Source organism: Cibotium barometz, chromosome 19 (assembly GCF_041138505.1).
Source record: "Cibotium barometz isolate CiBa-2024 chromosome 19, ASM4113850v1, whole genome shotgun sequence".
NCBI lineage: Eukaryota > Viridiplantae > Streptophyta > Polypodiopsida > Cyatheales > Cibotiaceae > Cibotium > Cibotium barometz.
Genome location: NC_141064.1, coordinates 26,572,646 through 26,644,734, shown reverse-complemented (window position 1 = coordinate 26,644,734; position 72,089 = coordinate 26,572,646). Strand labels below are relative to the sequence as shown.

General features: G+C 39.4%; 1 protein-coding gene across 2 annotated transcripts; it reads right to left on the bottom strand.

Annotated features, from left to right (window-relative positions):
• Nucleotides 1-13,247: 13,247 nt before the first annotated feature.
• On the bottom strand, nt 13,248-60,845 carry LOC147628387 (cold-responsive protein kinase 1-like). Of its 2 annotated transcripts, XM_086813472.1 has the most exons (8): nt 60,681-60,845; nt 57,891-58,398; nt 57,637-57,792; nt 57,431-57,555; nt 15,317-15,527; nt 14,707-14,950; nt 14,449-14,599; nt 13,248-14,361 (listed from the first exon to the last, which is right to left on the bottom strand). In XM_086813472.1, exons 2-8 carry the CDS (start codon nt 58,357-58,359, stop codon nt 14,077-14,079), a joined length of 1,641 nt encoding a protein of 546 aa, XP_086669598.1. In that variant the 5' UTR covers nt 58,360-58,398; nt 60,681-60,845; the 3' UTR covers nt 13,248-14,076. The 2 variants fall into 2 exon arrangements, with proteins under 2 accessions (XP_086669598.1, XP_086669597.1); XM_086813471.1 differs by lacking the exon at nt 60,681-60,845 and having other exon boundaries at nt 57,891-58,437.
• Nucleotides 60,846-72,089: the final 11,244 nt, after the last annotated feature.

Below are 72,089 nucleotides of genomic sequence, written 5' to 3'. Positions count from 1 at the left end.
AGAAGCCCAGAATACCCTAACATGACCCCACTAGAAGCCCATAATATCCCAACACGGTCATTAGAGGCCCGTAATATCCGAGCATCATCCACATCTAGACTTTGACTCCTCAAAGAATGTGAGAGTTGGCTCTCATCTTGCCTATCACACATGGGGTCTACATATGGCCGCTATAATAGCGTGATGAGCGACCAATGTATCCAAATTATGTGAGAATAATAAATTGTGACAAGGAATTGAGATCATAAAAAAAGTGTGAATGACCTTGGACACATGACGACATATGACTAGCTTGCCTATGGTGGCTCTTGCATCCATATTCTCACTAGAAGAAGCAGGAGGAGGAAGCAAGGCTCTCACATGCTTCATCCAAACCCAAGGGGTAATTGTAGGGAGAGATGGAGAAGGCTCAACTGGAGGTGAGGTTGGTGGTGGCCCTCCAATATTAGAGGTTGCCAGTTTGTGTGCTCTCCACTCTCTTTTTTGCTCATGAGGTATCTTCTTTCTCTTAGCTTCTTAATTCTTATGTGTGGGGGGTTTCCTATTCCTATCAAATTTATATCTCCTACCCCTTTGTGAGCCCATTCTCTCTAAATTGCTAGACTAGATAACAAGCTAAATTGAATGAAATGAGGATAGAAGTGTGTACATTTGTAGGAAACAATACTCTTTTATCTTGCATTGTATTGGATATATTCTAATTCATGAGATAAGATTTTCCTTATTCAATTGGATGATTATGGATTATTAGATTTTTTCATAAATAAAATATACATGATATCTTTGGTTAGATTTTTGAAATGGGGAGGAATTCGATGTAATATATATTTAAAAAATATTTTAAAATAATAATAATTCTAAAAACTAAATAAAATTCTTGTTCAAAGAAGAATACATAGAATATATTCATCTTAACTATGAAATAATATATTATTTAATTTATATATGTGATCTTTTTTTAAATTAAAAAATTATTTTTTTAAACAAAAAACTTATTAAAAATGTGAATTTCTATAATTAATTTACTATTTATGTTTAACTTATATAAGACTTTGAAGTAAATTAGAAATTTAACCCGTTAAAAATGAAATCTGACCACATGATCACATTGTCCTCATAATGACCTATCCTTGGGTCATTAAATCAAGTAAAAATATATAATTTATGCTATAAAGATGTATTATAAAAAAAAACTACTCTTTCTGTACACCTTCAAAATATATACAAAATAATTTAAAATAGAAATTACACGCAAAAATTACTCAATAAATCAAGTTAAGATTGTCGTTACATACCTTTCTTACGTGTAAAGTGAGGATGGAATTGGATTTAAAATAAGGAAGTATATTAACATTTTATGATCACGTTGTCTACCTATTCAAGTTTGGGTCATGCCATATACACTATATTTGTGACATAAGAAATTTGGCATTTATTTATTTTTTATTTTTGATCGAACCATATGTAAGAACATGACTAATAGTGTGATATTTTATTAGAAGAGTTCAATGTCAAATTCCTTTGTCAGGTGGGTGAGATAGCCATTTTTAATGAAAAATAACTATTTTTTACTACAAAATCTTCAAAGGTGAACAAAAGTGTGGACCCTTATTGTACAACCAACCCTACATAAAATTATATTGTAGTTCTCCTCAAAAAATGTAGCCTCAATATGACCTTAATATTAAAGAGGGGGTAACATATTTAATCTTAACCAACTTCTCTTTAAGCACTTGAATATTTTCATGGTATATGAGAAAAAACCCAAGTCCTATTCATTAACCTTGAGAAGTTCAAGTTCATGGGAAAAATCATTCAATTTCTTGATGACATCAAAATACAAACAATACTTTTAGAGAGTCTTCATATTACTTCTAGTTTTTTCCATTTATAAAAAATTAGAGTCAATCAACACCTCAATAGACCTTTAAAGCTCTCAGAGTCCTAAAAATAAAAGATATACCTTGTATTGATTAGGAGAAATCCATAAATTGTTTCTCAGATGTATTGAATATATAGCGTGATGACTATTATTCAATGACATCTTTGTAGAACATTAAAACTCTCACATTCAAGTACTCCCTCATAACCAATTTTTTAAGTCTTTTGAGATGCACTCTCATTCTTATATAAAAAATATCTAACAAGTTATAGCAAATGAACTTGTCTTAAGGATTCTTATATTTAAACAACACCCTAAACCACAATAAATTGTGCATAAGGACCCTCACTTTATGGAAAGTTTTCTTTGCATTTGAACAATAGTTCAAATGTTAATGTGAAGATTCGTACCATTAACAATTGGATAAATCAATGTAAATACAACATTAGATAAGCTAATATATTAAATGTAAGTCACCAATATATTAGATATCTAATATAGTAAATGTAGGTCACCAATATTGCATGGTAGTGACGTCAATTGATATATCACAAAAGACTGAGTGATGTGATTTGTAATGTAAATGGAAAGGCTTATCATAGAAAGTCTTTACTATTGGTTTATTAGGTCAGGTACAAGAAAGTGTGTTATAGGAGTCCAAACCAGGTGTAAGTGTAAACATGTCGAAGATTTTGTCCAAACCCAAGCATTAACATTACCTTGCTAAGAAAGGACCAATGAGCTTTGTCATAAGCCTTTTTGAAACTTAGCTATATATGCATACATTGATTTTCTCACTTCTCTAGATATTTTTGATTTCCTCACACGCTATCATAGATATTAGTTTCTAGAGTTAAGGTTTAATTCTTAAAGCCACCACCACCTCGTAATGATCTTGTCAGTGAGATAAACACTAACATTTTTAAGGCATGAATATCCTAGATATTCACAATCGTGAAAAACTAGGCTGGTTTTTCATGCTAAAAAGTCATACATAACATGTTTTGTACATCCTCACTTGTAACTAGATGTTGTAGGGAGGTCCACAGCTTGCTAAAATGCTAGAGTTATTATGAGGTTGAGAATAAACCATAACACAATACCAAGTGTTGGAATTAGGGTTGCAGGAAAGCACACAAAGCTTGGAGAAGAAGAAGCAAGAATGCACACAACATACAATGTACTAGATTGTGTCAATGTACAAAGATAAGTTAGCCCTAGAATGATAGGCGTACATATAAGCCAGGGGAAAAAACCTCCTAAAGAGGGAAAAAGTTCCACGGTGGTCCTAAGTGTGTTCACACACATCACTGCCTATATATATGGCAACAAATCCCCCCCTGGGAGGAGTGATGGTGTGAACGAGAGCTAGCACTCATGTATAGGGAAGTGCCATGCCCGAAGTAGATCAGTCCACAAAGGGGAGCAAGCCCAAAGCTTTGCGAAAAGCTTCGAACTTCTCACGAGGAAGTGTCCTGTGTTGGCGCATAGGCCAAGCTGATCTTTCCTGCTGAGAGTCTCTCCCTGACATAGTGATAATGCATCTCAATGTGCTTTGTGCAAGCATGAAAAACTGGGTTTCTCGCAACTGCCAATGCGCTCTGACTGTCAGTGTAGATAGAGGTGGCAGACTCCTGTCCAACACCCAAGTCAGCCATAAGCTGTCTGAGCCACACACATGAAAAGATGCAGGGGGGAAGAGAGCTTGAGCTCTTGCAAGCACACACACACACTCACAAAACCCTAATAGAGAACACACAAGGTGAGAGGCTGAAAATCTTCTTCTTCTCTACTCAACACTCAACACACCATATACAAGAATAAGAGTACACACAATATGAAAGGTACTCAACCAAATACATACACGGGTTCTCTATAGTGTGAACCCGACTAAATGAGCTGGCGCTATAACTATGCCAGTCTCTAGAGTGACTGTCACACAGCCTGTCATCCCACTGGCCGCATATCACCCAAGATCTCACCAACCATGCCAGTGGTGTAAGTGTGGGGCCTATCCCCCAGGCGGGTCATCAGTGGCCACCGCCTCACTAGACGAGCTCGATATCTCAACACTCCCCCTCGAGCTCAACTCCATCTCATGTACACCAAGCGAAGCCCTGAATCTGTGAAGCTTCTCTGTACCCAATGCTTTGGTGAAGATGTCAGCTACCTGATCCTCTGTGCTGACATAAACAAGGTCAAGGTCTCCTGCCAAGACCTTCTCTCTGACGAAGTGGTAGTGGACCTCTATGTGCTTCGTACGAGCATGAAAGACTGGGTTCCTGGCCAACTGTATACTGCTAATGTTATCACAGAAAATGACAACTTGTCTATCCACCGATAGACCCAAATCTGCAAGTAGCTTCCTCAACCAAGCTACCTCACATGCTGCCATAGCAGCTCCTCTGTACTCGGCCTCTGTACTCGATAGAGCAACCGTAGGCTGCTTCTTGCTGCTCCAAGTCACAGCAGCACTCCCCAAAGAAAACATGAATCCACTGGTAGATCTTCTGTCTGAGATACTACCAGCCCAATCAGCATCTGTGTACCCATGTACACATATCTCTGTCCCAGTCTCATAGAATAGTCCACAATGCAAAGTAGACCTCACATACCTCAGTATGCGTCTCACAGCATCCAAATGCGGTTTCCGTGGAACCTGCATAAACTGACTCACCAACCCAACAGCATAGCTCAAATCTGGTCTGGTGATCGTCATGTAGATCAAACTTCCTACTATGCTCCTGTACATAGTAGGATCCTCCAAGATCTCTCCTGAATCTGCACTCAACTTGCCATTCTGATCCAATGGCACAGAAATAGGCTTACAGCCTGTCATACCATACTTGGACAACATGTCCAAGCCATATTGTCTCTGCAGTAATCCAATACCATGTGGTGACCTAATCACCTCAATGCCCAAGAAATATCTGAGCTCCCCCAGATCCTTCATCTCAAACTTCTGTCTAAGCAAGATCTTTACATCAAAGATCTCTGCATCATGGTCCCCCGTAATGATCAAGTCATCTACATAGATGACAACAAGCTAAACCCCTCTATCACCATGTCTCACATACAATGAGAAATCTGCATTGGCTACATGAAAGCCAATAGTGACAAGATATTCAGAAATCTTGTCAGACCATGCTCTTGGTGCTTGCTTTAAGCCATACAAGGCTTTCTTCAACCTGCAAACATGCTCGGGGTGACCCACATCCTCATAACCAGGTGGCTGCAACATATACACCTCTTCTTGCAAATCCCCATGCAAGAATGCATTCTTTACATCCATCTGATGTAAAGACCATTGCTTTGACGCAGCCACTGCTATCACAACTCTCACCGTTGCCATCTTGGCAACTGGGCTGAAAGTTTCCTCATAATCAATCCCATATGTCTGCGCATATCCTTTGGCTACCAATCTAGCCTTGTACCTGTTTATGCTTCCATCACTGTTATGTTTAACTTTGTACACCCACTTGCATCCAATGGCTTTCTTGCCTTCAGGCAATTGCACTAAATCCCAAGTCTCATTTCCATATAGTGCATCCATCTCCTCATCCATAGCTTTCTCCCAACACACATTTCCAACAGCCTCATCAATGCATGTGGGCTCTACAACCTGCACAACCTTTGCCATATATGCATAGTGATGTGCCACATAACCATCATATGTAAATCTCTGCACAGGGTTTTTCACTCTCCCTGATCTTCGCAGCTTTTCATTCATGGCCTCCATAGCCTTCTTTACACCAGGTGTTCTCATAGCTGGGATCCCAAGCTCCTCATCAAGGCTCATATCTGAGCCACTAGACTCTCCATCAACATGAGAATACCCTGCAGAAATGTCAGGCATACCAAGGGGCTCAACCACTTTCTCCTTTCCTTTACGTGATGTACTAATCACATTTGCAGGGCTGGTATTATGACGCAGCCTGCCAGTCCATGGTCTATCAACAGACCCACTAGATGAGGACTCTCCTGGTCCACTCAAAGACTGTGATTGCTGACCTGCATTCGGTGCAACCACACTTCCACTCACATCAGCCCCAACAGCTTCTTTTTCAGCAGCATACCAGCTGCTCATCTCATCAAAGACAACATCCCTGCTTACCCTCAACTCACGTGTAGCAGGGTTATAACACCTGTATCCCTTTTGCTCAAGGGAATATCCAATAAACACACATTTTTCAGCTTTTGGATCCAGCTTGGTTCTCAGCTCATCTGGCACATGCACATATGCAATGCATCCAAAAACTTTCAGATGAGACAAATCTGGTTTTATGCTAGTAAACCTCTCCTCTGGAGTTACATCATGTATGGCTGCAGTTGGAGTCCTGTTCATGATGTATACTGCTGTAGAAACAGCCTCAGCCCAATAGCAATGCGGCATATTCTTCTCTTCCATCAATGCTCGCGCAATCTCAGCAATGTGCCTGTTTTTCCGCTCAGCAACTCCATTTTGCTGCGGAGTATATCTGCATGTGAACTGTCTCCGAATACCATTCTTCTTCAAGAATTCAGAGAACTCATTGGAGAAGTACTCTCCCCCTCCATCTGACCTTAGGCACTTCACATATTTTCCTGTTTGCTTTTCAACCAAAACTCTGAAATTCTGAAAGTGAGTGAACACCTCACTCTTCTCTTTCATGAAATATACCCACACTTTCCTTGTGTGGTCATCAATGAAAGTGACATAGTATCTGCAGCCTCCCATAGACACGGTCTTCGTAGGACCCCATACATCTGAATGCACAACATCTAGTGCATTTCTGCTCACATATCTATTACGTGGAAACACATGCTTTGTTTGCTTCCCAAATTGGCATGCTTCACATATTTTCTGCATACCTTCCACTTTAAATTTTGGCAGCCCTGTCACAATTCCTTTTGTCTGCATAGACTTCAATCTCTGCACATTTACATGTCCAATTCTTTTATGCCATATGTCTGTGTCTGCAACAACTCCTGAACCATTTGCAAACATCGCAGCACTCATTTCAGGCATGTCTACATTCAACGTAAACATTCTGCCCACTCTGTTGCCTTTTGCAACCAACCTGCACTTGTCTTTAAAGTCTTCGACATAACACCCATCAGGGTTAAACCTAACCTGCAAACCCTGCTCAATCATCTGGCCAACTGAAACCAGATTCTTTGTTATGTTCGGTACATGAAGTACATCTGCAAGGTACTTCACCTTGCCATCCTGCATAGACAATGGCACATCTCCAACGTGGGCGATTAGATGAGCAGTGTCATCCCCAGTTTCCACAAAACCTGGTCTTTCCGGGTTTTTCATCTCCTTGAACCACTCCCCATGACTCGTCATGTGGTTCGAAGCGCCTGAATCCACATACCATACATTATCTTTTTGTGCTGCATCAACATTTTCAGACATGGCATTCACAACATGCTGCATAACAAACAACCTTTCATTATCCTCATTATTTCTGCTTGAGGATGCATAGTTGTTTTGCTGCACTTTCCCATTTTGCATGTCAGCCTGCTTCTTATAACATTCTGACTGCACATGTCCAGGCTTACCACAATAATAGCATTCACGTGCATCATTATATTGTCTTTGCCAATTTCCACGGCCTCTTTGACTCCCCCTGCCTCTGAATCTGCCTCTTCCACCTGCGTGTTGTTGTTGTTGTTGATTCTGGGACTGTTGTTGTTGCTGCTGCTGCTGGCCATAATTCTGATTACCTATTCGGCCACCTCCTTGACCGCGTCCACGGCCTCCTCTACCTCGTCTTCTTCCTGAACTCGTGTAGAAGGCCTGTTGTTGCTCTGAACTGTTTTTGCTTTGTGAAGACTGTTGGTCTTCACCCAAGTTCTTCTCTTCAATAATCAGCATAGACACCAAATCTGTAAAGTTGGGAATGTTTTCCCGAGTCTGAATAGACGTCTTAAACGCCTTGTATTGTGGCCCGAGACCACGTAGACAGACTTCCACCTTGTCATCATCATCTACTGACACACCAATAGATGCAAGGGATTCCACAATACCCTTTATCTTCAACGCATAGTCATTCACAGACATGCTCTTTTTCTCCACAATATGAAGTTCATTCTTCAACTGTATCTTACGAGCCTTGGTATTTGTTTCATAAAGCTTTACCAAGGTGTCCCACGCCTCCTTGGGGGACTTGGCATCCTGAATGTGCCCAATCATGGTGTCCTGTATACTAATGGAAAGCCAATACATTACTTTCCTGGCTCCTTGGTTCCAATCTTTAAACTCTTTCACATCTGCAGCAGTCGGATTTATATCCGGTATCTCCGGTGCCTCTTCATGCTCACCTTCAATGTAGTCCCAATAGCCTTTTCCCATCAGGAAATTAGTCAGCCTGAACCTCCAAGCATGGAAGTTATTCTTGTCCAGCTTCTCAGCCACAATCTGTGTTATGCCATCATTAGACATCTTGCCAAACACACAATTTTACCAGAAACTGCACTCTGGTTTTTCTGCACAAATGCTGTATTTTCTGCACAGCGGTACTGCAGTCCACTCAAATGTCACAACCAGTGACTTCAATGTGCATACATACACCCAATGGCAACTGTAGACCTCTTTGCAGCACCCACAGTGTCTGCACAGTCAATTTGTCTTCCTGCAGTTCTTAAAACAGAGTTCTGCAGAGAATCGATGACTTACCCGCAGTGCTCGAAATCGCCTGCTTTCTGAAAAACGGAGGTCCAGACGCGCCCGAAACGCGTTTTCGGCCTGGAAATTTCAGTCCGAAGGACTCCAGTCCGAAGGACTGTATAGTTGCCCTATAGCTTCACTCCCGCGAAGAAAGCTCCTCAATCGGAGATCGTTTGCCGGTGCCTCCCGTAGAGCTCCCGACAAGGGTGTAGTCACCAACACAATAGGGAAGAGTAGTTGAAGCTCTTACCCTCGTACCGCTTTCTGTGGTTCTCTTGCTTGCAGCTCAGCCCTTAGCACGAACCAGGCTCTGATACCATGAAAAGATGCAGGGGGGAAGAGAGCTTGAGCTCTTGCAAGCACACACACACACTCACAAAACCCTAATAGAGAACACACAAGGTGAGAGGCTGAAAATCTTCTTCTTCTCTACTCAACACTCAACACACCATATACAAGAATAAGAGTACACACAATATGAAAGGTACTCAACCAAATACATACACGGGTTCTCTATAGTGTGAACCCGACTAAATGAGCTGGCGCTAGAACTATGCCAGTCTCTAGAGTGGCTGTCACACAGCCTGTCATCCCACTGGCCGCATATCACCCAAGATCTCACCAACCATGCCAGTGGTGTAAGTGTGGGGCCTATCCCCCAGGCGGGTCATCAGTGGCCACCGCCTCACTAGACGAGCTCGATATCTCAACAACACACTCAACCGTAGCAGTGAAAGCTACCCTATATTAAGCTTCACAACTAGAAGTGGCCATAGTAGGTTGCTTCTTGCTCAACCAAGATATGCATGAGCTACCGACGAGCATGAAACAAAAATCACTTGTGGACACTCTTGTGTCATAGCAACCAGCCCAATCTGAGTTCGAAAAAGCATGTAAATCTGGCAGCAATGATCCCCCCTTGGGATAAAACAACCCAAGATGTATGGTGCCACTCAAGTAGCGAAAGATGTATTTAACTGCCTTCCAATGCTGAGACCCTGGGCTATGCATAAACTTGCTCACCTGTGAGACTGCAAATTGAATGTCCGGCCTCGTAATGCATACGTAAATGAGGCAACCAACAGCTGTCTGATAGAGTGTGACATCAAAGTGATCTCCAGCATCATGAAGACTCAACTTCAAACCTGTCTCCATTGGAGTAGCAATAGGCTTGTAGTCTTCAAGGCCAAATCTCCGCAACAATGTCTCAATATACTTTGTCTGACACAAAGCAAATCACACTGGTTAAATTGTATCCCCAAATAATGATGCAAATGCCCCAAATCTTACATCTCAAAAGAGGCATTCAAATCAGCCTTAAAATCGGCAATATGACTCTCATTTGGTCCTGTGAGCAGCATGTCATCGACATAGAGAGCAATGATTAGATGTACATCCTCCACACGTTTAACATACAAAGTGCTTTCTGTTGGACTATTCTGAAAACCATGTGTAGTCAAATATGCATGTATCTTTTTATACCAAGCTCCTGGAGCTTGCTTTAAACCATATAAAGCTTTTTTCAACGTGCACACTTTGTTTTCCTGCCCTCTTTGAACAAAACCATGAGGTTGCGATACATACACCTCCTCATGCAAATCTCCATTCAAGAACGCAGTCTTTATGTCCAACTGATGTACATTCCAACCATTATGAGCTGCCAATGCACAAATGCTACGAATGGTAGTCATACGACAAGTGGGAGCAAAGGTCTCATCAAAATCAATGCCCTTTTCTTGAGCATAACCCTTTGCAACAAGTCTAGCCTTATAGCAATCAACACTGCCATTTGGCTTTCGTTTCAACTTAAAAACCCACTTACATCCAATGACCTTTTTACCAAATCACACAAAGACCATGTACCATTCTTCATTATAGCATCATATTCACTTTGCATTGCAGCCAACCAATTTTTTGATTTTTGTGCCTCATCAAATGAAAGAGGTTCTTCCTCTTCACACATACTAGACACAGCCAAAGCATAACAATCTGATGCATAAGAGGCATGTTGAAAACTTGAACGAGTACGACTAGACATAGGTGCATCAATTTTACTATCACGTAAGGTTTGCACCAGCCATTTAGGCATACCTCTAGCTTGCTCATTTTCAGCCCTATCCTCATGAATTACATCCTGTAAATCTGCATTAGAAATAGGCTGATCTATGATGTCGTTTGAAATCTTCATAGGCTGAATATTTACCTCATTAAGACTTACATTTGAATTCCCACCTGCAAACAGAGGCAACAATGTATCAAATACATCCCGTGAGCTCACACCTGTCTCTTTGGTACATGATAACAAAGGCTGCACAGCATCTTCCACAAAAACAACATCTCGACTAATCAAGATACGCTTTGACTACGGATGATATAATCTGTAACCCTTGCTCTCAGTACTATAACCAACAAAAATGCATTCGACAGCCTTATCATCCAATTTTCTACGTTGTTGCACAGGCACTAAAGCATAGGCCAAGCAACCAAAGACAAGCAAGTGACCAATAGAAGGCTTCCTGCCATGCCAAGCTTCATATGGAGTAACAGACTGCAAGGCCTTAGTGGGACACCTATTGAGTACATATGGAGCACACATGACAGCCTCAAGCCAAAACGCATGTGGCAAAGCTTAGTTTTTGACCATACATCGTGCCATCTCCATAAGTGACCTATTTTTTCTCTCAGCAACACCATTTTGCTGAGGGGTATACGGCACTGTACATTGGTGTTTTATTCCACGACTAGCCAGAAATGCATCAAACTCTTTAGACATGTACTCCCCCCCCGATCAGAATGGAGGGTGCCCACAATACAATTGGATACATTTTCAACCATAAGCAAAAACTGTTTGAAGCACAAAAACACTTGGGACTTTGCCTTCAGTGGATATACCCATGCATGCCTTGAGTAATCATCAATGAAAGTCACTAAGCAAGTGTTTACCAAATGACGGAGTTTGCATAGGCCCACATACATCACTATGTACAAGTTGTAATTTGCGAGTGGCCCACACAGAACCATCCTTTGAAAACGCAAAATGCTGCATTTTGCCCAAAATACAGCCTTCACAAACATGTTTCAATGGTGCCTCAAGAGGGGGCAATGAAGCAACCATATCAAATTTCTACAAACGTAGCAAACTAGCAAAGTTCAGATGACCAAAACGAGCATGCCATAGTTTTGCATCTGAAACTGCCTTTTCATCAAAAACTGCATTTGTTGAATCTTCAACACACTTGTCATAAGAATTGAGCCTATACAGCCCACGAAACAAGGTGCCAGATGCAATAATCGTATCACCAGAAGTCAAATCATGAGCAATACATCTGTCATCCACAAATTTGACTACAAGTCCAAGTCTAGCAAGCGCAGAGACAGACAATAGATTCTTCTTTATCCTTGGCACATACAAAGCATCTTAAAGTGTGAAAGCACTGCCATTTGCAGCAGTAAGCATAATTTTACTAATGTCCTTCACTGGGTAAGAAGCATTATTGGCACATGTGACAGTATTCCCATTAGGGACAGCCTCAAGACAAGTGAATATATCACGATACGAGGTAATGTGCTTTGTAGCACCACTGTCAAAATACCATACATCCGAGTCAACAAAAACTGCCAAACATGCATTATGTACAGATGGGTCATACTGGCAATACACGCTAAATGCCCATTCTATATCCTGCATAACATTTACAGAATCTGCATTTGTAGAAGCATCCGCTATTGTGGCTGCATTTGACTCTTTCTTCTTTGCCTCTTTAGCCTTTAGCTCAGGGCAATTCTTAATGATATGATCAGTTGCCTTATAATAGTTACACCTGATCTTTTTCTTACCTTTATCAAGAGCCTTCTCAGACCTATTGTTGCTACCTGTGGTGGAAGGAGAAGAAGTTACAGACCTACTAATAGGAGAAGAAACAGTGGAAGGGGCTGTCTTACCACTTCTTCTTTGCTGGGTAGCAATAGCAATAAATGCCTAATCAACTGCACGCTGCCTCTAGCCCTGTTTTGCCTGGACTGCGCTTCTTGCAAGAGCTTGTTGACTAAAGTATCATACTTGACAACATCAGGTCTGTCCTCAGTAACAAGTCTCCACATGGAAGCAAAAGTTTGACATGACTCAGGTAAAGCATCAAGAACAGTCTACACAAGAGAATGATCAGGAATAATATCACCTGCAAAAATCAACTGTTCCTTGAGATCTTTAATCTCAGCAAGAAAAACATTCATGTCATCGTCTTCGTGCATAATCTTTGATTCTAATTGTTTACACAGGCTAGAGATTTTTGCCTCGTACGACCTGCATACAAACCAACTAGAATATCCCAAGCTTGTTTTGCTGTTTTAGCTGAACGAATATGTGGAGTGATGTTACGTTTGACAAAAAGTGTAATCAAGGCATGAGCCTGCGCATCTTTACCATCCCAATGAGCTTGTTCAGCAGTGGGTAAAACAACAGCAATAGTAGAGTTGCTAGAACCTGCAACATCCTCAATAGATCCTACATCCACAGAACCTGGACGTATATCCATACCTTGCACAATGTTCCACACTCCTTTTGCAACCAAAACATGCTACATCATGTATGCCCAAAGTGGGTAGTTGCTGTCTCCATCTAGTTTGTCATCAGCAAACAATATGCGAAATACATCATTGCTGTTATCAGCCATGCCACTGATTGAAATTGATGCAAAAGCTACCGAAGCAAAGATTGAACAGAAAACAACTGGTGCTATGTAGCACAGTCAACAATAGAATACGTATGCCTATTTTGTAAAAAATTGCACTGTCGAAATTTCTGCACAAAATGACGAAAACACCTGTACAGAACTTGCAATGCAAAAATGGAGCCCGAAACGACCTCAGATGCAAATTGTGAGAATGCTTAACTATAGAGTATAGGGACCTGCAAACGCTCGTGAAAGCTCACCTGAATCGGAGAACGTGAGTCGGAGGGTGCTAGCTACGTAGCCCTGGGAGCCGATGCCTGCTCTGATACCAATTGTCGAAATTAGGGTTGCAGGAAAGCACACAAAGCTTGGAGAAGAAGAAGCAAGAATGCACAAAACACACATTGTATTAGATTGTGTCAATGTACAAAGATAAGTTAGCCCTAGAATGATAGGTGTATATACAAGCCGAGGGAAAAAACCTCCTAAAGAGGGAAAAAGTGCCCCGGCGGTCCTAAGTGTGTTCACACACATCACTGCCTATATATATGGCAACACCAAGAACCTTCACCTAAACCTATAGATATAGCACTAGCAAGCCCATGTTAAGCATTAGTGCAAGGTAGCATGATACATGTAAGACTTATATACCAAGAGCTAAACAACCATATATCAAGCAGAACTAAGCAAACATTGCGAAGAGTAACATGTGGAGATGCAATGGTCATGTGAGAGTAGAACATATGACATTTGGGGATAAGTACGATATTTTGGGGTGGGTAGGGAAACTGCATGGTACTTTGTCAATCCTAACGCGGGTATACTTCTGATATGGGCCCCCCATTAGAGTTGGTTATTTGGGAAGGCTAAGAGTACCATGTAGAAGAGGTGGAGCTTGTTCTAAGTGTTTGTTGTTTAGGGTAGTCCATGCTGATGATGGTTGGTTTTTTGGGTAATTCTAAGATATTTGATTGGCCACACAATATGTTGTACACTTGGGACATGGATGGTCTTGCTTGTGCCCTTGTTTGAGTGCATAAAAGGGCCACATGCACGACACGGATCACCTCCCCTACGTTCACCATGCCTATGTTTCCCAACTTTGCATCCATAATCTCCACTTGTTTTTGCCTCTCATACAATTTCCATGTCTACAAAAACATTAAGATTAGAAGCACTTAGAGCTTTAAAAAACGGAAAAGGTAATTAATTTGTTTGCAAAGAAAAAAAATTCTTACCCATTCTAAAAGATGTTGCTTTTCTAGCTCCATACTATGCTCAATGACCTTTCTCCCACTCACTATCTCAAGAATTACTAAACCAAAGCTATAGACATCTGCCTTCTCTGTTAATTGGCCATTGATGGCATACTCTGGTGAAAGGTAACCCCTTATCAAATGCAAAAACAAGTTAGTTTGTAGATAATAAAACATTAAAACTTATTGTGTTCAAAATTTGTAAAAGATCCAATTTGGAAGGCCAATTGAGGTACTTACAAGGTTCCCTCCACTCTTGTGGTGAGATGAGTGACATCATCCGCAAAAAACCTTGCCAGACCAAAATCTGCAATCTTTGGGTTTAAATTATTGTCCAAAAGAATATTACTTGTTTTGATATCTCGATGCACAATGCGTACATGGGAGTCTTCATGAAGGTAGCACAATCCCCTTGCTATGCCAACTATGATGTTGAATCGAGTTTGCCAGTCTAAGGCAATTCGATTATTATTTTGACTAACATCTGCGTTACACCATGTAAGAAAATAGAAAGAAATAATTTTAAAACATAGGGTTTCATTAGCTATGGTACAATGATTTAATTGGTTGAATCCAAATAAATACATGTAATATTCTTGAAGAGAATATCAAAATAAGCTTCAACAAATATAAAGAGATTTCTCTATAAATCTCTCTCTCTCTCTCTTCTTTAAAGCATCCTTTGGGTTTTGCATCCTCTCTCTTCTTTAAAGCATCCTTTTGGGTTTTGCATCTAATTTAAAACCATAGAAATTTTTCATAAATTCTTATCTTTCCATTGAAACTAATTTATGTGTGATGGGCTAAGTATTGAAGATCAAAAAATGTTATCAATGATTAAAATAGTTACCGAATAGGACTAAGTCTAAGCTTCGCATTGGAAGATACTCGTACACTAGAAGCCGATAGGATTCTTCCATGCAACATCCCAGCAATTGAATCAAGTTTCGATGTTGTACACTAGTAATCAAGTTCACCTCATTCATGAATTCTCCCTTTCCTTGATGACTTCTAGGAGAAAGCATCTTGATTGCTACTTCCCTTCCATTCTTCAATGTCCCCTAAAATAAGCATACTTAATTATAGTTAGTACCATTGGATTCTAATAAAATTACCTTTAACTTAGTTAAAGTTAATTCTTTTTTTGAAGGAACATTACATTTATGTGAGTAATAATGAGCTTTACAATGTAACACACAAAATACATTAGTCTTAAATACAAGATTTATTTAAAAAAAAGAAAGTTATGAAGTTTTAGCATGGATTGAATGTTATGCACTTGAAGTAACCTAAAGTAAGAAAATTTCTTTTAACACTAGTTTGGTACCAAAAAAGGATACTTAAGTGTCCTTTTTCGGACGATGCAAATAGAATGCTACTTGCGCTAGGAAAGACATATTCAAAATCCCTCTTGAGGAGTTTGAATATGTGACCTGGTGTGTCTTTAAAAAATGTATTGCAATTTGGATGCTGGCACGATAAGGAATTACACCCATAAATAGGACTTGCATGAGACTGCAACTCAGGTTTGAGAAAACCGCCTTATAAGCTTAGAGAAAAAAGTCACTAAGCCCCATGAAAAATTCCAAGTAATTATTTTATATTTGTGTCAAAGTCACTAAGCCCCATGAAAAATTCCAAGTAATTATTTCATATTTGTGTCAAAGATTTTGCCAAGTTTCACATGAAATAAAATTCAATTGAGAGTGTCTAAAATAGTAGGAAGTTGTGTGTGTTTGATACACCACTTTTTAGCATCCATTTGTATCCAAACCAATATAATGTGGTTTTAATGTGTTTGCAAGTTTTTTAAGGTGATACAATGCTTACTCTATCCATTGAGATCTTAAAGTTATATGTAAAAGCCCCTTAGTAAGCTACAAATATTAATTGTTTCAAAATGTCAAAACTGCACACAACAAAAATTTTGGATTTAGATTCTTGAGTCATACGCATTACATTCCTTAGTAAACTTGCAACATTTTGTCTGTATAGAATAATTCCGCTAAGGTACATTGTACAAACATAATTTGGGCACCTAAAACCTTTGTTTCATGGTTGTTGAGAGAGAATTTAGAAATTTTAAAAAATGTAGCATGATTGAAAAACTAAGATAGCGCTCAAGTGGCAAGATTTACTTGAGCTTGGGACCCCAAAAAATATGTATTAACTTGGTTTTGAACTATATAATCATTTTCGATTGCCAATTTGCACTAACATAACCCTAGTTTTATGGAAGTATCTTTGGAAGGCCAAAATTTTCCTCTTTTTCAGCATCTTGGTAATTATGAGATTTTTGTTATAATTCACAAGTAGCTTAGGAACTAGGACCTAAAGGAGATTGTGTTGTTTTGAAACCCCAAGTTCTACCAATTGACTTTTACAAATATGAAAAACATGATTTATTCAAGAAGTTATAGGCATTTTATGGGATTTTTGACAAAACAGCTTCAAATTTCAATGAAAATTTCAAGTTAGAGTTTTTTGTCAGATTTCTAATATAGCTTGTGTTTTGACATCATGAAAAATCCCCTTTATTTTTTGACTTTTATCCGACCTATGGTTGAAACAAGGTGTAGAAATGTTGTTTCTAGGTTCCCCAAAAAATTCCAAAGTTTTGGTGAGAAACAGGACACTTTAACAGGACACTTTAGTGTCCAATTACAGAACTAGTGTTAAATCACTTGAAGTAACCTAAATCACTTTGTATAAATGAATGGTGAGCAATATGCTCATAGTTTTTAACATCTTATTACTAGAGAAAGTAAGCTATAGCCTAATGTGTGGAATAGTGGTGTTTTCAATTATGCACCATAAGTATTCAGCTTAAGCAACTTTAACACACAAGAATTTTTCTTATAATGGAAATGTAAGACTACACATCAAAATGAAAGTAGAATCATCATAATAAAAAGCACAAAATTGCAAAAAGAAGTGGACAATCAGAAATGTTATTGCTTGCAATGTTTGATTACAAATTGATTGATGTTTGACTACACATCAAAAAGGAAGTAAAATCATCATACTATAAAGCACTAAATTACAAAAAGTAGTGGACAATAAATAATATTACTACTTGAAATGTTTGATTATATGAATTGATGGATGTATGCCCACCTATTTAGTGCTCTAAGAAAGGAGCTTTGTTGGATGTGGAGGTTTGACCACACATGTTCTCTGCGTAAGGAGCACATATGTGATAATTTAGCTGGAATCTAGGTGGAGAATTCGTTACACATACAAGGGTGCACTTCTACAATCAATGTAGTTCTCAATCTCTGTGAGATAAGTTATGAGAAATGAAGTAACCACCACTAGACTATAGTCTCCTAGTGGCACTAATATGCTAACTGACTATGTGCTTGACCGGTGGTGAGCCATTTGCTCGACTAGGTACATGGGTGCATAGGTATATAGGTATATACATACATGAACCAACCCCATAGCCTAAGGATAATCTATCTTATAAAGATCTCCTACTACCCACCAAGAGTGCGGTCCATTGACCCACACTTGCATGCATGTCATACTTCGCAAGGTACCAAGTTTATATAATCTATCTTTTGACCATCTTTCCATATTTGGATAACATTAAGGGTCTAAACTAGGAACAACCGTAGTGCCAACATAAGGGTGAACCATTGAGTGAATTATTTTGTAACACCTCCACTAAAAATATCCACCCATAGGTCTACATCTCCGATCCAATGTCAATTCAATGGAGATGGAACTCTAGCAAATCTTTCACAAGATCCTAATTCTAAAAATATCTACAAAATTATCTACCGTTAGTGTAGTAGACAATAAGATCTACCTCTCCAATTATGATAAGATCACATATAGCCTATGAGATAGTGTATCTTAGTGTGGATTTTACAAGCATGAAACATCGGGTTCTTGCATAGTAGCATTTTCGCTCCCTTCTTTTGAGAAACACTCATGTCTCTTAAAATCCTTGTCAACCATACTTCTTCACATGAACCAAAGAATCCAAGGATGTAATTCCACACCCAATCAAAAAACAATAAACAAAAACAAGTTTTTATCTATTACAATCTCTTCCTAATTTGAGTCACTGTAAGATTCCTCCCTAGCCTCTCAAAATGTCCAGCATCTTCCCCTGTAATCCCTCTTCAGAAATATAAAAGACTTGTTTCTAACTGTTTTAACTTAGAGAGAGAAAATATTCTAGAGAGAGAATATTTAGATTTTTAATATTTTTGGATAGAAAATTATCTCATCTTATTAAAATAAGTTCCCCTGAAACAGAAATTCAAAAAGAACTTTCCAATGTGCAATTGGAATTAATTGGAAATGGGTATAAAGGACCTTAGCCTAAGGGTCTAGATTTTCAAAAATTTTTGGATTATGGTCCAATTAAGGTTTCTATGGGCCAATAGCATCAATCCATGTGTAGGGAGGAGATAAATCCAATTTGTAAAAGAAGATACCCAAAAATGAGTAAATGCTCACATAAGATAAAGAGTTGAAAATGTACAAGGCTTATTAGTAAAAAACTATGAGCAATATTAAAACTATGAGATATTTTGGGTATCCAAAAATGAGTAAATGCTCACATAAGATGAAGAGTTGAAAATGTACAAGGTTTATTAGTAAAAAACTATGAGCAATATTAAAAATATGAGATATTTTGGGTATAATGATTCCATTTTGACACATATGTAAGGAAGGGGAGTTCTTTAAAGGAGGTGCATATTTCACATGCTTGAATGAGTTTTAAACTCATAAAAATTGAGATATTTCATCTCTCCTCTCTTCTCATTCAAGTCTAGTTCCAAAAAGTTAGCTTAACTGACCTAAAAATGGTCAAATATTGACCAAACTGATTTAGAAAATTCTAGAATCAGTTTGTTTGGTTAGGAGCTCAATTTTTCCTATAAATAGAAGCCTCCCCCTTGTTGAAAAATATATAGTGTTTATGCATCGTTACTCTACTCCACCTAAGCCAAGAACTATGAATTCATTAATAATTCACTAGTTTTTGGAGCTTCCCTCTTTCTTCAATCCCCATTGGTGGCTCCATCAACATACTTAACCAATTGATTGGTTGGGGGCCTCTACCGTGAACAAAGAATCAAGCAATTTGTAAGGTAAATAGTGAATATTGATCTTTTCTATAATTTCTCAATGTTTCTCTCTTCTCAACCCCTCTCAAGCTTGAGAAGCTTAATTGGTATGGTTTTTAAATGCTATTGAAGTTAATTGAGGAATAGTAGTGAAGAGTTACATAATTTGATGAATGCTATTGAAGTTAATTGAATAATGATAGTTAAGAATTACATAAATTTTCATTTATGCTTAATTCTAATGGTTTTATGTAATTTCTCTCTCTCACTCAAGAAATGGTCATACTCATGACCCATTCTCAATCCAAATGAAGCTTTTCATAAAGCTTTTCCTTAATCCAATATTAATCTATGCTTGAGGCCAAATTAATGACTTTTTTCTATGCTTTTAGTTTATGTATTTCATGAATATTGATGATTCAATCCATTATTGGGTTAATGATCCAATTAGGGATCATTCTAATCATTTTCTTAATGATAAGCTTTATCCTTCAAAATAAATTGAGATTTATCAGTCATAGTAGCGGAGCTATGGCAAAATTTTTATAAAAATTACACATAAAATAATTTTATTCAAAGCATGAAAAGAGAACTTCCTACCATATTCTAGGAATTATCATCCTAGATTAATTGAAAGAATTTTATTGTAATCATGGAAAAATTAATTTTTATGTTATACATAATTGATGATTATTTTATTGTAAAAGTGTTACTTTTATCATATTTGGATTTCATGCATAGAGGTATGCATAAAAGTTGATTATTTTAATATAAAAGTGTTTCTTTTATCATATTTGTATTTCATGCATAGAGGTATGCATAAAAGTTGATTATTTTAATATAAAAGTGTTTCTTTTATCATATTTGGATTTCATGCATAGAGGTGTGCATAAAAGTTGATTATTTTATTATAAAAGTGTTACTTTTATCATATTTGAATTTCATGCATAAAGGTATGCATAAAAGTTGATTATTTTATTATAAAAGTGTAACTTTTATTATATTTGGATTTCATGCATAGAGGTATGCATAAAAGATATTCTTTTTATACTAAAAGTGTGATTTTCATCTCATAAATGGATTTTATGCATAACTTAGATGCATAAGAGAAATTCTTTTATTCTAAAAGTGTAATTCCTACCAAATTGAATTTATGCATAAGAAGATGCATAAAAGATTGATTTTTATTTCGAAAGTGTTAGTCTCCTTAAATGGAATTTATACATAAATAAATGTGTAGAGAAATCTTATATCAAATATAAGAATTCTCTTAAAAAAGATATGAAATGTGATAAGAGGTGTATGGAAAGTGATAGGATGTGAGATGTGAAAAGATGTGTATGAGATGTGATAGAATGTGTTAAGATGAGTTAGGATGTGTTAAGATGTATATGGGATGTGTTAGGACGAGAATGGATGTAATATGGTTGTATGAATGTGATGTGGATGTATACATGTCGATGTATATGTATGAATGTGAATGTGGATGTAGATGTGGATGTATGGATGTAGATACGGATGTGTATGTATGTATGTGGATGTGTATGTATGAATGAGGATGTGAAAATGGATGTATGTATGTAGATGTGGATGTATGGATGTGAATGTGAATGAAGAGGTGGATGTGGATGTATGGATGTAGATACGGATGTGGATGTATGTATGTGAATGTGGATGTGAAAATGGATGTATGCATGTGAATGTGGATGTATGAATGTGAATGTGGATGTGTGGATGTGGAAATGGAGGTATGGATGTATGAATGTGGATGTGGATGTATGCATGTAGATGTGTATGTATGAATGTGAAATTGGATGTATGATGTGGACGTACGAACATGGATATGTATGTAGAATAATGAATATGAAGGTGTATGTGAGATAATGTGTAGTCTATATGAGTGAATGGATGAGAACGAGTACACATTGAATGGAATGTGGAATAAGTAATGTGGTCTGAGAGTGGATAATATGGAAAGACGAGAGTTCGTTATAGAAACTGTATTTTGTGAAATGACTGTTTTATGTCAAGAATGCTGGAGAAGCATTTTGACCGTCTTGAGGATTAAGGTCATGAAGACCGAACTGATAAAGTTGCAACTGTTGACGGAGAGTCAATGGAGGACGTCTCGCGTAGCAAGGTCGATCGAGGTCTTGACCAGCCTCGGTTCGATTTAAATGGTGAGCTTCCGGTACGGTGGATGAGGGACCAAGGAAGCGGCCTATGAGTGAAGCGCTAGGTCACCTACGAAGGATCCTAGAGGGTGGTGCTCGGGCTCTGGGTCGCCGAAGATACCCACACGTGCGTCGTGGAAGATATTGGAACAAGGAGTAAGAGTTGTTTTCTGAAACCGGGCATGGATCTGGTTGATTGACCTTACTGGTCCTCAACGGATGAGTCCATGGCTCTTTTATATGGATCTGTGGGTTAATCTTGCTGATCTTCCACGGAGATTCCATTCTATTATATGAATATATTTCCGGTTACTATGAGCTAGGAACTATGGAAAAGGCCCCTGAGTGAACAGGTGGTGAGCGTTCTGGTTTGCCAATGATGCCATAAGTACACCGATGAATGAATGACGGGAAATAAGGATTCAACCAGAGACTTTGAGGATTGTCATCAGTGACATAATGGTTTCATTAAAGGATTGTTTGAAAGTTAATTGATGCTGAGAAAAAGGCAATTTCATATTGGGTGTGTAAGTGGTGTGACTAGTTTTATGTTTGTATGAACTTCCGGCTAGGGGGCCTAGGAACTCTTTTCCCTGGTACCCGGGACAAAACCTAACCAAATTCCTAATTGGATCCCATCACTACAGTGGTTGGGAGGTTGGCTAACCCATGGGACTGGATGGGGTTAGGCTGGACTGATGGATCCGTAAATCGAGATTTAATTTCTATTACTACGATAGATGAAGTAAATCCCGGATAGTAATTGTTCTATGGATAGGAATCAACGGCTGTGCCTCTTGATGGGGAAAAAAGCGTTGATCCCAATGATCCAAGTGCAAGTTTCTTCCTTGATCTGACCAAGTACCATTAGAGGTGCAGTCAGATCAGTTTGATCAGTAATGATCTTGACTACGTTAGAGTAAAGAGTTATCCTGGTGGAATCGCCCGAGCTTTCCGGATAAGGGAAGTTTTTCCGGGTTCGTTTTGGAAAAACTGACGGATTAGTCTCTTGTCCGGATATCCGTGGGCGAGGCCCCGAGTGTGAGACCCTGACCCGCACAAGATGTGTTACTTCCGCTGCTAGCACCCCAAATCCGTTGCACAGTGGGAACAGGGATCTTACAGTCACAAAATCTAGTCAAAGTATCATCAAATGCCCCAATGGTACCTATGATGTACTTAACTTGCATCCCTACCTAGTGGTTATTTAGAAGGGGAGGGTAGTTTTAGAACCTCATAAGGACACTAGCTACAATGTTGATGCTAGTCATTCTCCAAGGGGGGATGATTTGAGAACCTCATAAGGAAACCAACTTAAACACTTAAAGAGAATGTGGGGGCGAGAGAGAGCTTGAGTTCCTTGGCAAACAAACACACACACACACAAAATAGTGCAAGACACAAGAGACATGGATGGTTGAAATTTTCTTCTATCTTCCTCTCTTCTCTAGAACCATATAACTAAAAGATAAGAGTACATACATAAAGGGAAAGTACTCTCCTACAACATACAAAATGGTCGGTCTATAGTGTGAACCCAACTATATGAGCTGGAGCTATAATTATGCCATAACTCTAGTACTCCTAAGTGGCTGTCACACAGCCTGTTATCCACTGGTAGCATATCAATCATAATCTCACCAACCATGCTAGTGACTTAAGTGTGGAAGCTATCACCTAAGCGGGTCTTCAATGTCAACCGTAGCACTAGTTGAGCTCAATATCTCAACACTCCCCTCGAGCTCAACTCCACACACTGTACTCCAAGTAAGCTCCTAAACCTATGGAGCTTCTCTATGCCCAATGCCTTTGTGAAGATGTCATCCACCTGATCCTCTCTGTGCTGACATATACCAGATCTACGTCACCTGCAAGAACTTTCTCCTTCATAAAGTGATAGTGCACCTCAATGTTCTTCGTTCTAGCATGGTATACTGGCTTACTGGCCAACTGTATGCTGCTCACATTGCCACAATAAATGACAACTGCCCTATCCACAAGCTCACCCATATCACCAACAAGTATCTTCTCTGAAACGAAGCTACCTCACAAGCTGCGATAGCAGCACCCCTGTACTCTGCCTCTATACTCGACAAGGCGACTATTGGTTGCTTCTTACTACTCTAACTCACACCAACACTCCCAAATGAGAACATAAAATCACTAGTAGATCTCTTGTTTGCAACACTACCGGCCCAATCAACATCTGTGTACCCATGTTCCTGTATCTCTATACCAGCCTCATAGAAAAGTCCATAATCAACTGTGGACTTTGTGTACCTGATAATCCATCTAGCCGCATCCAAGTGTGGCTTCCTAGGGGCTTGAATAAATTTACTCACAAGCCCAACAGCATAATTCAAGTCTGGCCTAGTAATGGTCATGTAGATCAAGCTACCCACTATGCATCTGTATGTAGTGGGGTCCTCCAAAAGCTCACCCGTTCTTTGGAAAGCTTTGTGTTCTACTTCAATGGCACTGAAACAAAATGCCATTAGGTGATCTCACCACCTCTATGCCCAAGAAATACAACAGCTCACCTAAATCCTTCACTCAAACTTTTGATTCAAAAGCCTCCTAGCATCATGTATGTCAACATCACTATCACCAGTGATAATCAAGTCGTCATACACATAGATGACTAATAGCATAATCCCTCTTTCTGTCTTTTTCACATAAAGTGAAAAATCTACATTGGATATCTGAAATCCAATGGTAACAAAATACTCCCCAATCTTGCTTGACTATCTCTGGGTGCTTGCTTCAAGCCATACAAGGCTTTGTGTAACTTGCACACAAAATCTGGGTGTGCATCACTCTCATAACCTGGTGGCTGCATCATGTAAACTTCTTCTTGCAAATCACCATGTAAGAAGGAGTTCTTTACATCTATTTGGTGTAAAGACCAACCCTTTTCTACAATTACAGCATCTCTCACAGTTGCCATTCTTGCAACCGGGTTGAATGTCTCTTTATAGTCAATGCCATAAGTATGTGCATAGCCTTTGGCCACCAATCTTGCCTTATAACTGCTCAATAAATCATCAGTGTTATGCTTGACTTTATAAACCCACTTACAACTGCCTTCTTTTCCTTAAGCAAAGGTACTAACTCCCATGTTTCATTTAAATCCAATGCTTCCATCTCCTCATCGATGGAATCTTCTAATTTCCTATTTCCAAGTGCCTGCTCAAAACAAGTGGGCTCCAAATCCTATATTTCTTTAACCATGTAAGCATAATGATGGTTTTTATATCCATCATATCTCAACTTGTCAAGAGGGTACCTAACCCTCATAGACCTACATACTCCTGGATCAGTGCCAAGTGTCCTCTAAACAACCCTCGTTCTCCTTATAGCTGGAGTAACCACCACAGATGGGATGCCAGGCTCCTCATCATCAAGGCTCTGTTCAAAGCTTCTAAAGTCATCGTCCACATATGAGTGACATGCTGATAGATCAGGCACAAAACATTTATCTACCTTTGCCTTTACATGATACATGTGTATCTACATCTGTCCTTAACCTTCCTGACCATGGACCAACATTGGATCCATTGCTAGAGGACTCTCTAGGTCCACTAAGCACTTGTGATTGCTGCTTTACATGTGGTGCAACATTAGCACTTCTTACATCTGTATCTTCCGTTGCCTTCACTATTGGTGCATACCAGCTCTACTGATCTCATCAAAGACAACATCTCTGCTTACTCGCACCTCACGAGTGGTAGGGTTATTACATCTATAGCCTTTCTTCTCCATAGCATAAGCAATAAAGATGCATTTCTCTGCCTTTGAATCCAGCTTTATTCTCACTTCATTATTAGGAACATGCATGCACATATGCAATACACCCAAACATTTTCAAGTGAGACATGTCCGGTCTTATGCTTGTAAACTTTTGTTCAGGCGTCATACCATGAATAGCTACAGTGGATGTCCTCTCCATAATGTACACAATAATTGCTACTGCTTTTATTCAAAAATATTGTCGCATATTCTTTTTCAGGCATCAAGGCACGTCCCACTTCTACAATGTGCCTATTTTTTCTTTCTCCAACACCATTCTATTACAAGGTGTACCTACATGTAACTATCTCTTGATTCTCTACTTCCTTAGGAAATCGTTAAACGCATTGGAGAAATATTCTTCCCCACCATCTAATCTCAGGCATTTTATTTCCCACACTTTCCTAGTGTGGTATTCAATGAATTTAACATAATACCTACAACCTGTAATTGTTGCAATCTTGGTTGGTTCCCACACATTTGAATGTATGACATCTAAAGGCCTTGCACTGACATTCTTTTCATGTGGAAAAGTATGTTTGGCCTGCTTACCAAGCTGGCATGCTTTACATACTTTGTGCATACCATCAACCTTATACTTTGGTAAACCTGCAAATGGTAAACATGCAACAATATTTTGGACCTATATAAACTTCAGTCACTACACATTCACATGACCGATGCGCTTGTGCCATATGTCATATGTCGATATTTGCAATGACAAATGTTCTATATGCAAACATGGTTGCCTTTACTTTAGGCATGTTCACATCCAAAGTAAACATCTTGCCATTTATGTTACCCTTTGCAACCAAGCGACACTGATTTTTGAAGTTTTCCACCAACATCCTTGAGGATTAAACCTCACTTGCAGACCCTTCTCAACCATCTGTCCCAACAGAAACCAGGTTAATGTTTGGAACATGAAGTACATCTAGTACTTTATTTTGCCACCCTGCATAGATAATGGTAGTTACTAGTTTACCAACATGCGCAATGGGATGCACAGTATCATCACCTATTTCTACATAGCCCGGTTTCTCCATTTTTTGCATGTCTTTAAACCACTCAGCATGACTGGTCATGTGGTTGGAGGCACTAGAATCCACATACCATGTATCTTGAGATCCTGACACATCTCTTGTTATGGAACTGAGCATGTGTTGCATCACAAACAACTGCTCACTTCTGTCATCATCACCTCCTTGTTTACTAGATGATACATAGTTACCTTGCTGCAACTTTCCACTTTTAATGTCATTTTACTTTTTATAGTAATCCTTTGCCATGTGACCTATTTTGCCACAATAATAGCACTCTATACTATTTTCATTCTGATTTCTTTACCAACCACTTTGGTGTCTTTGGCTCCCCCTGCCTCTAGACTGGCCTCTTCCACCTATATATGATTACTGTTGTGAATCATTGGACTATTGTCCAAAATTTTGATGTCCTTGTCGGCCACCACCTTGGTCTCGACCACGACCTCTACCTCTGTCTCTACCTGAATTGGAGTAGAAGTCTTGTTCTGATATGTATTCCTGCTTTATGAAGAAGAGTCCTCACCTAACTACTTTTCTTCTATGATTAGCATAGATACCAAGTCCCAAAAGTTGGGAATATTCTCTAAATTGGAGGTCTTGAACGGCTTGTACACCGATACATTGATGAACCCAAGGGATTCAACAATGCTCTTTATCTTAAAGCATACTCATTGATAGACATGCTTTTCTTTTCTATTGTATGCAGCTCTTGCTTTAGCTATAATTTTCTTGCCCTTGTGTTGGTCTAAAACATCTGCACACCAGGTTCTGCCATGCAACTGCTCGAGTGTTGGCATCATGCATGTGTCCTATCATCATGTCTATAGAGTATCAATTAAGGTAGACTTAGATGCATCTACCCTAAAGGAGGATTTAGAGAAAGAGCAATGCATACAAGCATGGAATGAGGCTTGGATGATCACATTCGAAGGTGCTTATTTTGATACTAATGTTGCTATGATATTTTACAAATACTCTAAGAATGATATTCGTTCCAAAAGTGAGTCTGGAAAAGCTAGTTTAATTAATATACAACATAATGCCCTTCCTGATATGAGCATGCTAAGACTAGGGCACATAAAGATGCCAAGTATATAAGTAATGACAAAAGGGTGTTGATTAAAGATAGCATGAACATGTCAAATGAAGTTGCTGATCATGCCACTCTTAATCTCTTTTCTGTTGCATATTTTATTACACAGGAGAATATTTCTTTTAGCAAGTATCCTAAACTACTAAAACTGATGAGATTTGCTAAATTCTCATGCATTACACATGATCTATATCACAATGAAAAGGCATGCACTAACTTTATATATTGCATCAACGATACATTGTTGCAATAAATTGTAGAAAGGATAAAGTCTTCTACATATTTTAGTTTGATGATGGATGAATCTATTGGCATTGGATTCAAATTATGAGTATTTATCAAAAGTGGAATTTTGAGCATTATTAATTTTATTGAAAAATATGGGTAGAATTGATTTTTGTAAATCCCATGAATCTGTTACTCAAAAAGAAGAATATTGAATATATTTCACTTGAGAAATTTAAGAAAGAATATGAAAATATCCATCGAGACAGAGTACCTTTAACTAGGCCAAGCAATTGGCAGAAACTTAGAAAAGTCCTATCGGTATCGAAAGTAGAAAACGGTACTAAATGTGAATGCCATGTGATAAGATGTAAATGTGCAGAATTCAGCACTCTTTTCGCGATGGAAATTAACGCACAATACTTGAAAGGAGAAGTGCAGAAAATAGAGGTTGATCTTGCTGATCTTCAATAGAGAGTCCATCTGGATTTTTCTTATATGATTATATTTTCGGGTACTATGAGTTAGGAACTATTGAAAAGGCCCTTGAGTGAACAGGTGGTGAGCGTTCTGGTTTCCAATGATGCCATAGGTACACCGATGAAGGAATCATTGTAAATTGGAATTCAAGCTAGATGTTTTGGAGGATTATGATCAGTGATACTATGGTTTCATTAAAAGATTGTTTTAAAGACAACTGAATCTGTGAAACATGCGATTTCATATTGGGTGTGTAAGTGGTGTGACTATCTTGAAGTTTGGTTGAAGCGTCGACTAGGGGGCTAGGAGCTCTTTTCCCTAGTACCGAGGGTGAAACATAACCAAATTCCTAAATGGATCCTATCACTACAGTGGTTGGCTAACCGATGGGATTGGATGGGGTAGGCTGGACTGATGGATCCCTAAAATTGAGACTCAATTCTGTTATATTACGATAGATGAAGTAAATCCCATATAGTCCTTGTTCTATGGAAAAAGAATCAATGGCTGTGCCTTTTGACGAGGAAAAAAGCATTGGTCTCTATTATCCAAGTGCAAGTCTCTTCCTTGATCTAACCATGAGACTTACGGGTTCGGTCCGATCAATTTGGTTAGTGAAGACCTTGACTATGTTAGAATGAAATATCCTAGAGGAATCACCTATCTGCTAGGCGAGGGAAGTTTTAGAAGAACCGATGGATTAGTGTCTTGTCTAGATATCCGTGGGTGAGGCACGGAGTGAGAGGCTGCCTTGCACAAGAAGTGCTACTTTCTGTGCTAGCACCCAAGAATTCGTTGCGCGGAGGGGGCAGGGATTTTTCAGGGTCATTGCATTTCACATTGCACACCATCAACTTTGATAGCGTGCCCTTTGGCCTATTGGTGTTTTGAAGCATTTTAGGCCACATTCCACTTGCTTGGGGGAAAGATTTTACGATGTGTATCACCAGAGGAGGCAAGATTTTGCTGACGTGTATCGCCAGAGGGGAGAAACCATGTAAGCCAGGGTATGTGAAGAAACCCAAAGATAGGAATGTGTGTTGTTGTAAAACACACATACTTTGACCTGGCCCGGCAAGGTTTGAATGACTTGAGATCTGGTCATGTTGGAAAATTGCTCCATGGAGATAGATGCTCATGTCTCCCTCCCAGATGAATGCTTAGTTTGTAGGCCACCTGGATCCTCGTCATGTGTAGCAAGTGAGAGAAAGTTTGGCAGCCTGAGGTTTGTGTGGGAGAAGCCAACGCTCTATCAAAGGCCTGCAAACTCTCAGTGGCACTCCATTGAATGCATTAGAGGTACATGCACACACCATGGTGTGAAGAAGTAGTATGCTGCCTGTCCAAATGAAATGAGGGTTCCAAGAAAGCCTTGCTCTAAAATGGAGGAGATTTGAAATGGGCAATGTTGAAGGATCCGAGAAGAAGAGATGGCTACTATCATATAAGAGAACTCAACCGAGGGAGCTTATAGATCACGTGGCTGCATCCATCCCAAAATATGTGCTTCACAATTTCACGTTCAGCTCGCAAGATAAGCAATTTAGGACGTGCGGCCTTGCCAATTTTCCACATCACACTATTGTCTCTGTCATAGATTTTATAGAAAATTACTCATTTCAGGAACAAGATGAGATCCAAAGTGCTCACTGCTGCAAATAATAATTCTAGTGCATATAACGTACAATCATGTGCTTGTTTCTTCTAAGCCTGATGACGATTTGCTTGCCAACTCACAAGAGTCTAGGTCAGTGCAATGCATGTACCATTTCTACATTTCAGATGATAGGGAACATGACACCTTATTTGTGCAGCATGCATTTCTTTTGCATAGGGAATGGCTAAAAAACAATGATCCCAATGCAAATATGAAAGAACATTGGGTGTGGTTAGACAGGGCTTCCTCTCAATTCAAATAAGCCCGTGCATTCTACTTTGCTTCAAGGTTTAAATCCTTGACTGGTGTAAACATGATGTGGAATTTCTTTAGGTCTAGCCATGGCAAGGGGGAACATGATGAATGTGGTGCTGTTATTAAGAGAGCTCTGTATAATCACCAATCAGCATGTCCCCAAGAAAAGCTAGAGAATGCCCATGATGCTATAACATGGCTTGCACTCAACCTCTCCACAAGGGTGATAAGAAATAAGATGAGATCGCCCACTAAGCCTAGGGCAATGCAAGATTAGTATAACAATCATGGAGGATTGAACCATACAAGAAAATCCATAATGGAGAGACAACAGCATAGGCAACACTCAACAATGTATTCCAATGCTTGATGATCATACAATGGTAGACCTCTTATATAGAGAGTCTCAAGGCATAAGCCTACTATGTGGCATCCTCTGATCCACATCCAACTTGTGGTGACCCATGTCCCACATCCATTCATGTAGTCCACATCCTCTTGTGTGGCTACCATAATTCCCACAAACATACCCCTCTAGGGTACCAACACAATATCCCAACAATTGGACATTGCACATTTCAACACCCCTCCTCAATGTACAATCAGTGTGACCATCTCACCTCTCACCCCCAATGATTTGGCATTGCCAAACTCACTCTCTCAACACTCCCCCTCAATGACAAATTGGAGTGTTCAACAAAAGTATGTGCATGTGTCTAGCAACCTAGACACCTCAAGTCCATTTCGAGCACCATGCTGCTGGGGCGGAACCACCCAAGTGCTTTTTAGGCACCTCATGTGTCAGGGAAAAGGAACCAACCCTAGTGCAACACCCCTGCGTGCACAATTCAAAGCACACCATAATACAAGTCCTTTTGAGCTCCCGAGGCTCGGGCAGAGAACCCTCATAATCCTGGGTGAGAGAAAATTACATCCATTTTATGCCAATGCAAGGGCAGGGCACCCGCAAATGGTGGTCATAAAATAAAATTTGCGGCCTGTCACACGAGCTAATAATGCGTCATTTTTCCAAGACATAAGAAAATTTTAACGAGGCATCTGATGGGGGGATATGCACAGCAATTGAAATATCCATGGATAAGGTTTTAGACCTTAGGGTTTTCACAATAGAAATAAGGGGCAGCTCTATCATGTTTTTCTTAACCGCCTTGCGGCCATCTTCTTCCTGCTGCGGCTGCTCTCTCGCCATCATGTCGAGTTCTCCTTCAATCTTCTCCTTCTGTGGTTATGCTCTTCTTCAGCGAGCCTTCTTCAGCTCACACTCCTCATCGGATCCATTTGCAGTTTTGGTTTTGCTGTCGTGCGATTCCTTCCTTCATAACCGAAAATCTGAAGAATAATTTCTTCATAGTCAGCGCACATCTCTTCTCAGCACACAGAGACCCCATTGCCACACAGACCCTGGTGGATAGGAACACTGTGCAACTACAACACTTTTGTAGTTCTTGAAGTGACTTCCCTCATGGCACGCATGGATGCCGTGTAGGCGTGGGCTAGGGTGCCATGAAGGCGAGCTTCTCATTCTTGCCTGCACAGTGCATCTTTTTTTTCCTCTGCTAGGGTATTTCTTGGATCACACAGTCCAAACAAAGCACGAATCCTTCCCCAGTCTAGAAAATTACCTTTTTGACATGTATCTTTGCTTTGGGGATGTCACCTCTGCATCATTCACTCCACGGTTCTTTCCTGGCGCCTTCCATGCTCAACCAATTCTTCTCAGCACCTAGATGACATCATGGTTCTCACACAAACAAGCATCCGCATATATGTTTCCCATCAAGACATATGCTGCGGGATGTAAATAATCCAATCTAATTGCATTTTCAAAAGTATCCCTTCCAATCTCTATATTCTTCCACTTTTGACAAGCTCCCAACACCGTCGACCAAACAACCACATTAGGTTGGAACGGCATCTTCTCTACCATTGCCATTGCCTTGGCCACTTGGCCTTCCTTCTGCATCATCTCGAACAAATGAAACACAAGTTCACACTCTCCCTGATACGCATATCCTGCCATCAGGGAACTCCATTGCACAACATCTTTCGTGGGCAATGCATTGAACGACTGTTGGGCATCAACCATGCTTCCACATTTAGCATACATGTCAATAAGATTGGTTGCGACAATCGCCATAGTCTCCAAACTAGCACTACTAATTTGAGAATGCAGTTCCCTTCCATTTTCCAGAGTTGCTGTGTTGCCACAAGATTTCAAGATGGCAACAAAGGTAAAGCTATTTGGTGATATACCTTTCTCTTGCATTTGTGCATAAAGCCTAAAAGCTTCCTGGTTTTCTTCTTGCACAGCATACCTCAAGATCATGGCATTCCAGGAAATCACATCGCAATGAGGTAATTCCTCAAAGACATGCCGTGCATCCTCTTGCTTCTTCCATGAGCACACGAGCAGCAAATCTTTGAACAGCACCAGTCTTCAGTCTTCGATTTAGCTTGCCTCTTCCATGGGCTACTCCAAATCCAGCAAAGGCATAATCTCACACAAAACTCTCCCTAATGATAGAGTGTTGCCATTATTTTTCTCTATACAAAAGACATAAAAGAAAACACACTAATCTACCTAAGCTTAGCGGATGACCAGCTCTGATACCATGATAAGAAATAAGATGAGATCGCCACTAAGCCTAAGGCAATGCAAGATTAGTATAACAATCATGGAGGATTGAACCATACAAGAAAATCCATAACGGAGAGACAACATCATAGGCAACACTCAACAATGTATTCCAATGCTTGATGATCATACAATGGTAGACCTCTTATATAGAGAGTCTCAAGGCATAAGCCTACTATGTGGCATCCTCTGATCCACATCTAACTTGTGGTGACCCATGTCCCACATCCATTCATGTAGTCCACATCCTCTTGTGTGGCTACCATAATTCCAACAAACATACCCCTCTAGGGTACCAACACAATATCCCAACAATTGGACATTTCACATTTCAACACCCCTCCTCAATGTACAATCAGTGTGACCATCTCACCTCTCACCCCCAATGATTTGGCATTGCCAAACTCACTCTCTCAACAAAGGGCACAATCAACATACAACAAACAAACACAAAAAGAAATAGCGCAATGCGTAGAGTCTTCCATGAAGTGGAAGTGAACGAAGTGCAAAGGAAAAATAGACTGGATTGTGAGGCCATTAAAGGAACTCGCAATTTGCACAGTGTATGGGGCTTTTGAAACAACCACCTACTGCTTAAAACAAGAAAACTTTCTTGTTTTTGTAGTGTGTGCATCACAAGGGATCATGAAAATTGTGAGGACATTGCAACTGTGAGACATGGGTGCAAGTTCAAGTTTCTCCTCTGCATGAATATAGAGTCACAAATGATGATGCACCATTGATTAGAGAGGACTTTGATGACCTCATTGATGCTCTGGAAGAGAAGGATAACTTTACGGTCATCGCGCTACCTCTGGGGATGATGAGGAAGACGACCCATACTTTGTGTTGCAGTGTACCAAACCCAAGCACAAGGTTGAGGAAGCATTTAAGGATGATTGGGGCCAAACATTTGGCAAGTGGGATGTAGTATTTGGAGGTATCTAGTACCAAAAAACATCCAAGAGAGGCCACAATTACACTCTGTTACATAAGAGTAAGCCTACATTTGTGTACTCTCATCATGTATAAGAGCTATTAAGTTGGATTTGCAGGTAGTGCCTGGACGAAAGAAGGGCAAGACTGTGTTCAAAATGGATTTGGAAACGCACGAGGGTGGTTGCACGATCAGGGTGCCCAGTTTTGTCCATTCAGGCACCCTATAAGCAGTAAAAAAATAGGCATTACCTTTAGTGGCAAATCTCTCCTAGTTAATGAAGGAATTTCCTTTCAAGTTCTTTTGTTAGAACATCACATGCAAAGTTGAAAATATAGTTGCATAATCCGATTAAGCATTAGATATTCAAAAGTCCTCATTTATTTAAGTGCAAAGTTAATGTATACACCCTGTCCCAAATTTGGACTGATTCCATAAAATGCTAATATCTTTTACATATAAACTCATATATGATTCCCACTTTGGACCTTAGATCTTCGCATAATATAGATATTGACTTGATTTTTTAAGAAAATTTTAAGCTATTTGTCTATTTTCTCTAAATATTTCAAGGTCTTTAAAGTTTTAAAATATACGCCACTTTTTGTACCCACAATAACTACCACTTAGAATGCTCAATCTTGTAGATCAAAAGAGTGTTAGATAGTGCGACATTAGTAGAATTTGGTGGTTAGTTAAAATTGCAAATCCAATGGTTGGATTTTTAATGATTTGTTTTCCAAAATTCTTTCAAGCTATCAGAAGGCTTGCAAATATTAATAATCTAATTGGTAAAATTACATTTTTGATATAAATTATCTAAAACCTATAGGGACTAGTGTACTTGTAATGGTGCATCTATGGAAAAAAAATTTGGATCACTCCAAGAATGGAAACATCATTTGTTTTTCATTTCATCATATTTTTTTATTAATTTTGATTAATTAGACTAATTTATATTAAGTTAAGTTATATTGGGTTAATTTGAGTGCATGTGTATTTTGTAACTGCTTGATCTCATTTGAAGTACCTTGCCCCCCCAAAATTGCTCTCCGTATTGTCCCAGTCCAACAGAAACTCGAGACTAAGGAAAAAGTATTCTACTTATCCTAAAAAATAGAAAATGTTTTTATGGCATTCATCTCGTACAAATGAAACATCATGTGATTAGTGCGATACCAACAACCGCGCTGGTGATTACTTATCCAATACTACCACCGTGCTGGTTATCATGCACAACCAACCACCATGCTGGTACCATCGTCATATCGTTTGATTTGTCTGTCTACCAACCACCACGCTAGTGATAACTTATCCAATACTGCCACCGTGCCGATTAAACCACCGTGCTGGTGACCACTTATCCTATACTACCACCGTGCTGGTTAAGATCCCTAAAAAGAAAGACCAACCACTTCCTAGTATTACCACCGCACTAGTTACGGTCCTAAATTAGCTTAATTAAATTAAATATCACCACGCTGGTTAAGATCCCTAAAAAGAGAGACCAACCACTTCCTAGTATTACCACCGCACTAATTACGGTCCTAAATTAGCTTAATCAAATTAAATATCACCACACTAGTGAGTACAACCATCCTAAATTAAATATCGTGTGATTTGTCTGCCGATACCAACCACCGCGTTGGTGATGACTTATCCAATACTACCATCGTGCTGGTTAAACACCGCACTGGTGACCACTTATCATCCTGTACTACCACCGTGCTGGTTAAGATCCCTAAAAAGAGAGACCAACCACTTCCTAGTGCTACCACCACGCTGGTTGTGGTTCTAAATTAGCTTAATAAGGAAAAGTTGAAAGTTATGATCCTGGACCTTAATAAGGGAAAAGTTGAAAGTTGTGATCTTGGGCAATAATCAAAGGATAAACATTGGCAATAATGAATTTATTTCATAGATTATACACATCAATACATTTCAGAGATTATACATCTCCTTTTTGCTTTGAGCTCCATTAACCATATTGCCTTCCACACTTGAGCTTGTTTCTTTCTCGCTCCTTTGGGTAGGGTGGGTTCTTTTCTTCGATTTCTTCTAGCTCCTTCAGCCTTTTTCGATCCTTCCGGTAGGGTTGGTTCTTTTCTTTGGTTTCTTCAAGCTCCGTGAGCTTGGACTTCTTCTCTTCAGGCTCGTTTTCTTTAGCCTAGTTAAGTTCCTTTCTCTTTTCACGTGTATGAGCAATTTGGAATGCCATTGCAGCGTCTAATTTCTCGTTGTGGATATTCGTAGGCAGGCACATCATTTTTCCCCAAGACAGCAACATTGGCATTAAACAAACTTTGCATCTCGATTTTGCATGCACAAACACCCCAAAGCAAAACACATGCAGAGGGTGGTGGCACTGGGACCATCTGATCATGCATTCATCTATGATGTGCCCTTTGCACACAAAGCACGTAGGAGCATTCATTCGCATCGCAAGAGGATATTCATCCGATTTTACTTTTGCGGCTGAGTATCACAGTCTGACCAGATCGACGAGCAATCTGCGTCTTGATTCCTGCCTCTCTCATCCTGAGGGTGAGGATGTTCTCCTTTAGCTCGTCCACTTTTGGCATAAGCTGCATCCGATTCTACCAGCTACTGTTGAATCTCCTCAAATTCTTTAGCAGTGTCTGTGTAGGCCCGTTTTCCAAGACATCATTTCTATGTTGGGTTTCAATCAAGGTCCAAGACTGCTTCTTAAAACTCTGAAAAGAAAAGGCAAGCTCATCGACAGCGACACTGTAGGTCAATTGTTTTGCAGGGAATCAAACTTGTCTCGCAAATATTGGGCAATCTCATTGTGTCGTTCACTATGGCTACTCGTTGCCTCTTCTACATCCTTCCTGGCATTGAAATTATTTCGCAGTTCTTGCATCAGTAGCCTGGTTTTTGCATTCTCCTTTCTCAGTTTCTCTATCATATCATCTTTCTCAATGTTCAATGTGTTATGCATGCTACAGAGCCATTTGTAGAGGAGCTCCTTTTTGGTTGTCTGATTTGCAAGTGTCTGCTTCGTCCTTTCTAGCTCTTCCTCTGCATCGTCCCCATCCATTTGAATATCTTGAAGCTGCTGATTCAGCTCCTCGATTTGCTTCTCTACTTCTTCTCTTTTTTGTTTTTCTATCTCTGTCAATCTTTCAGCGCGGCCTCAGCTTGCTCTTGTTCCTGCAAGGCCTTCGCTTCTTCTGCCTCCTCTACGCTCGCTTCTGCACCCTTCCCATGTTGGGCTACGTATGCTACATTGGTGGCTTTCATGTTCAGAGTTTTGATCTGCTTCTCGACTTAACGCATTTTTTGAGGTGATTCCCCATAAGGTACATTCCAACACTCATTGCTTGAGGTGACAATTGGGATTTTCCATTCAAGAAATTGTTCAAGTTAAGTAGCATGCTCTTGGAGATCGCCTTCGAGAAAGAGATCGGCGTTTATTCACTATCTCTACTGTTGCTTAAACATGCTAGAATTTCATTGTTCCCCTCATATTAAGAAAGAACTGCCTTATCTTTTTCAACTCTTTTTCTGATAATCATCAGGCAAGCTCGAAACCTTGATTCCACCATCTGCACTAATCTGAGCGTTGCGGAATAAATCTAAAATATCCTTTTTCTTCCACTTCTCCAAGAATTGTGCTTGCAAGTTGCCTCCATGAATTTTTAGCGCCTTTTCAATCAATCCTTCATCGATGTTGATCCTGTTACCTTTACAGATGATGAATCCATCCTTCGTGTCCACTGAATCTATCAATTTGGTGAAGTTGACAGAGATCTCTTAGGAGGAGCTACCGTAACTCATGATATCAAGACCGGGGGGGGATCATGTGAGAAGCTCTCGGATTGTGAAGAGGGGTTTTGAAGGCTATGTGAGGAGCTCTCGTCGGCCTATGCAGAGGGGTTCTGAAGGTTGTGTGAGGAGCTCTCGGCCTGTGCAAAGGGGACTGACACGTTTTGGAGCTCGTCTGGGGGGATCCATTGTGAGAGGGGATAGAAGTTGCAAGAAGAGTACAAGGGGAGTGTGAGAGGGGATAGTTGCAAGAAGAGTGCAAGGGAGCAAGGAAATGGAAGAGTGGAGGCTTAAGTAGAGTGGGGAAGGTAATTAGGCCTTAGCCAGCCACCGCAGTGGCATATTGAGGATAGGCCCATTGAATATAATTCACCTTGATTGAAGGTGGCTCATGATTATTTGGACATCTTCCACCGAGCTTCTAAAATTACCAACCACCGGGCTTGCATGCAATTGAGTGGCGGCTCAGATTTGGCATGTGAAATTAAGTGGAGGCTCGGATTTTGATTGATTGAAGAAAGACCACCACACCGGGCTTTATGCGATTAAGTTTAGTGTAGTAAATGACCAGTCGCTCAGATTATTCAGACCACCACAAGGATTCTAATAGGATTTGGATCAAAGGTGCAGCTGGGTGCAGTCAGCTCTACATGAGTATTTGGATTTCAATAAGATTAGAGTGCCATTAATTACCTAATACTAGTCATGATCATTCGGAGGGCACCATAGAGTCGATTCTGTCACCGCGCTGGCATGTGAAATTAAGCGGCGACTCATTTAGAGGGCACCATAGAGTCGATTCAATCACCGTACTGGCATGTGAAATTAAGTGGTGGCTCAGATTTTGAGTGATTGAAGGAAGAACATCGGGCTTAAGTGCCACCGTGGTGGCATCCGCCGAGACTTAATTACAAGGCATGTGGCATGGATTTTGATTGATTTCATTAAGATTAGAGTGCCATTAATTACCAGTCATCGTTTGGTAGAGTCGATTTAGTCACTACGCCGGCATGTGAAATTAAGTGGCAGCGTTGATTTAGTCACCGCACCTGGCATGTGGAATTAAGTGGCAGCATTGATTTAGTCACCGCACCTGGCATGTGGAATTAAGTGGCGGCTCAGATTTTCATTTATTGAAGGAAGACCACCATCGGGCTTGCATGCGATTAAGTTCAGTGTAGTAAATGACCAGTCACTTAGATTATTCAGACCACCACCGGGATTCCACCAGGATTTGCATCAAAGGTGTAGTAAATTTCCAGTCGGCTACATGAGTATTTTGGACATTTGCCATCCTATCGAGCTTGCATGATTATTCGGACCACGAGTTTCCATGAGATTAAGTAGAGTACACAACCAGCCGAGTGGAACTAGTATTATTTAAGAGACTCCTACTTGGCTATTTTACGATACTACATCACTTACTTTGTGGTGCCTCTACTCTTCACTCTCCTCTACTTTGCTTCATTTCTCATCCTCTCCCTCCATCGCCATGCGCCCATCCTCTCCCTCCATCCCCACACCCACTCCCTCCACTCCCTCCAACGCCACACCCACCATCGTCATGCCTTTTAACTCCACCCAAATGCCTCCTTGTATCACTCTGCCTTCTACTCCTTGTATCAACGTCATCCCCATTTTGTCATCTTCCACCTACAATAAGGTGGCCATTTTGCATTCAAACCGGCTCTTGCTAAATTCACTCGTGCACCATCTTTGGACTCTTGGTCAGCTCCCCACAGGACTCTACATCGCCCATCTCTAGAAAATGCATGAAGCAGGCCTCTATTGTGTCGTCTTGTATGGATGCCTTGTGGACGTTGATGAAGGGATAGCAAGATTCATGGAGGAGTGGTCTCGTCTCACATCATGAGACTGTATTGTACATCCATTTTTGTGTATAAATACATTTTATGCTCGTCTCACATCATGAGACTATATTATAAATCCTTCTTTGTTGTAAATCCTTTTTGATGTATAAACACAAGGCCAATTTCCAATTGTGATGATGACTACAACATAAAAAGGAGAGCATTTTGTTGCATCTTTTGTTTCATGTCCGTAATCTCGTAAATTGTTCACTTTAAATGAATCTCTCAAATTGTTAACTTTTGATGAATCTGTATCTTTTCTTTCATACATGTCCACATGTGCGAGAGATAGTATAGTGTTGTGATTGGAGGTGGCTCGAAAGAGGGCTCCATCTTTGATTGATTCAATTTTGATTAAAGAAGATACCTTCGCTGAAGTTTGTTTTTTTTCCCCACAGCAAAACACAAAAGTTTATTTATGAAAAGAGAAGTTGAAGTTTGTTTCTAAACGAATGTAGAACAACAAATTAAGTGCAAATTTATAAGCACAATGGCGGGAGAGATGGAGATATGCGGAACCACGTGGTGGTTGAAATAGTACTTGAAAATATCACCAGCGCGGTTGGAATAACAATGCAGTTCATTCTTTAAAATAGATCCAGCACGGTGGTATTACCTGAAAACACTAGCATGATGGTCATTTTCATTAGATTGCATGCAAAAACTAGCACAGTGGTGGAGAGAGTTAACCAGTGCGCTGGTGGAGAAAGCCATGTAGTGACATATGTCCAGCTCTGCGCGCGATGGGAAAGACCACCACGGTGGAGAGTGTTGTTATGGAAAGAGCCATGTAGTGACACGTGTCCAGCTCTGCGCGATGGTCTTTTCCAGCAGTAGCAAAGAGCGAGACCAGCAAGGCACGCGGGCTGCATATAGTGACACGTGTCGAGCTATGTGGTGTTTAGAACAGGGAGTTTTGGCATATTGCGTTTGCATGACAACATCGACTGGTGACAAGGATTGTAAAATACGCACGAAGTAAATGCACATGGTGACGCGTGTTGAGGTCTATAGTGTTCAGAGCAGAGTCATTAATATGCTAGTATGTTGAGAAAAAAAACCGATGAGAGTGCGAGCCCGCTCTAAATCCGAAATCTCACCCCCCCGCATGTCGTGCTGCGGCCCCAAAAGTGTCCCAAAAATAGTTCCGAATGGCTACACTCAATCGTGCATTGACCTAGGAATAGTGGGTCAATATAGATGTGGGGGTGAATGTCTCTTAAAAGTTACCCTTCAAGGCTAGGACTATATAAACATTGGTCAATTTAGATGTCGGGGTGAATGTCTCTTAAAAGTTACTTCAATAAGGCTAGTATTGTATACAAATAATGGTCAGTATAGACGTGGGGCTAAATGTCTCTTGAAAGTTACCCTTTAATTTATGCTATTCTCTTGAAAGCTACCCTTCAACCTATGCTATTCTCTTCACCACATGATCCTTTCCTTATACTTATTTAATGTACCATCAGACTTGTACTTGGCCTTCCAAACCCCTTTGGAGCCAATAATAGGTTCTATTTTATAGGATGATGCGTAAGATACCTAGTGTGATTTCTCATAAATGACTATTGTCATTGCGTCTCCCTTCCCAAATTAGATCTAATAATGATTCTTGCAAAATTTCTTGCTCTTATACTTTCATTATATCTCAATTATCAAGGCCATATTGAGAATGTGAGCAGAGGCCCTTGTTTTCTTCTATTCTATTGGATTTGCAAATAGTCATGATAGCTTTTATATGATTGCTAAGGTTTTCCATCCAAGAGCTACTTTAACCATTTAGGATTGGTCCCATATACAGTGATCTAAGCTTATATTCTTCATATATTTATCAATTCCACCTCTTGTGGACTTGGTCCAATCACTACTGGTTATATATACTAGGCTTTGTTTTTATTTAAAGGATAGTATGGAGACAAAGACACTTGACTTAATCATGTCTTCTTTACAAAATAAAAAAAATGAAAAACAAGTAAACATAGAGGAAAAGAGTTCTTAGTGTGGATACTTGATTATCCCTTGATGATTTGAAAATAATTATTGAGATTATCAAAGCTCTACCTTGAATTTTAGGTTCAATTTCCTAAATCCAATTGCCTTCAAACAAATACAATAGTATAAAAATAAGCAAGGTTTCCTAAATCCAAGCGCCTTCAAACAAATACAATAGTATAAAAATAAGCAAGGTTTCCTAAATCCAAGTGCCTTCAAACAAATACAATAGTATAAAAATAAGCAAGGTTTCCTAAATCCAAGTGCCTTCAAACAAATACAATAGTATAAAAATAAGCAAGGTTTCCTAAATCCAAGTGCCTTTAAACAAATACAATAGTATAAAAATAAGCATGGTTTCAATGGCATAGCATTTGATACTTCATAAATGAAATTTAAGAAAATAAAAATTATGAGCATAATAATTGGCCTCAAAAACAAGAAAAATGAATGTCAAGTAACCTCTTTAAGGGTTTCCATAAGGGTATATCCATAATTCTTGATTCAATTCCTCAATTTTCAAATCACGTGTTCAATAAAAGCCCATAGGCTAATTCAAGGCCACTGATGGAATTTTTCTATCAAACCATGCTATCTTGGAAATTTATCCCTACCTTGGAACTTCAAAACTTTCAAGGATTGATTTGAAGATATCTCTTTAAATCTTTCAAACATTCATTTAAAGATATCCCTTTTTACCCATCTAGCTTAATCCTCATTCACAACCTTATTCACCATCTCTAGAATCAAGATGTAGCTTGGAATTTATCTCAAGACTCATCCTCCTTATAGTATGCCTTTAGTAGAGACCCACTTAGTTTCCAACTCAATCGAATGAATTACCATCTTACCAAAAAAATCCATTGCCGTTAGAAATACACTCTACTCCAAAGTTCCTTGAAGGTGATGCTAAAACTTTCTTGAACTAGACCCCTTTACATAACCACTTTTTCCAATATCATTCCTTTGATTCTCCAACACAACTAAATCCTTCCTCCCTTTGATTCTCCAACACAACTAAATCCTTCCTCCCTTTGATTCTTAAACTCATCACATTTTATCTTACATGTTGCAAGATCCTCATTTTTTTAAAGGGAACAAGGGCATTTAATCCCTTACTTGAATGAGATTGTCTAATTGTTTCTACAAGGATTCTTGTTCTCTCTCGTCTTAGCCTTTTTACTAATACTTTTTGTATTTCCTACTAGTTTTTCATTAAACTACTTATTTAGAACAAAACCCATTGGTTAGCCTAGAGATTTTTATTTCCTTTGTCCTAGTAATCAACATTTCATCCTTTAGTGCAATGAGTTAAATAATGAGCTTCATTTAGGAAAGTGTGAGATTAGCCCCGTGAGAGATCCATGAACCTACTAGAAGAGAATAGGGAAACTCTCCACCTGACCATTGGATATAGATCCTAGTCAGCTAAAATATCCATGGCCATCCACACATGTCTGGACTCCCCTAAACCACCCAACTCCCACCTAGTCCTACCCTTGTCCTGATACTACTCCCCATTTTGGAAGATTTATCATCCGCGAAAAAAAAACGCAAGATATCGGTCCTTGAGATTACTAACGTCCTAAAAAATTGAACCTTCTTCTAGTCTATCTTTCCACTTAACTAGACATTGTTGTCTAATTCTGTAATGAGCTCGCTTCTCTTGAAAATCCAAGATGTGCTCTAGATCGCGTGGTAACACTGGAGGCTCAATTAAATCCACAAGAACACTTGTATCCACCACATTGGCATCTTTGCCTAGTCGTTTCCATAGATGACTAGCATGAAAAACTTGGTGAACCTTGGAATGTTCTGGCAACGCTAACTTGTAGGCAACTTCACCTACACACTTAGGTATTGTGAAAGGTCCACAATACATAGGCGAAAACTTTGGCACTTTTCCCATCTTCAAAGTTTCTGAACTTAGGGGAACCTTGAGAAATATTTGGTCACCTTGGTCAATTGTGACCACTGTGTTTGTCTGCATACTGCTTGTAACGATTTTAGGCCCATTTAACATTTTCCTTAGTGATCTTTAGCATATCGTTATATGATCTTGCAAGAAATCTTTCATCTTGCACAAGAAATCTTTCACTTTTTGAATTCTTTCAGTAGAGGTAACCCTACAGCTACTACAGATCGGGATTGAAACCCATACATAAGCATGAAAGGGCTAAAGCTTGTGCCACATGCATGTCTTTTATCCAATGTACATGCCCAAGAGCATTCTCAAAACATGTGGGTTCAACCTCTTGCATAACCTTTTCCACGTTATGAACAATGGTGAGCTACATGTGGGTTTAACCTCTTGCACAACCTTTTCCATGTTATGCATAATGGTGAGCTACATAACCATCATACATCACGATTTGTAGCCCTACCCTGCCTATATGGTCTTGGATTTGTCCTTGGTGTCCTTGTGACTACCTTGGCCTTCCTTGCACAAGGTGTCCTAATAGTGGAATCCGAAACTCCTCATCAAGGTTCTGTTGTGAGCCACTAGACTCTCTATCAACATATAAATACCCTACTAAAATACCATGCATACCAAGAGACTTATCAATCACGACATTAAGTGCTCTCTTACTTACATTCCTATCATGTGGAAATGCATTCTTTGTTTTCTTTCCAAACTGACATGATTCACATACTTTATACATTCCATCTACCTTAAACTTTGGCAAACCTATAACAACTTTTGAATTCTGCATAGACTTTCATTATATTGCTCATTCACATGACCAATAATTTTATGCTAGATATCTGTATCGGCCATAATACCTACACCTCTTATGTAAACATAGTAGCTATCACCTCAGGCATGCTTACATCCACAAAGCAAACATTCTACCCAATAAGGCAAAATATGCACTCTCATTTTTGCCCCTTAAGGATTTCCACACCCACATAAGGCAAAATATGCACTCTCATTTTTGCCCCTTAAGGATTTCCACACCTCCTCTCTCTAGAAAAATGGGCTCATAGTAAAGTTTTTGCAAATCAACTCAAAAGTGAGTGGAGTTTGGACATTTGGATCTACTCTTTGAGAACTTTCCAATGATATATAGCATGATGGGAAGTTTTTCATATTTAAGAAGTCCCCAAATTGGTGATGCCACATCATCACCAATTTGGGGACTTCCTGAATATGTAAAATTTTCCATCATGCTCGAAGACTAGATTCCAAATGTGCAATCCATGCTAGCTTTTGATTTGATTTACAAAAATTTTACCATGAGATCACTTTTCTAGAGAGAAGAGGTGTGGAAATCCTTAAGGGGAAAAAATGAGAGTCCATATTTTACCTAATGCTCTTTTTCCCTTTGCAACCAAATGACATTTGTTGTTAAATCCCTCAACATAGCAGCCCTGAAGGTCAAAGTGTGCCCTACTCCAAGAGAAACCAAATTCTTTGATATCTTAGACACATGAAGTATGTCACATCCAAGAACCTCATCTTGCCATCCTACAAAGCTAATGGGCACATTTCCAAAGTGAGCAATAGGATGAGCCATGTCATTCTCCATCTCTACAAAGCTTGGTCTTTTTGGATTTTTGGCATCTCTAAACCACTCACTAACCATGATAAGTCATGTGGTTAGAGGCTCTCCCGAATCCATATACCATACATCAATAAATTCTCAACATGTACTTAACATGTACTGCATAGCAAACAACTACTCACATCTATCTTTAGCCTGCTTACTTGAAGATGCATAATTGTTTTGCATCAACCTGTCACTATTTATGTCACTCTACTTCTTTATGGCATTTTTCTATAAAGTGACCTCGTTTTCCATAATAAAAGAAATCCTTTGAACCTAATATGTCTTACTAACATATGTACTCAACGCTAAATTCTTAACATACGCTAAATTCTTAACATATGCTACATAATAACCTAGTTCTCTTGTAAAGTGACTTAGTTTGCCATAATAAAAGTAGTCCTTTGAACTTGATCCCTCTTGCTAACATATGTAGTCACATCATTGAATTCTCACCATGTGCTACATAACAAACAACTACTCACATATATCTTCAGCCTGCTTTGAAAGATCCCTACCCACTAGGGAAAAGAGTTCCCAGGCCCCCTACCCGGTGCTTCAAGCAAACTTTAAGATAGTCACACCACTTACACACCCAATATGCCTCACATCTTATCACATCTTATTCACATCTTATTCACATCTATTTACATTTAGGAATATTTTCTATTCTCGATACCGATGGGACTTTTCTAAATTTTTGCCAATTGCTTGGCCTAGTTAAAGGTACTTTTTCTCAACGGATATTTTCATATTCTTTCTCAAATTTCTCAAGTGAAATATATTCAATATTATTCTTTTGAGTAAAAGATTCATGGGATTTACGAAAATCAATTCTACCCATATTTTCCTATGCTCAAAATTCCACTTTTGATAAATACTCATAATTTGAATTATACTAAAAATTTCTTTTTTTTCATTTAATTTCTTGGATCTCAAATATCATGGGAATTTCTCTTTTTGCATTTAAATGATTGAATTCCAAATATCATGGAATTCCTATTTTATCATAAAATAAATTTATCTAAAAATTCTCTTTTCTTTAATAAAAATATCCATTATTTCAAATATGCCAAGAATTCCACTTTTACCATTTAAATGATTGAATTCCAATTATCATGGGAATTCCTCTTTTATCATTTAAATTTTCTCATGCATAAAATAAATTTATCTAAAATTTCTCTTTTAAAAAAATTATTTATTATTTTAATACACCAAAATTTTTATTTTTCCATTTAATTACATGGATCTCCATTATCATGGGAATTCCGCTTTTTGTATAAAAATAAAAAATACCAAAAATTTCTCTTTTCTTTAATTAATTATTTATGCATAAATACTAAAAATAAGTTTCCCATGAATTTGATGAAAATCATTCTTTTAGCATAGGATGCCCAATCCTAGAATATGGTAGGAAGTCCTCTTTTCACATTATGCATAAAAATGAGTTATGTATTAATTTCTAAAATTTTATCATAGCTTCGCTATTACTGATAATTTTTAATATTTCTAGAAAGAATAAGACTTTGTAATACAATTAGGATAGAATAACTATCCTTAGACTTAAATCCAATTTATGTAATTAAATCATAAGTTTACCATAATTTTATTAGCATAAAAGCATAAAAAGCCATTTTCTTTACCTCTAGCTTTACAAGCTTAGAGATTGATTTTGAATTAAGAATTTATCAATGAGAAGCATTCATTTGATTTAGAATTAGTCATAGGAATGGCTATTCTTTTGGGGAGAGAGAGATATACATAAAAAGCATTCTAATTAAGCATAAAGATTAACTTTTTATGATTAATCACATGCAATTTTGGAGGCTCCTCATTGTCTTCTTCAACATAGTCCCGAAATCCTTTTTCCAATAGGAAATTAGTCATTCTCAACTTCTATACATGGAAATTATTCTTGTCAAGCATTTGACTAACAATTTGGTTATTGTCAGACATCTTTACTTGCAACAACCAAAAATTTGTAATAAACAGACAATTTCAGTATAAAACCTACAACTCAATTACAACTCAATAGTATCTATTATAACTCTTGTTAGTACTTCTGCTGCATAATCTCTATGTCACAATACATAACTAGAGTACATGTACATATACAACAATACTACATGTGTAATCCCTGTCTAAACAAAATGCACTGTTGCACTATATAACGAGTTTAAATAAAAATAGTTCTAAACTAGAACCCAGAAGTGATAGAAAACACCTTACAATGGCCAAGCAGATGTCACAACATACCCAAAATTTAAATCTGGTCATGCAAAATTATAGTACAAATTAAAGTATTTTGCATCTTATGATGCTCTTACTACCCACATACCACTTTCTTTGCCTTTGTAGCTCCTTTGCTTGTTGCTCAGCTTCTTAGCCTAAACCAAGCTCTGATACCATGAAAAAATCAGGGGAGGAGAGAGAGATTGAGATCTTGCAAGCACAGACACACTCACACAACAATGGATGAGACACACACAAAGATAGAAAGCTAAAATCTTCTTCTTCTTCTTGCTCTCAGAAGAGGTCTACAAAAGATAAGTGCAAACCAACAAACGGTCCATAATGTGAACATGCTAAGTAGCAAGATAAGGATATCATAACTTGGTTGGACTAGGGAGGTGCAATCTAGTTATACTAGAATCACTCGTGAAGATAGTCGTGTTTTCTACAAAACACGACGAATGTCTAAAAGTAGAGCAGTCACCCAAGTAGGTTATGAGTGTCAGCTCGTATGAGCTTATCATCTTAACATAAACACTACATCACCTTTAAGAAGTACCTTTAAGAAGTACCTTTAAGCTACCTTTAAGCTACCTTTAAGTAGACCTCAACATGACAAATCTAGTCTCGTTCCCTTACATAGTCTTTATTGACAATGATGTTATTCTCAAGTACTCGACATTGGCCATTTGATTGAGGTTTTTTGCCTAACAAGATGTTCTATGCTGCTCTAGATTAACAATAATCAAATAATATCAAATACATTGGAATAGGACCTTTACTATTTTTATGTGATTGGGATAAGCTCTTTTGGAAAATAGCATAATCTATGCATACATGAGATGATCATAGGTTGGGCCTATTGTCCACATCCCATAATGTCCATATAGAGAACATGTCAATGTATCTACTGACATTTTAAAAATTTTAATCATTCACCTCTCTCATAATATGAAATACATTGGAATCTTTATAGGAACTTTACTATTTTTATCTAATTGGGATGAACTCTTTTGGAAAAATAGCCTAATCTACGCACGTGTCAGATGATCTTAGGTTGTCAACATCCCATAATGTAATAGAGAACTTGAAAATATATCAATTGACACTTTAAAAATGTTAATAATTCACCTCTATACAATAATATAAATTCCACTTAAACTTGAAGGTATATCAAAACCATAATGTGATATGGAAAACTCAAATGCATATGTTTTCTCATCACAAAAACTTGAAAATTATGAGAGGGTGATTAAGATACTATAAGAGGTTCACTTAAATCTGAAACTTGTTTATTTATTTTCAAAAACTAATAATTCACCTCTCATAAACAATTCTGAAAACTTGAGCCTAAAGTTACACATAAGAGTTCAACCAAAATAAAGTCCATGTAAATTTAAAGGTAGATAAAAACCATAATGCTATATGGGAAACTCAAATGCATGTGTTTTCTCATCACAAAGCCTTGACAAATATGGGAGGGTGAGGTTCACTTAAATCCAACACCGATTCATTGGTTTTTTTAGTGGATAGTCGCATTTTAGAAGGAACAATTATGGATGTCAAAGAATTTGGGGGAAAATTATGGGTGTCAAAATTTATTGGGAAAAAATTGTTATGAGCCTCACTATAAGAGTCAGGTATAACCATCAATCTCTGATGCTTAAACAAATTTTGAATGACTTTGCTGATCCTGTGTTAGCTAAGATACATTACCACAAGTTTGTGGGTATTCTGAGCACATGGGAAGAAGTATATCTAGCCAAGGATTCACTCCTCCCTTTTTATTAGGCCAAAACCCATTGATCCCTATGCTCCAAAAAGGCTTCCGTTGTTGTTGCACCACAAGGTTGAGTCCTCACTTGTGTAGTCTTCCTCACTTCCTCTCTTAATGCATGGAAATCTTACTAACATACAAGCCCTTAACCGAAAAAGGTAAAGACTCGATGCATCTATTTACCACTCCATCAATTAACATAGTTTCTGACCCGTGTTGCCATGTGTAAGGGTCTCCCTTACACATGGCAACATGTGGGACTTACATGTGGCAACATGTGTAAGGGTCGTAACAGTTTCATCTACCATACGACCTTAGGTGATTGATCGTAAGGCGCTTCACCATCTTACTATCATGTTTAAAGAACCCCATTCTTTGTAAGATAATGATCAAATCTATGAAGCGGTATTACCCTAAGCTTAATTCTAAATAGGGAAGTCACAAACTTTGTGTACATGCTTTCTTACGGCTAGAACTAGTGACCATGTATCTTTTTTTAAGTTTTATTAGTGTGAAAGTTAGCCATTTGTATATAAGTCAATTTTGATATTAAGCAATAGATTTGCATTAGAATTCAAGTGCTCTCACTTTTCTCTACTATTACTTTCTTGCTTGTATTCTTGTGGATGTTTATATAGCTTGACAAATTTATTTCTTATATAGGATCAACTTTAGGTTTCTCCCTTGCTTGAGCTTCTCCTCTACCCGCCTCTTGTAAGAGAGAACCACCACAAAAAGACTATCCTCTTTTTGCCTCCATCTAGGCAAAGAGAACTCTTAATTCACTCCTATAGCCATGGAATATCCTTGGTGGGATAATAAGCAGAGGATGTGAAAGACATGTTAGCACACCCACACAAGAAGTTGCTTTTATAACTCTATAGTGAAGTACCAAAATAACACTTGTTTTGACATAGGGTAAGGTAATCTCTTGTCTTGAAAATACTTAGCACCATTTATGGGGACTATCCTAAGGATTAGCTCTTATTTTCATCCATTTTGTGGGTATGGGGCTTACCTAATATCATCGAGTATCAAACACAAGGTCACACCCAAAAACATAATTGATTTTAAAGCCTTGTTTACTTTTGGTTTTGGGGTCACACCCAAAAATAAAATTGATTCTAAAGCCTTGTTTGCTTTTAGTTTTGATGATTGAGTTTTGTTTTGCATATGTTGACATTCTATTTGCTATATTGGAAGGGGAAACCCTAGTTTAATTAATCATTTGATAGATTTGATTGCATAGATCCAAAAGGTGGCTTAGATATTAGTATTAGGAGTCATTTTCACTCAAAAAACATAAGCTTTAAGCTCCAATTTACTAGATTAGGATGTTGTTAATTCCAATGCATTAACAGATTTAATAGCATTATATGGCATCCAAATAAACAAAAATAATGAATAACTTGCCAAAACATCCATAATTAGGTTTTTGAATTACCCCACATATCAAGTCCAAGAAACCACAAACAAACTAGAAAAACTAAGCCCATCCCGCATATTAAGTCAACCCCACCACGACAACAAACCACAAAAAACAAGACCAAATAGATCTCAAGTTGGAGATATGAGCACATAGTCATGCACAATCCATATGTAAACTTGACATGAAGAGGTGAAAACCTGACATGAGGAGATGCAAGCCTAATGTGAGCAAATCTAGACATACAATGTAAGTAGATCTAGAACTTGGATATGATGTGAGATGAGTGGTAATTCAACCTAATATTAAACTAATCATTTGATGTAAGTAGATCTAGAATTGGGATGTGATGTGAGCATAGTGGTAATTAAACCTAGTACTAAACCAACTGATTAAAACATCCTTGAAGACCTATAAGGTCATACCTACCCATGTCCTTAAAAACATTTCCTTTATAAATTTTTTACCAGCATCAAATTCTAAGAAAATTTCTTATCCTTTTCAATTATTAGATTGATAAGACCAATTATTGCCCAATAATTACTTACCATAAGCACAGGGCTCCATAAGCCATGTGGCTCACCAAGCTCCACTTCATCTAAAAACATTGCACTATGGGAACTACTCCCTCCTCTAACCTCAAATCACTCACACACATTCTCACTAGCATGCATTAGACAGAAGATTAGAGAGAGGTTTAGCAAGAGGAAAAGCTTAATTGCACAATGATCTCACCTTAAATCACTCACTAGCATGTGTTAGAGAGAGAAGATTAGAGAGAGGTTTAGCAAGAGGGAATTTAGCTTAATTGCACATGGGAGAGTTGTATTATGAGACAACTTTTTGAAATATTCACAAAACACATCCCTAGAAGGATGGGGCCAAATGGACCATCATGTACATGTGAAAGGGACCAAATCACTTCGCTTGTGGGTGAAGCTTCTCTAGCACATAGTTTTGTGCTTCACCACTTGTCTTGATGAAACCAGTAGTAGGTGGTATTGAGTTGTATGGAATCTATAAAAGTTCCAACTTGCCTATGAAGTAATCAATCAACCATTTTTTCCAATATTATGGTCTCTCTTGTGTGTACACATCATTTTACACTATCTTTCTTTATCATGTGCTTTAACTGTGGCTCTAGTATTTCATTCACCATAGTCAAATTGCACATGAATTTTAATATTTCAACATGGTATCTTAGAGCCAATAATAGGTAGGGATCCTAGGTCGACCTCCAATCCTAGATTTGGTGAGATTAGCTCACATTTAATGCTATCTCATCTTTTTCACTAGACTCCAAAACTACCATACCCATAGTTGGTGGAGGATTCAGTGCTCTGAGCTCAGTGAATCATTGCCCACCAAATCTTGTGAGCACCTTCCACACATTAAGGCACATCGGCTCGTACTGTCAATTGTTGTGATTAGGTATCCGTTTTTGCGGCATTATCGCTTCCCTCAAAATCGCATGTTTCCTGCACAGTTTTGGTCATATAGCAAATCCGGCATCTAGCACCTTCCATTGTCTAATCTCTCTTAGTTGTAGGTGCACCCATATGTATGCTTTCTTGCCCTAAGAGTTTTTGGCCAATAGTTTTCTTAGCTAGGAGATCTGAGCTCTTTAGCAGAGGTGTGTTTTTCACAGCCATAGCCACAAGCTCTTCTAACTATCATTTGTGATTAATTATAACTAATCCTATCTTATTTTGGCTAATTAAGTGTTCTATCTAAGCATTATCACGTGTTTCTACCTGAATTTCGTTCTTGGCCTCTCTTGAAAGGCCCAACAAGTTTCTTGAAATCAAATCAACAAGTTTCTTGAAATCAAATCCAAGCTCCTTCCAATCCTTTCTTAAGCTTGTAGTTCAAGTCTCTCATTCACTAAGAGCTTCAATCTTCAAGGTGACTCAAGTTTGAGTCAAACCCTCTTCAATACTTTCTCTCGCATGTGTTTATCAACTCTCTCACCCCTAATGCCCTCACATGACACTACCTTCCGCTTCAAGGGGGAACATTTACACACTTGGCAAATCCGCATCAAGATCATCCTCATGTGAAGAAAGGCCCTATGGAGCATCACAAGTGAAAAGGAGAGGAAGCCAAGAGACCAAACTACTATTCTGTCATGGGAGACTAGAGATGGAAAAGGAAGAGCCATCGTAACACTTGAGTTGGATGATACATACATTCACCATAAAGGATGGAAATATCCTTACATACACGTTATTGGTTGCACCTTCCCTCTCCTAATGCAATGGACATGACTCACCTTAACTTGTCATGGGGAACTTGTCGCCGCCTGGTGTCCACAAGCTTGTATCTTGGTAGAGTCTAATCTTTGTTAGTGGTAGCTAGCACCACTCTTTTGCCTTCTCCTCAAGCTATCACCATTAGGATTCCATTATTCATACGAGGACATCCACTCCTCTCTACTCTCACACTTAAGGATAAAAGCATGAGAGGAACATGTACAGGGATTTCAATTACGTAAACGAAAACATGTGAACATGTTAATAACATATGTCAATAACACAAAAAATCTTGTGATCACATGTTATATTCACAAAGCTTTCACAAGGTCCTAAAAAAATTATCTTTGTTGGGCATAAAAAATCTTCTTAGGTGGCCACTGACCTGCTATTATGTGAAGATGGTAACATGAGAACATGTGAATAGCTTATTCCCATGTGTAGCCAAGCTTTTAAGGGGTTCCCAAATGACAAGTGACCTGTTATTTTGTGAACGGTAACATGAGAACATGTGAATAGCTTGTTCACATGTGTTATTATCACAAAAAATCTTGTGATCACGTGAATATTAAATCCCTCAACATGTACCAAGAATTTAGCTCTCCCTCTCTTCTCAATGCTCTCTCTCTAACACCATAGACAAGCAAGAGAGCAAGGGGATAAGACTAGACTCAATTGGCACAAAGGGGGATTGTGTCTTGTATTATGAGAATAATCTTATTTATGCAACTGGCTCTTATTCAAAAATGACATCATTTTGTTGTGGTGTGTAAGGAGTTGTATGCAAATGCTTAATGCTTTTTTTCCAAAAAATCTTTGAATACATTAGACATGTATTTGGCCCCTCGAACAATTAAGGTAGTTTCATTTTTTACCATAGCAGCAAAGTGTTAAAATTAGAAAATACCTTTGATTTTTCCTTTATAGGGTAAGACCAGTCATACTTGATGTAGTCATCAGTGAATGTAATAAATTATAGTTTCCTCCTAAGGAGTAGTCCTCATTGGACCATCTACATCACTGTGTATGAGCCACAATATTTGACCAGCTTTATCTATTGCGCATTCTGGTTGGTGAGAAAGCTTACCAAGCTGGATGCATCCTTCACAATCATATCTTAGTGGTTGGTGAGAAAGTTTTCCAAGGATGCATCCTTCATAAACATATCTTAGTGGTGGATCAAGTTAAGGAAGATCCTCTAACATCCTACGTTTCTATGAAAGCATCAACCAAACCACCAATAGAAGTGTGGCCAAACCTAGCATGTCACAATTGGGCATCGTTCATTGTAGTAGAAATATATCTTATGAATGATGCATATCTTAGTGGTGGATTTAGTTTAGGAAGATCCTATAACATCATATGTTTCTACAAAAGCATCAGACCACCAATAGAAGTGTGCCAAACCTAGCATGCCACAACTGGGCATCTTTCACTATAGTGGAAGTGTCTGCCACATAAGAGCAACATCACACTTATCATATATGTCCAATTGTACAAACCACCAGTGGTGCTTAAAGATCAAGTAAGTTCAATATGTTTGTCATGACAATACATTTATCATCTACAAAATCAACATTAAGATCTCCCCTCCTAGAGTGGGCACAAAAAGCAAATTCTTTTAAAATGCTAGAAGAAAAAGTAAATTCTAAATATAAAAATCCTCACCACTAATAGTAGTGATAACTATCTCACCAATACCTTTGATGAGGTAAGAGGCATTATTGGTGCACGTAACAGTGTGACACCACCTTGCGTAGTCTCCATATGTTTAACTAAACTGCTTTGAGAAGTTAGAAGCACCACTATCAGAGATAGCTACATAGAGACTTGTTTAGTATTATAATTGCAAACAATAGTTAATGAGAATTCTTCATGGACACAATGACATTAGTTGAGTCCTCTTTCTTTGAAATTTGATTATCAGTGGTAGAACTGGTGGAACCCTTATTGGATTCATTTTCCTTTGTTTCTTTGTTTTAAAGTTTGACGTAACTTTCAATTACATGGTTGGTCTTCTTGTAATATCAACAAGTCACGTTCGTGGCTTTTCAGAATCACCCTTAGCCTCAGAAGTTTTGTTTGAATTATTTTTTGCTCAAATTTCTTACCCTTATCCTTAACTGATGTTAGAGCTTGATCACTCTCAAAGGTATTCTTTCTAGACGATTCCTCCTGCAAGAGTATGCTAACAAGCTCCTGATAGGTAGAAGGAGCTGCATTGTCTCAAAAAAATTCGAAGGACAGTATTAAAATGCAAATAAGATTCATGCAAGGCATTAAGGGGTTGATGTTAACCATTTTCTTATTAAGAATGATCTCATCAATGTTGAGAAGCTTTTCTGTTAAGTCCTGCAACTTGGTTAAGTGTTTATTCATGGACCCCTTCTCTTGCATTTTTTCATTATCAGGTTGCCTTTTGAGAAAAGTACTTCTCTATCATTTTTAGCCTGATACATAGTCTCTAAAGTGTCCCATGTAAGTTTGGATGGTTCTTAAGAACTCTGGCAAAGGTATTTTTTCTAGAACATTCCTCCTACAATAGTATGCTAATAAGCTCCTATGATAGGTAGGAGGGGTTGTATTGTCTCTTAAATAAAGCCAAAGGATAGTATTAAAACATATATAAGATTGATGTAAAGAGTTAAGGGATTGATGTTAACCATTTCCTTGTTTGGAATAATCTTATCAATGTTAAGAACCTTTTCACTTAGCTTGGTTAATTGTTTATTCATGGACCCCTTCTCTTGCGTTTTCTCATTATCAAGTTACCTTTTAAGAAAAGTACTCCTCCGTCATTTTCAGCCTGATACATAATCTCTAAAGTGTCCCATGTAAGATTTGATGTTTTATAAGAACAAATATTTAGACTAATAGACCTTTTAGCATACAAGGTAATCAATGCCAAAAGCTTGAGCATCATGTGAATCCCATCTTCTTTGGTCAACAGGAGTTTGAGAAACTTGAGATTGAGTCTATTGGCCCTGACTCCTTGGAGGAGTAGCAAGAGTAATTGTGACAGGGCAAGGCTCATCACCATTGACAAGACCCTATAATTCCTTTGCACAATAAGGACATTTCTTACCATAGAACTCAATAGGGAGTAATTTGACCATCTAATTTATCATCTTTGGAAAGAACAATGCATTTATAAATTTGTTGGCCATACCTTACTGCTGTTAAAATAGAGAAGAAAAGATGCAAAAAGAAAGCTTGAACTAAAGTAGAATTACAAAACCAGGAATCATCGATCTAAAAGTGGAATCAAGCGATCGCAAACCTGTAAACGATTAGAGAATTTGTCGATTACACCCGAGATCAATTGCACCTAATACGAACGATTACATAGTTGGGTGATCTTATTTGCCATGTGTTAGTACTGTATGAAACGATGGTTTTTGACAGATCTAAACACTGAGTTAGCGTCTGCCAATTCATCGATAAATTATAACAATAGAATGATAACAAGATTATTGAGCTTGGCTACTTGTAGATAGGCTGTCCCTTGCACACCACTGGAGGAACTGAGTGATGAAGATATGCATGATAACTATTAGTGAACTGCAAATAGAGTGAAGCTTGTCCATAAAGCAAAGAAGGCTTGAGCTTCAGATGAGAACTTTGTTTGCACTGAGAGCTTCTCTACAACCACCTGCTCTAATGATGGAAACCAAAAGGCCAAGCCATGGAAGCTTGGATGCTTGAAACAAGAAAACCAAGGTATGGAAAGCTTGGCTCTAATACCACTGTTGGCTCATAGAATAGAGCTGGACTCACACACATAATGCTCAAAGACAAAAACATAGAGGTGTAGTGGGTGGGAGATATTAGTAGGCTCAAAGGAGAGAGATGAAGCTTTTTACAAGTACAAAGGAGAAAGTACACAAATGAGTAGAAACCCTAAACTATAGATGAGGTTGCTTATATACTAGTTAACACTTTCACACTTGGATGGCCATGGGGAAAGACCCATTGGGACAAAAGTACACATGGCATAAGTACATGGACTCACAATATAGTATTATTGTATATCTAACAAAGATTAGACCATTGGGAAAGAGAAGATCCTCACACTCTAAAGAAGTCTTTGCTCATCTTTGGCAAGGGAGAGAGATATAAGGACCATGAGTATCATATAGCCTACTAGGGTGGTTGTGCAAAACCTATATGCTACTATCTCTGCCTCTATGGTACAAAAACCTTAACGTAGATGCACATTGTATATTTCTAGTTACATAAAAATTCTTATTGTAGCTTTATATCAAACGTGAATTCTAGTTTTGTCTTTGCCTCCATGTGAACAACGATGATAGTAACCTTTCATGTTTGTCTATGCATACCTCGTGGTCATACACTAGTGGTACTCTAGAAAGTGAAAATCCTAATCATTTAGTACTCCCCAATCACAACAGAACATGTTGAAATTAAATCATTGAAACCAAGTATGCATTTAGCGTGGGGACAATAGCCGAGTGACAGACCTTGCCTACCGTGTCCCATTCTTAAGCCAAGAAGGAATGATTAGAAGAAGGGTGTGTGAGTGTGTATTTTACTAAATTCCTTCCATCCATTTTAAATTAAAATAGATGCTTACATAGGGTTATGACTTCTTACTTATGGTAAAGAGAAATTAGTCGACTTGTAGCTTTATTGAAGTGAACAAATCAGAACGTAAGCAAACCTTATAGACGGGACCAAAGCCGCCTTCTCCGATTTTGTTTCTGGGATGGAAATCATTCGTTGCTTCTCGTAGCTCCTCAAGCGAGAAGTTTTTGGCTCTTTGTTGAAAGTTGTATCGCAGAGCAGCTGTATGAAATTAGGGATCAAGGATTAATTAGATGGTATGTCATTAAACCTAATATTCCATGAGAGAACATCAAACCGGACCTGTTGTTTTTATAGATTGTTGTGCTTGTTTGGCTGTTCGCCTCCATCTGGCAAAGCAGTACAGGGCTAGGACAGCCGTAGCCGCAAGAAGCAGGAAAACGCCCACCATGATTCCCACAATGATTGGAACTGTGCTTCGTTTTCTGCTTTGAACGTCTACGACAAAAGGAATAGGAAGGAAGAGGGAGTTAAGAATTTTGGATAATTAAGGGAGGTATGGTAACTACGCGTAGAGGGTGAGAGGTGCTACGTACCTTGTGAGGGGGTATTGGGGAAGCCAAGTGTGCCGGAGGCTTCATGTGGAGAGGGCGAGACGCCGTTGTGTGGTAATAGAGAGCTGGCCTTTGGTGGAAACGCTGCCGGAGCTTGCGATGGGGTGGTGGCGCTGGTGAAGAGGAGGGGTGTGTTGCCGAAGAGATAGGAGCATGTGCCGAAGTAGGCCTGGCCGGCTACTGAGTTCTTGCAGACACTGGTGTAGTCGGAGACTTGCGAGAGGCACGTTCGACACTGGGACGCGGAGAGATAACCCACACACTGTGCAAGAGCATAGGCCGTGCTACCATCTTTACCCACGCTAGACGCGCTGAAGCCAAAGCCAGCGTGAGCCGGAGCAGCCTTTGCGGTGGCGTTGAGCACGGTGGCTAGATTGGCTTGGTAGATCGAGTTGGTACTCTGCGCGGTAGAGCAATTTGATTCCAGCAGAGTGTAATTAGCCTCCTCCATGAAGTTGTAGTTCTCGTAGCGGGCGTAGCAACCTTTCAACTGCACTTGCAAGCCCAGTGATGGACCACACGTACTAGTGGGAAACACAGACATAGCATTCGGACGGGGAGAGGTCTCCCCGGCACTGGTACATGGCATACACGTAGGAAGCGTCGGAAGAACCAGAAGTTACTGAAGCATTTGAATACAAGGATTTAGAGGACTGCTGGCTGAGGTTGCCCAGCACTGAGAAGAGGTTTTGAGCAAAAGAGCTGTCGGTAGAGAACGTGGCCGCGTTGCACCACACATACACTAAGTCAGTCATCTGCTCTTGCCCCAATGCCGGATACGGCTGAAGAGGTGGGATGCAAATGGTTATAACTTGCAAGAGAAAGAAGAGTAGCCTCAAAAGTGGGCGATCTTCCATGGCCATACTACCGGCACATTGGATTAAGGTTTCACAGAGAAATAAGTGTGTGTTTGCGCAAAGGGTTACTCAAGAATTTGTCTAAGTTCTTTCCTACCTCCACATAGGGGTTACTCGTTCCTTTCACCCGTCAACGCCGCAACTCTAAAGGTTTAGTCCTTCACCTGCTCGTCTTTTCAAAAAGGCGATGTGAAATTTTGAAATGCCTCGGCCTTACAAGTAGATCTCAAAGCATGGGACATGCACAAGTACATGTCAAAGCATGGGACATGCACATAAAGCATTGCGCGGTTGCACACCGCTTACATAATTAAGTGTGAACCGCGGGTAAAACACTTGTACATCACTTATATAATTAAGTGTGAACTGGGTAAAGTTCATGGGTGATAGCATCTTTTTATTATATAAAGGAAGAGTTTCACGAAGCTACCACGTGGTAAGAATTTGGAGGTTTGGGAGCCAATTCGAAAGTTTGAGGGGAGCTAGGCTCGTTACTCTAGGAATTTCAAAAATATCAAGCTGGGAATTGTATACCTCTGAAGCTTGAGTCAGCCCACTAGTTAGGCCTAAACACTTAGTAGTGTGTAGCATAGGGGTACTAAGCAGACACACGTGGCATATGATTATGATGTGTGACTAGTCTTATACGCATTGGTTGCCCACATCGTCGATCTATATATAATATAATGGTTATTAAACAAAGAATGCCATTCTAGGTGTAATAAAGTGCCAAAGCTAGAGCGCTATCACTTGGCCAAAGGGGATCGTGGGCAAGATTGTGAAGGGGACCAAGGGCCAAAAGGGGACTTGGGTATGGCCAAATGTGGGGGCCAATGAGTAGGTGTGTGTGAACATGGGCAAAAGTATATAAGACAATTATAAGCCCAAGTTGTTAGTATTTTTTAACCACTTTACTACTTCAAGCCTAAGCAGCTTTAATGGAGTTCTTCCTCCCATGTCCTTAGACTCCATGTAAACGATGTCTAATGTATCTAGACTCCTTATTAACGAGTCCGTATCAAAGCTCATGCTTTTAATCCATTTCTAGCTTTTTCTTGATTTTCTTTATCAAGAAGATAACTATGGTGATCTTGAATGGTGAAAGTCCCTTTTCTATCGTTAATTCCTAATTTAAAAGCTTTTGGGCTATGGATTTATTGGGGACCAAAATTTTGAAGAGCCACACTAAACTTTCAAATATCTTTAGGACCAAATTTGGGAACAAAATCACTAATCCTGTTAGTTTTCCTAATCAAAACGTTTTACTCTTCTCCCTCTCCTTTGCTTGATCTTATGAGAGCTGTGGTGATCAAATCTTGACCTAAAAGCCTGCCATAGCTTGGGGTTATGATAGAAGAGGGTTTGAGCTTCACCAAGCAAGTTTTCGTTCACGTAGCGTTTTGGAGCATTAACGTCAAGCTTTAATCTTGACAAAGCCTTGCATATTGAGGGAGAATAGTGTGAGGCTTCATCGCGAGTTCCTGAATCCTTAAACTCTCTACGGCCACTATTATGCGTGTTTTTGACCCGTAAGGCCACAGCTGCGCCTAATTTGGCCCTTATTTCTCTACTCAGTGTCGCTTTGAAAGACTTTAATTTGCAAGCATATGTCCACAGAAATCCCACATTTCTCTGCGTTTTGTGGCTTCTTTCAAGCATATATCCACAAAACACCCTAATTTCTCTGTGTTGTGTCTCTTCTTGTAGGAACTTGTTCTCAAGCAACTCTAAACTTCCTGTGTTTGGTGGCTTTAGGATGGCTTCTTGCAAAAATTTGTCCATAAAAACGTTGTGTTTTCAGGCGTGTTGGAGCTTTGAGATGCTTCTTGCAAGGCTCCACAGAAAACCCTGATTTCTATGGGCTATGGAAGGCTTAGATACAACTTTGATTTTCTCGTCTTTGAAAGAAGGTTACCTTTAAATCTGCTGGCTACAGGAGGAGACTTGACTGCCCTTGATCAACTTCTTGCGTCTAGCCCTTGATCAGCTTCTTGTGTCTAGCCTTTGATCAGCTTCTTGCATCCAGCAAGATGCACCCCATAGCGTGGCCAATGCTGCCCTCGATCAGCTTCTTGTGTCTAGCCTTTGATCTGCTTCATAATGTATAAAAGCTTCATAATGTAGTGAAATACCATGAAGGTGCTTTAAGGAATGTCAAAGAAGATGTTTGGCATTTAATTGAAACTCTGTTCCAAGTGTGTGAGAAAGTAAACTACTCCCAGCAAGACAAAAAGAACTTTCAAGACAACTTACAAGCATTTAGAGCTGCTTGGACGACGATTGACACCAACATTACACACTACATGGTATGTTTCTAGCTTATTGTTGTTTCCTAGCCCTCGATACAACTTACATTGTATGTTTTTTTATGCAACATATTCTCTACATGGTATGTTTCTAGCTTATTGTTGTTTCCTAGCCCTCGATACAACTTACATTGTATGTTTTCTTATGCAGCATATACTCTACAACCACATGCCTTACCTTATCATCAACAAGTATGGAGATCCTAGCATTTGGAACACATAAGGGCTTGAGAAATCACACTATATGGCTCAAAATGCATATTTCAGGCACACACAACATGGTGGTGGAAAAAATAAGACAAACAGCCTACAAGAAGTGTTCTAATAGTTCTATAGAAGGATACACAAAAAAGAAACCTTGAGGTCATCAAACTGATGCAAACACTCACACATATGGAAAGGAAGAGATTGAAGCATTCCGAACCATTTAAAAACTCAGATGCCATACAAACACAAAACAAATGGAGAGAACAAAAGATTTTTGTTAATCATCTCGTTGGGACAGATAGATGTAACACATAAGTCTTTTACAATGTATCTTAACCACATGACTTTTGTAATTCATGTGGTTCTGGCTTTCATTTATACCTTAGCAAACCGTGTTTGCTATACTCATATCATTCATGTGGGTTCTCTATGCCTAGAGACAATGCTACTGTAGCATAGGAATAAAGTTAACCCCTTCGGGTGCTGGCATAACCAGGGTAGCATCCAAAATTTTCTAAGATAGTGGACTTCTTTATCAAAATAATCTTCTCATAGTAGCTGTTAGGAATAATTGTTCCACCTAGGAACAGAGACAATTGTTCCACCTAGGAACAGAGACAATGTCTTGAATAAAAAATTTGCAACTCTCCCTTCCTGGCTCATGGCATTGTGGTAAATTATCATCTTTTTCTTAGAGACGATTTGGGTAGGTAGTGAGAGAGAGCTGCGTCTCGGCCACAGTACTCCCTTTTATGCCACTGCAAGAGTTTGTCATTGACTTCAAATGTACTCTGCAAAATAAAATAATTAAGAAAACATAAATCTACATATTACTTTCACACACACACACACCAAAAAAAAAACTTGAGTCTCATCTGTCACACGAACAGTTGGTCTTGCCAAAGGTTAATAGAACTTTTGTTATCTTCTCCTACTCTGTTCATCCATTCCTTTGTGGAGTCATTCAACTAACCTCGGGTGCTTAGTGGTTGCATAGTAGGTTTCTACCACATCCCTATACACCTCTTTAATTTGGTCATCTTGATAGATTTTAACGACTGGAATTTCTTTTACTATGTCCCATGGGTTTTTCTTGGTCTCTTTTTCTTTTCGCGTTCTTTCTCTATCCTCCCAATTCCTGTCAGAAAACAATTCTTCAAGTAAAGAAATGGGTGTACCAGGTCTGCGCGATGTTCCTGGCACATTTGGGTCCGGTGGAAGCTCCTTCTTTTGCTTTGCTTGTGCGCTAGGTTGAAGTACACCCAAAGCATCCACTTGTTCAGGATTTTTGGCGACCTCGTAGTGTACTCCATTTCTACCCATGTACATATCGTCTTGGTAGTTTACCCATGGTGTTGGTTCAAACGCAAAATGAATGTCTGCAATTTTAACAACAAATTGGCTCATTGGATCTTTGTAGATCTCACTGCCATGCACGTTTGTATACAAGAAATGGAGTCTCATGTTGTCAATCAACTCCCCATCTGGGATTTCAAATGGATTAGCAGAATCTGCCATACCAATGGGTGTGGATGGTCTATTCATGCCAAATGACTCGTTTATGTCCATTGAAATATCACTCTCGGTTCTTGAGAGGCTCTCTGTTTGAGACTCCGAAGATGTCTCGAGAATGCTCTCCAAGTTGCCAACAACCGATTGAGTGCCGCTCCCTTGAGTGGTTACCCTAGATGGTGCACTAGTGTTACGTCCCCCTATGCATACAATAACTGTAGAGCATCTAGAAGGTTTCACTAAGCGTGTTCATGATAGATGGGGGAACGACTTTAGAACCCTTGAATGGCCAGAGGTGAGGGAAATGACATGGAAAGGAAGGCCCCTTTTCACTGAGGTGTCTACCTTAGACATGGCACGTCCAGATGAATCTGCCTTTCGAGGAGAAACACTAGCACCACCATGGGCTAGAACCCCAAGTGTGGCTCGACCAGCACCTTCCATGCGAACAACTACTAAAGGACCAGTCTTCCAACGATTGATCCTACGAGGAGAACCGGGGCTATTAGAGAATCTAGGGGAGAAGAAAGACCACGAGCAAGTGGATATGTACCTCCAAGAGAACCCCATAGACCAAGTGAACTGACATTTAAAGAGCCTAGAGTTAGAGAGCGAGACTCATATAGGAGACATGACGATGAATATTCTAGAAAAGTGAGACCATCTGCGCTACAAAAGCTTGTCAAGAAGTATGACGGATCCGGTGACCCATATGACCATATAGCAGCTTTTAAGCAAGCTATACATGTGGAGCAAGTCACGGATACGCATACGGAAATCGAAGGATCTGGCTTGACACTAGAGAGTAAGTCTTTATCATGGTTTCAGACTTTAGAGCTTGAGGCAAAGCGATCTTTCGATGGGCTGGAAAAGAGCTTTATAGCTGCGTTTTCAAAAATGGGAATTAAGCACAATGAGGTAGCTCAAATTTACGCTTTTAAGCAAAAAGATCAAGAATCTGTGCGAGATTGCGTAAATAGGCTAAAGCAGTACATCAATCGATGCCCTGACGATGAGAAGCCAAGCCAAGGAAGATTAATTTCTATCTTCCTGGAAGGCTTACGAAACAAGACGCTTCACGCTCACTTGTACGCAAAGAAGCATGTCATCTTCAATGAGTGTTGCATGGATGCCATGGATTACGATGACAACTTTGACATGACTGGCATAGGAAACCAAGATAGTCATCCGGATGATAAACGTAGCTCTGGGAAGGGCTCTGACTCTAGTGTGCCATTAGTTAATCCAGATCAGATTGCCGAGATAGTATTGAAAAAGATGGGGTAATACTACAAACCTTCCTACCGACCCCAACCATCATACATGCATACTGTACCTACAGGCCCCTATGTCTGTGGAGGATGTGGAGGTAGCCATAAAACCGAGCAGTGCCCAACCTTCTCACCATTGGTTGGCAATCAACCAACAAAGAAGTGGTGCCAGCTTTGTAAATGAAACTACACACATGTGACTTCGGACTGCAATCACATTGCAAGGATACAAAGGGAACAAGCAGCCAACTCTGCACCTAGACAACAAGTTGTGAACCATGAGAGAACCTTAGTTGCTCAAGAGCAAGCACGGCCGGTGCTGGGAGCTCAACCTCCTCCACCTGGCACAGCTTCCTTTAGATATGTGGAATATGAGAATCCTGAATTAGGAATGGAGATGGTTAGCTCTCAACCATACTACATCGAAATGGAGCATCCTCTTGTCGAACCCTACTTTGAGAACCCAACCGAACCAAGCCTAGTTCATGACTTTAATGGAGACCCAAGCTCTTTGATGCTTATAGAATCTCAGCCAACCAAGACTCAAGGTTATCCAGGACCATATCCTACAAAGAGACTATACCCCACGCAACAAACAGGACCATGCTACGAATGTGGTGGGCCACATTGGGCGAGAGAATGTCCAAACAAGAAACGACCCCTCTTAGCTAACAAAGGCACAACATCTACGTTTCCACCTATAGAGAGGTTTTGCCAAGGGTGTAGCATTGACCATCTACCAAAGGATTGCTTGTTGAAGCCTGCGGATCCAGCAGCACAAAAAGCTAAAGCGCCCCTCAACTATGTTGAAGTGATTCCATCACCCACGACATCTGAGGAGGAGAACGAACTAGTGTCGCTAAGAGTAGTGACTAGAGCCCAAGCGCAAAAGAATGTCAAAGAGGTTGTTGAGAAACCCTCTGAGATTAAGGTTCTATCCAAAGATGGAAAAGAGAGAAAGAAATCAACTCGACATAAACCACGCAGCAAGAGGAGTAAGAAGTCGAAGGAGCAGAAGAGCTCTGATGGAGGAAATTCTATCCCAAAAGAGCTAGAAGAAATGTTGAAAACAAAACAAATAGGAGAGAAAACTCAAAATGAGCAAAAGGAAAAAGCATCTGAGTCCAAGCTCAGGAGGATCATTCCTTGTGGACAAGGTGTACGAGCCTTTAGATGCAGCGCTTCAAGCATATAATAGTAGGATCACAGCTCTGACCGAGCTACCTAAGAAGCTGCAAGAATATCCTAACCCTCGTGAAGAGACAATCAACTTGGCTATTCATAAGCAGTTGAATAGGGATACTCAGACTCTAATAGACGGCCCACCACCTATGTACGCAAGAGGACCTGCTTCTCTCAAGCCTAACTTAGAGATGATACCAGAAGCCACGCCAAGCATGGAAAAAGGAAGTGAAGTTGTATCTCTACATTTCCCAGAAATGCCTGAAGGAGATGATTTACCTCATACAAATGCAGACGAGTCAAAACCAATGACTACCGCGGATTTTGGAGATGAAATTCCTAAAATAGAAGAAGCAGTAGCAAGGGAGATGTGGGAAGTGGTGCAAAAACAAGTTGAGGATCTAGCATCTTCTGACAAGTCACCACCGTTTTCTATAGTAGAATTATCGAATCAAAGGGTTCAAGAATTAGATGCTTTATCTCTACCAGATGATGCTCAGACTGTTGTCTCAGCTCGGAGCAACAAGCTCACTTGCAAGACACTGCCCTCATATTTAGGACTATACGAAGCACATAGGCAAATCATGTGAGTACCATCATGACCAGGGTAACATGTACATGGGTGGAGATGGTGTTCGCTCTACGAAGTCACCTATCATCCAAAGAATGTAGACAAATTAGGAGAGCTCTCTAAGAGTGAGTTCCTAGATTTATCAAAGCCTTCCGGAGTAAGGGAGTCTAGAGATGATTGGCAGATAAATTTATTTTATGTATGAGAAATATTTAAATGATAAAAGAGGAATTCCTAGGACATTTAGAATTCAATCATTTAAATGGAAAAAGTGAATTTCCTAGCATATTGAAATTAATGGATATTTTATTTAAAGAAAAGAGAAATTTTAGATAGATTTTTTTTTTTTTGATAAAAGAGAAATTTCCATGACATTGGAATGCAAATAATTAAATGCAAAAAGAGGAACTCCCATGATAATTGAGACGCAAGATAATCAAATGAAAAAAAAGAAATTTTTAGTATAATTCAATTTATGAACAAAAGTAGAAATATGGGTAGAATTGATTTTTGTAAATCCCATGAACTCTTTTATTCAAAGACGGACATGCCTGGACCATCCAATGCCCAGTCCTTAAAGCCATCCATAGATGATTTACTTTTTGTAGATCTAAATTTAGAAAGGGACAAGAAAGGCAAGAGCAAAATGGATCAAGGGGCTGAGAACCAATGGGAGTTTGTAGGACAAATTCCAGTGATGACAAAGGTCTTTCAGGATGACCCACTTCAAGAGGTCTATAAGGACTCTTTACAAGGATATTATGCCACAACTAGATTGCCAGAGCTAGATCTTCCTCTAGCACTTGTGGTGGTAGTCGAGAAGCTTGCAGAATACAAGAACCGAATCGTTGATAAATGGGCCAATGAATACTGAACCTTAGATTGGAAGGAGATTCGTGAGCTCACGTGGAAAGGACAACCATTATTCATGGAAGTGTTCTCAACAAATACAGTTAAACCAGGAGAGATAGCCTTGGAGAAAATGTTGCTCCTCCCCTACGAGAGTTCACTAGAGAGAGGGACCCTCGACATCAAAGTGGACCACTACAAGTAGCCCAACTCTAGCACCAAGATATTATCCTACACCAAAAGTGCGACCACAGATCACACCACAACAACGTTTCTCTCACTATGACAATTGGAGGGTAGGGGAGCCAACTCGGCCTCCCATAAATGCACCTCCTGAAATGCGAGTATCAAGATCTTTGGAGGGGTTGGTGAGGCAGGTAATAGGGGACCCACACCAATTTGGGATGCATGTGGACCATCTTACCAAAGAGAGGAACAGTTCCCACTGAGAGTGAGAGGCCGTAGGCCCGATGATGAGTATTCAAGACGAGTAAGGCCATCAACTCTTCAGAAACTGGTAAAGAAGTACGAAGGGTTGGGAGATCCATATGACCATGTAGCAGCATTTAGGCAAGCAGTTCGAGCTGAGTAAGTGACTAACAAGCATACGCAAATTGAAGGATTTGGACTCACTCTTGAGGGAAAGGCCCTTGCTTGGTTTCAGGCACTAGAGGCTTCAGACAAATCTTCTTTATGAGTTTTGGAAGAGAGATTCATTGCTACTTTTTCCTTGATGGGGATTCAGCATGACATAGTAGCAAACATCTACTCTTTCAAGCAAGGCGAGACTGAGAGTGTTAGAGACTGTGTAAATAGGATGAAGCAGTACATTAATCGTTGCCCAGAAGATGAGAAGCCCACCCAAAGTCGATTAATTTTTCTGTTCTTAAAAGGACAAAAATTCAACACTGCACACACATCTCTATGCAAAGGAGCATACAAATTTTAATGAGTGTTACCATGATGCTATGGATTTCACAGATAACTTCAAATTCCAAGATGGTACTGGCCTTGAGTTGCAACCTAGAGATCAGTGGGGTGATGACCAAAGTTCAGGGTCTAACGCACTAGTAAATCCAGACCACATAGCTAACCTAGTACTAAGGAGATTGGGACAAACCTATCGCCCACCCATGCAGCCACAACAACAGTAGCAGCGAATGAGGAGTGTACTACCTACAGGTCCTCATCTTTGTGGAGCATGTGGCGGTAACCATAAAACCGAAGAATGTAATACCTTTTCTCCTCTAGTCACAAACCAACCCACAAAGAAGTGGTGCCAGGCCTGTGCTTGGAATTATACCCACACCACACAGGAATGTACTCGCATTGCAAGAATGAGACAGGAGCGTGAGTAGCAAAGGGGTGCAGTGGCTCCACAAATGCATCAATACTATACTAATTTTGAACGTAAGCCACCGATGGCACAAGAGCAAGCACGACCTGTACTTGGAGCTCAACCTCTTGCTCGTGGGACTGCTCCTGTGAGGTTTGTTGACTCTACGATAATTCAAATACGTGTAGAGACTTGGTAAACCCAAGCTATGTGGAGGAGGAATATGCATTATATTCATCCAAGGAAAATCTCTTGGAAAGTCCCGCATATCCAAGCCAAGCACTGGAGCCTCAACCGGGAGAACAAAATTCTTTGATGTTGCTAGGCGGCTACCAACCTAGGACTCCAGGTCCCTCAGGTCAATGGCAGCAAAGGAAAGTAGAAGCCAAACTAATGGGCCCCTGTTATGAGTGCCGAGAACCCCATTGGACTCGTGATTGTCCACATCGCCCAAGGCAAGCAGCTCGATCCAATACAACAGTACCACAATTTCCACCAATTAAAAGATATTGTCTAGGGTGTTGTGTAGAACACTTGAACCATTTCCTTCGGTGACCTTCATGGAAAGAAAGTTCAAGGAATCGGAATTTCAAGATCCCCAAGTCTGCAATTAGTAAAAGCTTCTAAGTTACTAAAAGGACTTAGAAAGAAGCAGCTCATTTATGTTGTCAAAATGAATCTAGTAGACACAAAGTTAAAAGCTAAAGAACCTGAATGGTTAAGTGATTATGATGATTTATTCCCAGTAGAATTAACAGAGATGCCTCCAATTCGGGAAGTAGATCATGAGATAGAATTGACCCCCGGAGCTCAGCCCCAATGGCCCTGCACACATACAAAATGCCAGTTCCTAAAGCCATCAAACTCAAGGAACAGCTTAGATAGCTATTAGAACAAGGGTTTGTAAGACCCAGTGTTTCACCTTGGGGTGCGCCAGTTCTCTTTCAGAAAAAGAAAGATGAAACGCTAAGACTCTATGTGGACTACAGAGGCCTCAATCAACGACAATTAAGAATAAGTATCCTATCCCCAGAATTGATAAGCTTCTGGACAGGCTAAGTGGAGCCTAGATCTTCACAAAGATAGATCTCAAATCAGGGTATTATCAAATCAGGATTAATGAGCAAGGTATCCCGAAGACAGCCATCAATACTCGGTATGGGCATTATGCATTCACTGTCATCATGCGGTGTGGATTGACAAATGTCCCCAGCTATATTCACTCGCTTAATGCAGGACATTCTCAGAGAATACTTGGATGATTTTGTTCTTGTTTTCTTTGATGATATTCTGATTTACTCAAAGAATGCAGCTAACCATGAAGCTCATGTCAGAAAAGTTCTTGAGATTTTAAGGAAGCACCAACTCTTTGCAAAAAAGAGCAAATGTACTTTCTCTGCCGACCATGTTGAATACTTGGCTTTTTGGTATCCAAAGATGGAATTTCTCTAGATTTCGCTAAAGTCCAAGCAGTCATAGATTGGCTTGAACCAAAGACAGTGAAAGAAGTCAGAGGATTCTTGGGATTGACTGGTTGGTATAGAATTTTTATACCAAAGTATGCTCTCATAGCTTCCCCCTGACTAATCTTCTCAAGAAGAATACCCCGTTTCAATGGTTTGCCAGGTGCCAAAGTGCTTTTGATAAGCTGAAGACTGCCTTGGTAACCAATCCCGTTCTGAAGTTGCCAAATTTCTCTCTACCCTTTGAGGTAGTGTGACTGATGCCAGTGGTTTTGCCCTAGGAGCTCATCCCTCTAAATCCTTGAAAGAGGTGGGGCACCTGAGAAAGTGTTCTGTGGGAAGGGTCTTCCTTCACTTCTGAATCTTCCAGTATCTTGATTCTGATTTGGGCCTTACTGCCTCTTTTGGGGGAGGAAAGTTTGAAGTACTTCCTGGGGTTTCGAATCTTTTAAAGTTAGAGGGTGCAAGCTTCGGCGGGACCTTAACAACAAAGGCTTTGGCAAAGTCCTTTGTTATTCTTACAGCTTCGGCCCATTGAGACAGGTTTGGCATTCTTCACTAAGGTGTCCAATGGCTCGTTCATTCCTCGAAAGAATCTGGCCACCATCAGCTACTCTTCATCCAATTGCGGGGAATATTTGAGGAGAAGGGCAAAAGCTTGATGGTACTCTTCAATTGTCCGGCTATCCTGCTTTAGCTCCAAGAACTTATTCATTTTAGTTTCAAGGAAGCTCGGAGGACAAAACCTCTTTCTGAGGTAAGGTTTAAGATCGGTCCAGGTCTGGGTATTCCACGACATACACATATATATATCTTCCACTGTAAGGTCCCTCCCAAGCCATGTATGTATGTATCTCTTTTAATATAGATTTCAATAAGAAAAGAGAGTGTAATTAGAAAGAGTGAGACAATAAGGCTAGAAACATTAGAAAAGTGTTAGAATAAAAATATTAGCTCCAAAAATCCTAAAAGAAATAAGAACATAAGAATAGTTCTATTAAGAGATAAGTATCTCCAAAAATAGAATTTCGATTTTAGGTGATAAGAGGTCATATTTAGAGTACTTTTATACATTTAGAGTCCATGCATACTAAAAATGTGGAAAAACAATGTGTTTCCAAAGATGGCACGCACGTTTGTGGCTATATACACACGTTTTTGCCTATTCTGCTCGCGCTGGCTTGTAGACTAGATGCCTTCCCGTTCTTTTGAGTGGTTACATGACTATATTCTGAGTTTTTATCAGAGAGTTATGGTCGAAACAATTTGCTGTTTTTGTCAGGGTCTCTACACAGAGAAAACTGTGAGAAGGCAGCAAGTAGCCTCAAGGTAATCCTAGAGTTTGAGATGCATATATCCCTTCATTCTTATCTAATATCTCAGAAAATAAGCTTAGATTTCTATGGTCTTTCGGAGGAAGAGACCAAAACTCCATAGCTTTTCTTTTAGAGAAAGAATAGTATCCAGTAGCCCTGTAAGAGAAGAAGGCTATTTTGCCATAGACCTTAGAAAGAGAGAAGAATCATAGTATGAGTAAGAGGAGATAAAGCTTGGAGATTATTGGATGATTTCAATCAAAAGACAAGGTATTAGAAGACTCTATTCTCATATGTCAAGTTCTAAAGCTCTTGTTAACGAGCAAAGACAACGATAAACGATAAATTTCTATAAGGTATATATATATTTTGTTTTTTAATTATATATCATTCTTAGGGGTTGAGGTATGGCCCCGGCTTCTCTCTTGATTGTTACAGTGATCTATTTGATTGATTTACCATTTAAAGTTTGTATTCTTTTAAACAACAGCATATGCCTTAATAAAGAATGTCTTATCGCAATCTCAAGTTGAAATGCTAAAATCTTTGTGAAAAAGATTGTTTTCTTAAAGAAGGTGACATGAATCCTAGTCATATGGTTTAGTGAGTAAATGGATTGTTATCTTGGTTAAATTAAGGTACAGGTACAACTTCTCCCTGCCTTGACGCTGCCCCGTTCTTGTGCTTGTGTAGCCGGACGGCGGAGACGTTAGTAAGGCCCGGAGTTGGCCCATGGTATCCTTCATACCATTGGGAGAATGAGGTTTGCCGATTGAGGCAAGTGATTGTGATGATGCTGCCTAGTTCTGAGGGCCCAGGCTAGTGCGGTGAATTAGCCCACCCTAGTGCGCAGACATCCCTCTGAGGGGCGGGAGGATCAAGCGATGGAGCCTGAGAGGGCGACAGGCCAGCTTGAGTCCTCGCCACTAGCGGTCGACGATGAGGTGTATGGTCCCGTAGGGTTTTGCCCAGCATGTGGAGGCTGGAAGGCCGAATTCTAGATCATTGGCAGTATAAAGGAAAAGAATAAGAGAGCCAGTTTGGCTTGTATAAAATTGATTCATGTTTAAACTTTGTTTTTATAAATCTTATCTTTGGCATTATTGTATTGTGAAAAAAGGCTGTTTTAATAAACCTTGTGAAAAGGGCCTTAATTAAGGAACATGTTTATTTATGTCAAACAGTGTGGTAGGATTAATTAGAAAATAAATTGACGCGTGAGTAGGGTGGAAAGTGGGAGGATGGAATGCCCCGATGGCACCATCCTATGGACGGGTGGACCCGATTGGTCGGGTAGCTTTCCAACATATT

What these genes read in the sequence shown, in the direction of transcription:
- LOC147628387 (XM_086813472.1), bottom strand. Translation starts at nt 58,359, where the DNA reads ATGGAGGAGGCTAATTACACTCTGCTGGAATCAAATTGCTCTACCGCG. An exon ending in ACAATCTATAAAAACAACAG is followed by an intron (nt 57,556 to 57,636) that starts GTCCGGTTTGAT and finishes AATTTCATACAG; the next exon opens with CTGCTCTGCGATACAACTTT. An exon ending in GCTTTGGTCCCGTCTATAAG is followed by an intron (nt 15,528 to 57,430) that starts GTTTGCTTACGT and finishes TGCTTATTTTAG; the next exon opens with GGGACATTGAAGAATGGAAG.